This window comes from Etheostoma cragini, chromosome 17, assembly GCF_013103735.1.
Source record: "Etheostoma cragini isolate CJK2018 chromosome 17, CSU_Ecrag_1.0, whole genome shotgun sequence".
Classification (NCBI taxonomy): Eukaryota; Metazoa; Chordata; class Actinopteri; order Perciformes; family Percidae; genus Etheostoma; species Etheostoma cragini.
Genome location: NC_048423.1, coordinates 18,732,926 through 18,805,014, shown reverse-complemented (window position 1 = coordinate 18,805,014; position 72,089 = coordinate 18,732,926). Strand labels below are relative to the sequence as shown.

At 39.0% G+C, this 72,089-nt stretch overlaps 1 protein-coding gene and 1 long non-coding RNA gene across 8 annotated transcripts in view; both read right to left on the bottom strand.

Moving 5' to 3' along the window:
* LOC117960709 overlaps positions 1-13,141 on the bottom strand; it is an 80,531-nt gene extending 67,390 nt beyond the window's left edge. For 2 of the 7 annotated variants that reach the window (XR_004660209.1, XR_004660214.1), the window contains exons 1-3: positions 12,972-13,140; positions 10,626-10,685; positions 9,923-10,041 (exon numbers count right to left, since the gene is read on the bottom strand). This is a non-coding gene — a long non-coding RNA (uncharacterized LOC117960709). Of the gene's footprint in view, positions 1-8,642; positions 9,010-9,922; positions 10,042-10,531; positions 10,686-12,971 lie in introns of those variants that run through there. The other 5 variants (XR_004660212.1, XR_004660211.1, XR_004660208.1 and 2 more) reach the window with 5 other exon arrangements.
* Positions 13,142-19,897: 6,756 nt separating this feature from the next.
* LOC117960611 (rab11 family-interacting protein 2) lies at positions 19,898-31,825 on the bottom strand. Its single transcript, XM_034898602.1, has 6 exons — positions 31,617-31,825; positions 30,317-30,907; positions 26,418-26,824; positions 24,362-24,701; positions 22,614-22,686; positions 19,898-20,415 (listed from the first exon to the last, which is right to left on the bottom strand). Exons 2-6 carry the CDS (start codon positions 30,670-30,672, stop codon positions 20,191-20,193), a joined length of 1,401 nt encoding a protein of 466 aa, XP_034754493.1. The 5' UTR covers positions 30,673-30,907; positions 31,617-31,825; the 3' UTR covers positions 19,898-20,190.
* Between the last annotated feature and the right edge of the window lie 40,264 nt (positions 31,826-72,089).

Here is a 72,089-nt window from a genome sequence, read left to right as displayed (position 1 = left end):
GCTTCCGAGCAGATGACCTGAATCATCTTAAAATAGACAAAACTGCCTAATGCTGATGACTTGGAACCGAGAGATGCATTTGATCAGGCTTATGACACATTGTAACACAATAAAAGTGGTTGGCATGATTTATTGAGCTTGAATAATGGTGCCTCATGGGCATTTCATAAATCTCTAATAGGGCATTGACCTCAGTCGCCAACACTTCATAAATCTACAAAATTGGAACTTCAAAACACACATGATACAGCAAATATGCCTAATATGTTTGCTTCAATTAAAAAAATTAAGTACAGGTCAAACAGGCAGAGTTTGCATATAGATTAAGAGTAAGAGCAAATATTTAGAAACTAATAACTCTTTGATAAAGAAGAAAGGACACACAGACATCTGCAGTTGATTATAGCTTCACAAATTTAAAATGAGGCGGAAGAAAGATGTCAAGGTTTCACACTAATTTAATACAGGGTCTTCTTGACCCAGCTAATATGAGAAGGATTCTTTTGCGTAACATATTGTAATGATAATTTTAACTGTGAACCACAACGCTGGAAAGCTGTCACCGAAAGGGCCGTTGCCAGATGGAAGAAATACCACTCTCGACTGTATTATCGTGAGACAATATGAAAAGAACAACGTATCCAAAGTTTACAATAGCAAAGCTATTCAAATAACCCAATAAATAAATGAGAGTAAAAATGTGTAAGCCTCAGGGCAAAGAAAGGATCTTTCTGCCAAGTCACAATCTCAATCTCAGTGTGTACTACGCCACAAGGGGCAGTGTGCAGTGCTGTAACACAATTAATTCACTGCAGGGGTGGGCTCACAGAAATCAGTTAAGGTTGTCAAGTGTGTATTGCTCCATTTTTCCATGTTGGAGGATAATACAGGAACAAGTAATACAACTCAAACCGCTGAAACTAAGAAGTGCTTGTGTCATTTAACAGTGTAACGATCAAATTCGTCTGATCCTTCATGGGATACGTACATGTCCACAGTTCCCTGTCTTTAAGGAGGAGTGTTTGTATCACAAAAACCTGAAGCAGCGTGCCTCATGTATATCTTAAAAACCTAAATAGTTTAATGTTTTTTTTTATCTTTAGCTTGCACTGGTAATGTGAGGTTTTTAGGACAATATACTCTACTATCAATAAAAAGAAACCTGAGCAATAGTCCATAAATTCCAAAAGGGCAAACTATTCATTTTCCAGTTGCCATTAAAATGGGCAGAGAGGAATGCTAAATATTTTATATGATCAATTAATAGCTTGTTAGTGGACGGATTTTATTTAAATTAACAGACCGTCTTGCTCTCCCTTTTTAATTTTCCAGATTAGATTGTTTTAAAAGGAAAGGATATAATTTTTCACAGGTTAAGTACTGACAAAGTCAATGTGTGTGTGGGGGGATGGGTGGGGGGAAGGATTTGTGTATGCTTATGGTGTGTGTGTTTGTGTGTCCGTACAGTGCATGTGCTTTGCATTTCATATTTTACATACAAAATCACTGTTTTAATGTTACTTTAGATACTGAAACACTGGTCATTTTTTTTCTTTATTTACATTCATATTTTCTATATTTTAATAAAATGTGGTACTGAATGAAAAAACAAACAAATACGTTTTCTTTTCTTTTTTTTTACAGAAAATATTACACAACATTTTTCATAAGGTTACTGGTCCCTTTCAGTATATTAGTATAATTAGAAAACATTACTGACTTATGCTTATGCAAGATCACAATACTTTGATTACAGTTTTTTCATTGATGATTTTATTTTAATAGAAAATCTGTTTTAAAATAAAATACTCAAAATTGTATATAGTACACTGGGCTGTATTAATTATCCAGCAGGATGGCACCTTGCTTGTTGTAATTTGTGGGATTAAAGTTGGGGTAAATTTCATCTATTTACAGTAAAGAAACAACCTGCCAGCTGACCCGGGGAGGGGGCTGCGGGTTGAGGAGAGGACGGGGTAGAAGCTGGGGGGCTGTGAGGGTGTGGAACTTGAGAGCACAACCTGAATCACTTTCAATCTATGTACTAAATTGATGGTGATGAAAATAAGACTCAGAGACACAAAAAAACACTTGTTTGCAGATGAATGTCTTGAATGGAGTATTGTGCGGGTGCTCTTTATCGCTGGCCTCACATTGTGCCTCGGCCCTCACCTGAGACTAATGCTCAAAAGATCCTAAACGCACACAGACTGGGCTAAGCAGCACAGATGAGACAAATTAAAAACAACAACTATAGTTTACTTCACAAGGAATGTTAACTGTGGGTTTTTTGTAATAAACAAGTAAGCCAACGTATTGGGGGGAGGGATCATACTGCAACACAGTTTGTGTTTTTCCACAATGTCACATTTAGGCTATAATATTCTCCGAGAGAATGAATATATTTGTTGACTAACAGCATGGATAAAACTCTTAAATATTCAGAATTTTTAATCTGGTTTAACATTTCCACCCGTTTTATGCAAATTACAGTCTATTAGCATAATCTCATTTGAGAATACATCCTTTTAAAGTAAAAGATTATAACCTATTTTTTTAAACACATATACATCAAATGTTATATTGAAATGGTAATGTTTTAAAGTCTGTGTGCTCTGCAGAAAAGAAGTGCATTTACATATATACTTTTTTTTGCATTAGTGGCTCAACACTACATGAAAGCTAAAACCTCCATGAGGGAAAACATCCAACAGCTTAAATGTCTTGGCAAACATGAAACATCCATTTAAAGAGCGACAATAAACAACTGTACATATTTTCTTTGTGTTATTTTGCCCAACATATATGTCTACCCTGTTTCACATACTTTCTGATACCAATACTGTTGTTGACAAGATTAAATCATTTTTTTCCTGGAGAGGGAGGAGAGAAGAGGAAAAGGTAGGACATTACCTCCAGCCATTTAAGTGGAAACAGGGTCTGTAAAAGCTTCAGCGAGATATTGGGATGGATAAAGACGTAAGAAAGAGCCATTATGCTGCTGAGGTGGGGGGACTCTATCTCTCTCCGTCCCCTCCTCCTTCCCTCTTTACGTCTACCTTGAACTTGGAAGGAGTTCAGCCGGCCTGAGCCTACAGTCCAGACAGGGCTCTGGAATGCGAGTGCGGCCACTCAAGCCCGTCTGACCTGCCACCATACCAGCTCCATTTCACTGGGCTAACTTACCTACTTCATTTACAATGGGACTTCAACTTTATCTTCCCTTGTAACACAACATTAACTGCCAAAGAGCTGGAAATGCATTATCAGCCCGCCCCAAAGCTTGGATTGCTTCCCTCATAAATAAGATCATTATACGAGTGGTAATCCCATTAAATAGATCATTTTACAAATATCTAAATCCAATTAATAAAGTGTTTTCAGAGGGGGTGCAGCAAACACTGCCTTTTAGAGAGCTGACATGCTGTGACTTCAGTTCTTTGTTCCTCAATCCCTTAGTAGCAAGGGTGATATTAATAAATACAACCCCGAGCCTGATTCACTCTTTCAAAGAAAACTGGGATTCTGTTTTTGCTTGTTCTGGTTGAATAAGAATTAGGTGAATCGTGTATGTTTATCAAATTTAATTTCATTATTTAAAGTAAATTTCACTATGGGTTTGGAGAATCCCCCAACAAAAATAAACTTCTTTCCTTACCTTTCGCCCTAGTATGTATTGCACTTGCTTGCATAATGTGCTTAGAGGATGCCCTTATGATGTGTTCCCATAATAATCCCTAGCTGGACTGGGCCGCATGAGCTAAAAGCTTTTAAATAATTGCTAAAAGTTTAACAAATTAACCATTTATGGAATTAATCCAAACAAGTTTCCTAAATCATTACCATAACTCATCAGTGAAAGTGCCCTCCAAGTGCCCTTTAACTTTTGGACGTGTGTTCCAGCACTGACCATGTCACTTTCTCTGAACCATAGCCAGAATATAAAGACAGAAGACTATTTGACTTATTAATTACCCTTGCATAAACTAACCATCTATGAGCAAAAGAGGCATTATAATCCTAAAGTAGATGCCCCTCGAGAGCTTGTGCTTTTTCCGCTGAACTCCAGTAATAAAGTGCATAATCCGATAAAGGATGATATCCTAAGCTTTGATTGCGCCTGAAGTGGTTGTTTTACCTTTGTGGAAAGTGCGTCTGGCATGGTAAGAATGTGTTCGTATCTTTTCATGGTTTTTAATTGCCAGCTGAAACTGTTAGGAAAACACTGCTGTGGTAAATGAATTAGAAAGCAGTGCCCCTGGGTGATGTTAACATGCTGCACTCTCTCATCCGAAGTGCATGTAAGGCAACTGCCAGGGAATGATCTATGTGTCATTTATATGGCTGTTTATGGTACAGAGTGAAGGAGACCACGGCTCTAATTATGGTTTTGAATGTGTCTTTCACTATCTAGATAACTCCTCTGTCTTGGGAGTTCATTTTAATAACTCTGAGATTAAGTCACATTGGCAACAGTTTCTACTGCACTTCAACCTGTCAAAGAAATCACAAAGCCAAACATATGTCTGTATCTGCACATGTAATATCATTAGAGTGAAAAGCTTTTTTTAAATTCTTAGAAGCTCCATGTGTTCAGAGCATAGAGGGAGAAGCTTTTAGCACTGCAGCAGACTACAAATCAGCATCCTAATGACAGCATCATTAGAAGTATCATAGCAGTAATTATTCTCCTCATCTGAGGGCAAGCCTACAAAGAGTGGCTGGTAAAAAACTGAAGGCTGAAGCTGAGACCAGCCTCCCCCTCTTCCACTTTGCTTTACCCTGTCTAATCTGTCTTTTTCTAATGAAGAGGAGGAAAGCGAGAACAGTGGATAGAAAGAGATGTCAAGATTGAGGTCGGTCGCCCCCCTCGCAGGGTCAAACTCGAGGGGTTAATACCTGGTGTCCGACACTGCACATAAACTCCGCTGAGCTCATCACACTAATTAAACAGACACACATCCTCTCGGAGCTCCGATGGCCAATCGCTGCCAGCTAAAAAAGCAGTCCATTCATGGAGGTTGGCAGGGTGTGCATGTGGGGTGGGCTAGGGAAATGCTACCTGCCCTTCCTCAGTTTGATTAATGTGAAGAACAATGGCGCTCTTGTGGCCCGGCAGCCTCACTCCACTTGGTTCTGGTTCACTGCTCGAGGAGAGGGGACTGCATGTTCCAAACTCGTACCCCCAGACAAACCACCACCCAGCTTAACAACTCTCTCAGCAACTGCTGTCTCCTCAACACCCATCTTCTCGTCCTCAGGCTAGTCATGTCAAAATGCAGTCTGAACAAAAGCACAACGTTTCAGAATGTATGTCATTAAAATATATCTTCAGTGACCTCAGAATTGTTACTGTGGTAATATATGTGATTACGGTTTTCTCAAGAGATCACTTGTGAAATTGTAAAGTAGACTTTCTGTAGGTGGATTGTCTTGTTCTACTCGACATGTCAAAGAAACTGATACTTTAAAGTATAAAAAAAATTATACTGCAGCTGATTCACTAATTTGTTAAAGCAGTGGTGTCAGGAAGCAACAAAACGGACATTCATTTATATAAAGATGTTCATGGATTATTTCTTTTCACAGACTTAACAACCCTTAAGTGGATGCATAACTTGTAAGTTAAGAGAAGTCAAGCCCTCTGTTTTTATGTTTCTATTAAATTAGTATTAAATAGTATTAAACTACTGTATCTGGACGCCTGATCTAAGTTGTATCCTGTACATCTGACCATCTTTCTTTCTTTCTTACGGCATGAAGAGTAACAGACAGCTGGCAATACAGTCAAGGGATAAAGACCTCAACGTCATCTCTCTGAGGGAGTGACAGCATAATGTTACGTGTCAAAACTTGGGCAAGATAATTAATTGCAGCACTACCTGAACTCACAAAGACTTGTAGAGCTTTCCCAATATTTTGCCAATACTCTCTGCTTCGGCTTTATCCAAACAGGGAGACAAATTTAGCCACCTGCTTGTCTCCATAGCTTGACAACTCATCTCACTTGCAAATTGCAAGCATTTTACCCCCCTACAAAGAAGTCCGTAGAGGCTAGCAAGCTTCTCACCAGCCAAGGCTTGATAGGTCTTCACGCGGCTACGTGACACTTTGAAAACAGTGGAGACATTCCATAATACTGCAGGCTGGGAAAAGAACATGCAAAGTCCTAATGATGATAGTCCTTAACGCCAAGACCAAAGTGTTGGTCACACACTTAGAGATGTTTGGAGAAGTGCTTCACGATTATTTGCATTTAGCATATATATGAAAAACAAACAATGACTTGTGCGTTGAAAGGCATGCAGGGAGGATTATGAACTCAGGTATGTTGGTTTTCTGTAAGATAAGGAACATAGAATAACTATTTTTCTTTGGCTTTCTATAGTTGGTGACAAGCATACACATATACAGTCTGAAGAACTTTTTTTACCAGCTGAAAAAGTGGCCTAAAAAGTATTTTTGGTATAAAGGCAGAGGGGTTACACCAGAAACCAAGACATTTACTTAATATTTTTAGGATAGCATTATCTCGGAAATAAAGATTAGTCCACACCACCTACACACCACCTAGATTTTTCCAATGCATTTTGGCCTTTCGTCCACACGCAAACTGCGTTTTAGGTAACTGAAAGGGATTATGTGGAGAACTCCTTCCAGGTTGAAGATTTTCAGAAACTCTCTCTTGACTGCGCTTCAATTGTGTTTTTGTGTTTTCATTTGGATGGGGATTTTTTTTTTTTTTCACAAAGCTTGTGTGGACCGGATTTTTTTGAGAATAGAGGGAAAAACCTTGTTTCCAAAAATAACATGGCGTAGTTTTGGACTATAGGCCTAAGTCAACTCATGTACAAATAGGCACATATTAATTGAGAATTAATTTTAATGGAAGAGAGCTTGAAGTATGTCCGGTACATTCACACAGAAAATGGTTATCACCAGGAAATTACTGATGGGACTCTAGATGGAGATGACTTAGTACGCATTACAAAAAAAGAGAAAAAGAGAAAGATAGACAGAGAATGAGGCAAGAGAAATTTCAATTCATTTCAGTAAAACTTATTACTTTGTATTTTATGGTATTGTAATCCTCTCTACGAGCAATTTTGTAATAGCATGAATCATTATTTATCTCAGATAATTAGATTAAAGGCCTTTTAAATCTTGTCTGGTACAGAATGCCCATGGAGCTTCTCTTTTCACAGTGAAGAAAAACCAATAGATCTTTCCTGCCGATCACTTTTTGCAGATTAAAGGATTGTTATTAATTGGTCAATTGGCTAATTGTTCTTTTTCTTAATTAGTCACTGCAAAGGAATTACGGGCGTTGTTCAGTGACCCTCATTTACAGTAATGTGCTTGTCACATTAGTAAGGATTCACACACAGCAAGCCACATGCAAGTCAAAATCTAAATGATTGGGCAGAAATATAGTATTGTTTATTTTTAGAATCCTAAACTAAATGGTACAAATCACGGGTGATGCCACTGATCCATGGCATAAATTGTATAACCCATTGGCTAAATGAAGGTAGCAATGAACACTTGCATTGGAATTATACTAATCTTCTGCATATAGGGAGAGGACAAAACAACATTATTTTTTTTCATTTTGTCTTAGCAGACAAGCGGTGACAACATGTTTTATAGGCTGAGAAATACCTACTGTGGTATCTGTAGGATGAGGAAAGGTTGCACATGTTTACATTCAGACTTGGGAGCTCACCGGCATTCATACTGGTATGCATGGTAAGTAGAAAATAAAGGCTAGAAACTAAAGACTAAACGGTTTCCTTAACACAGAAACAGTACTGCTAAATTAGTCACAGTGCATATCTGCAATTAACAACAAAAAGGACACAAATCATATCCTCCTTGGTAGAAGCAGTATACAGAGCCTTAGTTTTGGTTTCATGATTACATGATTTACAGCCAATGTTCCTTCAGAAACTAGAATATTAGTATCACTACAAGCACAGCAAACCAGAGAAAATTCTTCATAAAATGGGCCCTGACCATTGGCTTCAGTCCCTGATCCATCTAGATGAGTGTGGGCCGGGAAAGCAGCGTGTTAACTGGGGTAAAAAACTCTGCAAACTTGATAATGGTTGTAAAAGGTAACAACATTAAAAAAGATCAATCACTAATACTATGTTGGAGAATAAAAGCAACCTGATAAAAGTATTCAGATTGAAAGTGACCATTCCTACCTAAAAGGATCCCAGGTCTGATCACTGAGAGAAAGATTGTCTCATGTTGTAGGATAGTTTCAGCACCATCGTTTGATTATCCTACAAACCTCTTACACTTGCCACAGTTACTATTTAAATTTAAAAAAATACACAGTTTCTTATCAAACTAAATCACAAAATGCCTCTATGACCAGAGAGAGTCCTAATTGAGATGCTGAAGGTTTGCCTTACAAGCCGTCATATTCAGACGATGGATGTGGACGTTTAGACTCCCACTTAAAGACAAATTCTAAATCAAATTAAAATAAATAAAATTAACAGTGAAAGCACACTTTCTCCTCAAGTAAATTTGTTTGTCAAATTTTTGCCTCGCCTGCCCTTCAAAGATCTGTCAGCATTACAGACTTTAGTGTTCTAAGATTTACTTAATATCTTAATATCTTTGTATTCATGTTCACAATTTGCATTTAGCTATCTCTAAGTACAATTTGGTGGCCCCAATGTACACAGACTTAGCACAGCTCAATCACACAAAGCCCTTTTTATACTTACATTTTGGTTTCCCTTTTCAAATGTAATATTTTCACATTAGTTGTTTGACTTAAAATTATTGAGTTGACATGTAACCATTGACATTCCACCTAAACTGAAGGTGGTGGCAGGCAAAACTGATGTTAATTCTATGAAATGTATAACTTAGCCCAAAAACAATAAGCGGACTGAATCCTGAGGCCCTTCAGGTTCTTTCTGTACAGCGTGCAGTGATGTCACTTCCTCCTGGCTGTAACTCCTACTATAAATTGTCCACTGCCATCATCTGTAAGACGACCAGAGAGCGCAGCTCAACAAGGAGCTCTGTATGAGAAACCATGAAGCCAGACACTCAAAGACATTGGCAGACTTTGCTGAGCTCAGCACAAATATACAACACACTCCCCTCAAACCTGGGCTTGTTTAGCTGCTGGCACCCAAAGGCATCAGTCAGATTTATGCCAGCTGAGCTGAAATGTGCCCGCAGAGTACACACTGAAGCATCACTACCAGCATTCGTGTCCTCACCTTGTCTACCTTGGCACTTTTAGAGTTTGATGGAAAAAATGGCCTATTGCAAACGACAAGTCAAGTGCCAGACAGCATATTTATACATCTTAATTAGCAATAATGAAGCCCAGTAGCTGCCAACGATCTGATGCCAGTGGTTACTGTGTTGTGTTGACTAGAGTGTGTGTCTGTTGTTTGCCTTCTACTTACATGGGAATTGCACAAATAAAATAGGTGAAACGATCCTGTGTTTTGCTAAAACCATTAGATCTGATAACAATCCGATAATGAATCTTTAAATCCAGGTAACATTGTAGAATGAAAATGTTTAGTCAGAATGAGCCTGGTACATCACTTAGATGTTACACAACTAAGCTTCTATCTGGAGAAAGTTAAAACCTGCAGGCTACAACATGCCTCAGATTTACAGAAGATTATGAATGAGCAGGAGATGATTATTAGTTGCTCTCATAATTTGTCATGTATCAGATCATTTGATTTGAAGGACCTGTCAGGACACGGTGAATGACTAGAGCAGATTCTCACAATGTTTTGTTTCAAGGCCCCATGATTTAATGCTGTGTTTGGATGCAAACATGTTTAGATCTGTTGTCAGCGATAACTTTGAGCTCTGCACAGTGAGACATTCTTTATGGAGGTAATGGAAACAAGTTGCATGGATTTTTTACCGTGAAATAGGCTACAGCCATCCTCCTGACGTCTGGATTTATGGCCTGGTAATTCCCCTCTGGAGTAATTTGGCTGGTACATCTGCAGCTTAGCAGCATTCCAGCAGAGCTCTCCTGTGCTGTGAAGTCAGGAGATGACTGATTGATTGATTGTATTACTCTAGTTTTAACATGGCTTTACTGAGCTATTGCAGTGAAGTTCTAATGTGATCTATCCATTGCAAACTACAACTGCGCTTGACGTAAGCAGTGAGCGGCCTACCTGCTGCTGCTGTGTTATCCTGCTGCGATAATCACAAACCAAAGTTAAACAGGGAATTTATCATACTAACGCACATAAATATCAATACACACACACTGACCGTTATTTTTTCTTTAGATTGGGGGAAACTTAACCTCCTTCCACACAGAAAAACATACGTATGGTGCATTAAGTTTAATCCAGACCATTAATAATAGTGTCAGGCAATCTTCTGCTTGATCATAACATGTAATTATTCACTGTTGATAATGAGAGCATCAGCGAGAATTGCATTGCTTTCAAACAAGTGATCCCACTACAAGCTCTTTGTGATGCCAATTACAGGCTAAAAATGACTAAATGCAAACCTGTAGTCTGCTGACAGCTCATGTTTCCTAATTTGTAGGTGATAAGTCCCAGGCACGTGCTGCTCAGACAGTGATAATGAGACCAGTCGCTCACCAGCTTGCTGAGGAAACACTGTGGTCCTACGAATATGACCTGTTCCCCAAACAGCCAGGCCTGCAAAGAGCACAACACCTCAAAGTCTATAAGAGATCCTAATGCACAGGGTGTAATCTGACTTGAGTAAAATGGAATTTACTGGATGAAAATCTACAATTCTTTAATGGTACTCATTCAGTTAAAGTATACTAAACTAGAAGTAATGAGTGCATCATTAACCACTGTTAACTGTTAACGTATCAGTTTGTTACCTTATTTCTACCATAAATTTAGTTTTATGAACATTTTGAATTGGCAATATTACGTAACGCCATTTGGCCAATTGTTACCTCACTTTGTTCATTTTCATACCTTTAGCCATTCAAGTTGCTAACAAAATCCCCCCCAGCTACTGTTTAACATAAAGTAGCCAGCTATAGTTATTCTCTGACCTCTGTCCAATAAAACACAGTAATAACATAGACAATTTATATATTACTATAATTAACGTTAACGTTACCAGTAACGTGTAAACTATGTAACGTTAACTTAACCTCAGTGTAACTGTCACTGCCCAATGAAAGTTGAGTGCAGACTTGAGTTGCGCATGCTCAGATTTAAACGATTTACAGCATAAGGTGTCATCCTGAAATTTGTGAAATCCATGAAATAATAAACTTTTCTGAATACAAACAATTACAGAAGATGGGAATCATTACAAATACAAATTTTAGTTATCTATGATTGTTTGATTGCTAACGACAGCTCCAAACGCTGTTCAAGTGACAGCCTTTGTTGTGTTTTAGTCATTTCAAATACGTTTTAGCTATCTATGACTGTTTGATTGCTAACGTTAGCTCAAACAGGCATTCAACTGACAACCTTTGTTGTGTTTGATTGCTAACTTGTAGCCAAACTTTGTTAAGTAGGTCCATTTTCACTGTATTGACAATACAGAAGTCTCCCATTAGCATCTTGTAGGCTACTCGTCGCAAAGTGATGCATAGGCAACTCAAATCTGCACTTGACTTACATTGGGGAGGGCCAATAACATTAGCTAGTGTTATGAAAACATGCTCAGATGACATTAACATTATTTAATGCCATTTTAAAATACAACTAATGTAACTGCACTAGTTAAGTTCATTTTGTTTGGCCTTTCAACATAATAACAGAATTAGCAGGACTAATGTCTAGCTAATGTGCAAAAACCATGACAAATAAAGTTAGCTGCTAGGTACTGTAGTTTGCTAGCTATGTCAGAGATGAGGCCTCTTTGTGTTGATGGTGTCAGTTTGAACTGCAAAAGGTTCACTTAAACGTTTGCTAAGAATGTATTATGTATAAAATATTATCCCTTTCAACTGAAAAGAAAATATCTTTTCTGAGACTATAGTGGTGAGGAGGCACAAAAGATGAGGAAAAAATCCTTATCATATCCTCTCCCACCAAAAGCCAAAGAAGTGACATTTAAAATATTCAATTATATTTATCCACCAAATCACTCCATACATGTTAACTTTAACAGGGAAAACAACTCCTGTGTTTTCTGTAAGAGTAATATTGAGACAGTGTGTTCTTTCAGTGTGAACCGATAAATGAATTGTGGCTGAGTAAAGGTATACTGCTACAACCTTAGAATGCAATGTCAATTAAAGCTGGATTATTTTATTTTTTTTGAAGGATAAGAATCTGGATTTTATGAGAAAAAACTTGACTGAGCATTTAAAACATTTTATACATAGGTGCAAATATGTATAATAAAGTCAAATTTATTTTTATTTGTTGGACCTATATTGTCTAGCTAGCGTTACTGTAAGACCCTAATATCTTATTTTCTTTATTTATGTTTTGTTATACTGTATATAATATACCGAAAAGTTGCAAACGTACGTAAACACAATGGCACATTTTGCCTTCATTGTTTGTATCACTATTGTATTATAAAAAAGAAGTTTGCTAGTTAGCTAGCTAACAGAACTATGAGAGCTAGCTTGTTCGCAACATTAGCTACGTTACCTTGATATTATCAAAGCCACATATTATTCAGTTTTGAAGTAATATTACCAAATTGCAAAATAACAGTAACGTTAGGCCAATCAGTATTGAAGCGTCACTTTAACACAGTTAATACAGTACTGTATTTGCTAACTTAGTTGCTTTATAGGCATGTAGTATCTGCTTTTATGAGCAGTAACGTAGCCAGTAGCTAACATTAAAATGAAGTAAACTAGCGAGCTATAAGTTAGCTAGCTAGCTAACTAAATCGGTAAATAGGATAAAATAACGTTAACTGAAACAATAAACACTAGTGTTTGTAGTACTAACGTACAACTCAACAAATAACGTTACAAACTCAAATACCTGCAGGAGGGGTCTGTAAACTGCTACATTATGAGCAAAAACTGAACTGAGGTCTGATATCTGAACTAACCTAGCTATCAGGTTTGTCACATCACCAACGTTATACCTGTATCCATTCCTGTGGCCACTTTACTTTATCTCCACTGTTGTGTGTTGACTTTCAAATCTTTAACAAAAGAAAAAAATGTCACAGAAGTTATTTTGTTCAATGACTTTTGTAAATAAAAACAAATACTTTTTTTTAAAGATCAGCACATCATTCCTGAATTCCCTAACAATGATTCACTATAGCTTGTCCTCAATTATCTGAGTTTTTCACAAAAGCTGTTGATAAAAGCTCTGACACTACAGTGTGTGAAAGCAAATAAAACGTTTGTTGACTTATTTTAGTTTTTATTACATTTATACTTTTTAATGGGTAAGGCTAAACTGTATGTTTATTGACCCTCCCTTTTACAGCTATACAAGTTCTAGTCTGTATCCTTCACCCTTGTTTGCTGTTTAATGTTTTCCTCTGGTAGTCAAATGGCTTTGTTCACCTGATAGCAGACGCGTGGCAGCTATCAGAGGAAGACAATACTATCAATACAATGCACAACGCTGCAACACGTTTGACACCTGATTTAGCTCAAGCACCTATTCAGATTAGTCAACTATTCAACAAAGAGTTCTGCAATGGAGGAGTGGGTGGGGTTTGATACTCTAGGGAGTTTGCAGGGTTAACCTTGACATCTGGCCCCCGATCATCCAACAAGTTCAGACCAGCTGCCCAAATAGGTCTGTTTTTTCCCCTAAAAACACCTCATCCATCTGCTGAATTTCTCCTCATATAAGTTTCTCCATGATTGCCTGAGGCACTTCCATTCACAGACACGTGTGGGGTGACACTGATCCCTGCTAGGACGCCCATCCATATTTAAAGGGGAGTGCAGGTGACCTGTGGGTGGCCCTCAATGGCACGCTAGGTCTCTCATGCACCCACAGAATCTTACATAACACGTTTGCTGGATATTTCCTCAAATTACAGCAATATGATATAATGCACAATGACCTAAGGGGCTTTAATCTAGAAGGCACTCAGATGACACGTGCCGTACAAAAGATGGGATCTGTGAAACTGATCTGCTGATGAATGTGTAAGGATGACATAGAGTATACCAATTAGCTTATGAATACAACAGGTGACACCTACATAAAGCCCAATTACACACTTATTTGTGTTCTGTGTCTCCCTAGGCAGACTATAAGTTACCACAGGAAGATAAAAAATTAATCACGATGCACGCTGCCAATTCTGTCACCAGTAACAATAATCTTGAAAGAAACTTCACAAGAGTGGCTGCATCTAACTAAGTTTAATGTAATTATTCAATCAACACAGGTGATGCTGTCACTTTGTCACTCATCTGTAGCATTCAAAGATTATTTCATTTAAGAAATTATGTTGTCAATTTCATACATTAATTTTGTGTTTTCCTGGTGTCCGTGGTTACCACCGCTATGGCAAGAGTGGCAGCTGCTGCGGTGTAGGGGTGCACCTCTTCTGGGACTACTGGATTGAGATGACAGGGGAGAGGTCATGTTTTAACCTGCTATGCGGCGGAGAAGCAATCCGACCCACTATTTAAAAGCAGCAGCCAGTAAAGAACACAAGTGTTTCTGGTCCCAAACGACTTCACACAGTCTTGTTGCACACATAGGCAAATTAGAGTGGAGTTTTAACAAGCAATCTTGTTATTCAGTTGTCAAACGATGCCACTTCTCTCTTTTGCCAGGAAGGCATGGGAACTTCTCCAGAGTAAAATGAAGAGCTGCTTTAAGCAAGGAGAAAACAAAGAAAAACAAAAGCTGTGACACAAATCAGCACAATTCTACACTAATCATGGTTTGACTGCCAGTGAGATCAGAGTTAATTGAGAGTGACTTTTAATTTATCCGTAAGAATGAAAGAACAGGTGTTCCACAGTTGAAAAGCAATCTACTTTAGGGAAGATTTGCATCACATGTACACAGCAGTGTTTGTTTAATCGGATCAGCTGCAAAATGTAAGGATGCATTTAATAAAATGTAATGTCTTTACAGGCTATTTTGCTTAAAAAACAACCCAAATCCAGCAGCAGTTATGATTTGCCGTGTTTATTGAAAAGGACAACACAATCTTGCATTTGCCTTTCAAACTACATTAATGTAGGACATTGCCATTTAATCATAATGATCGTGATAATATCTAAAAGTTATTGTTTGAAACTGTAGTACATGGAGAATGGGTGAATATTAAGAAATGTATCACCAAAGTCTCATGAATTAGTGCTTGTGTTGGCACTTTATATACAGTACAGTCATCATAAACAACATTGTACTGTTATTATAATACATACGTCTTCTAGACACCTATGTGTTTTCAGAACTACAATAATAATCCAAAAATTCTTACAATCTTGTCCCCACACATTCAGGTATGAAAGTCTTGCATATTGTCAAAATAAACACAAAACCCATCTACCTTCCCCCATGAAAGGACATTTTTGTTAACACTAAACAATTCTGGGTTGATGGAAATTAACCCAACCCAGTAGAATCAATGTTTCCAGATCAGCAAAATGCCATTTAATTTGGCAAAAATATAAAGTGTTAAATAATCAAAACATGTGATTAACATGCAGAAATGACAAGTATTGAACAAAGACACATTTAATTTATCTTATTACATTACAAGGTGTGTGCCCGTGTAAATAGCAAGACCCAGTACACATTGACTTGAGAAGCAGTCCAACATGTAAGTACCAAAATGTCATTTTAGGTCCCTGCCATATTGGGGCAATAAATTCAACTCAAACTATGTTTAATTGTGTTGGCACCTTTGTGCCCCCGACTCTGTAAACTCAATGAAGCTTTGCTAACTGGCGAGATCTTTTATAAACACAGTCAAAACTATGTGCCACATTACAAGCAACGTCAGGGGATTTAGCGGGAGCTTAAGTCTTAGTGTCTGGCAGCTGTATGTGGCCTATGGCAAGCACCATCATATTATCAGTAGAAGACTCAAAAGACTGCCGGAGCAGAATTGTGAGATCCGACTTGAGCTTTATTTCATCTTCATCAATAGGTTCATTGCATGCTTTGACAACATAGAAAAAAATCCCCTTTTGTTTGCACCGTTTTTTGTTTTTTTGGAATGCTGCGGACATTCACCTACAACACTTAAAACATACTTCAATGCATGTGCAAAACAATCTATACTAATTTAAATTATGACAGGCCATGGCCAAAATGTCTAGGAAATTTTGCCTGCTTGCATTTTGAGTGCTTTGCATATTCAAACACTGGCATTAATTGGATGACAAACATTATGCAAAGAGGCATGGAAGAAGTACAATAATGATGCAGGGTTGTTGTTTTTTTTTGCAATGTACCCCTTTACAATGTTGCAAAATTTATTTGAAAATGCTTTTCATTTAGATGTGTGTTTTAGTTTGACATCTTTCAAAGCACCAAATTAGATTAAAGAACAAAGCAAATGTAGCAATCAAGCTGAAAGAAAATATGACAGGCAAAATGAATTAATTTGAACAACACTCCCCTCAATTTTCATTTGAACTAAATAACCTCAGGGTCCAAATGTGTTAAATATTTATTTATTTAAAAGACCTTATCATTTGTTATTTCAGAATTCAAGCAAAGCCACGGCACTTTCGGGTACACTGTAGACCTGAGTGTAGATCACATGTTCCGTACTCTATGATGCACATAATGATTTACACTTACACCACACGCTTTTGCTTGTCCAGCATGCATGTTTACCAATGTCAGTTTAGCTCAAATGAAAGATGGGTGCTAAATACTTTTCTTCTGTTTTGCACTTAATTGCCACTTTCGCACATTTTCAAACATTTTGCAGCACAAAGAAATGTGCAAAAAGTCCAAGGAGGTGAAGTAATATTACAAAGTGACTATACAGTATGTACAGTGGAAGTACTAGGAGCTCGGCAAGGTCCATGAACAACGTGCTAACAACCCATTCAGACTAGGTAAAGCAGTTGGCATACGTCTGTAACATGGGAGGTTACACTCCAGCAGATGAAAGAAGGCAATCAGTGAGAAGATGCTTCTAATCCACATATGTTCTTGATAAGTATCACATAATACTCATTGTTTTTCACAAAATAAATGCAGATCAAATAACCGTTCTCCAATACAAAGGAATTTACAAAACATCTGTGTCACATCATCGCACAAAACCATATGTACCAACAATAACCTCTTGTCCATAATAAAGATGTCTGAGTTTTGTCAGACTAATAGAGGAAAGATGGGGGGCCGGGGGACCATATGAAATGATATCTTTGGATGCACCAAATACTTTGAAAGGCAAGCAAGGTTCAATAGCATTGTTAGTGTACTGAATATGATTATACATTTCAGAATTATGTATTTCAAAGCCAACCAGAATACATTCATTAACAAGAGATTTTGGCTTCAAGTCCCAAAGGTGATTACATACCTTCAGATGAAGCAGCAGTAAAAAGTAGTACATAACAAACGGTTTCTGCATTCATGAAGAACATAAATTGTGTTAAAAAGTGTTTTTGACTGTCGACATTCTAAAGATCCAGTGTAGCGCTCAGTTGTGATTTGGTATCCTACAGTGTAAAGGTCAAATATCATACAAGACGGAAAAGTCATTACATAAAAAGATATCAATACAAGAAATAAAACCAGCAAAAGGACAATGTGGATCATCTTCTGATAACAAAGTTTGATAGAACATTTAAAATGTGTGTTACTATGATAATACAAAGTGCGTTTAACACTGTACTCAAAGCTGCTTTCCATTATACAGGAATTTACTATTTAAAAATGTAAACCAAAACGTCAGTGATTGTTGAACATCTAGCTCAAGCACAGGTATGTTGGCCTCTTTGAGATTAACCTTTAAGTTCTCATTTTAGTACCAGCAGTGCTATCCAACAGCTGCCCCGTAGCTCAGTCAGCTGTCGTTTAGTAGAAACTGCTCAATTCACAGAATGAGTGAGTTGAACATGGAAACAACACACGCTGTTTTGACATTAGCATCACAGATTGAGGAGACATATGCGAGGACATGAAACTGTGAAATGAGGACAGTTAGCTTCTGACACAGGCTGTCAAACTCTTTGGCAGTTTACCTCGAACAATTAAGGACCAATCGTCATTAGTACTTAGTGATCTGATCTTATCTTACTGTATATGAATTAGGGGTGTACGATTCAGAAAATGTCTAAATTCGATTCCGATTTTTAGCTCACGATTCAATATCAATTCAAAAATGATTCTCGATTCAAAAAAATGATTCCCAGTAAGTAAATGTTGTTACATTTCCTATATATATATATATATATTATTCCTGTGGATTTGTTTGTTAATTTAACATCCTGTTATGATGTATGCGTGTGTTGTGTGTGAGATCTGTAAGCTATTGGGACCTTAAATTTCTCTTCGGGGAGCATAAAGTATCAATCAATCAATCAATCAATCAATCAATCATGTAATTGCAGTGGACATACAATTAAAAATTAAAAGATTTTTGGAATTTTGAATCAGTAGAGCTTGAATTACCATTCACATCAATGTTTTTGCACACCCCTAATATGAATGTTAGACCAGTGAGCTAGCTTGAGACTAGGCATACAGAGAGACTTTAATGCCAATGGTAATTACATGTAAAACTGTATTGTATGACCTTAATATGTGAATACTTATCATGAGACTTTTTTTTAATGTAAATTGTACTAACTATATAGTGTTAATACGATAGAAAGGGTGGTGAGGGAGGGTGTTGGGATACAGTAGTGTTCTTACCATAAAGTACCTTACAAATACATTGAAATAATGGTCAATTGTTAATGAGCCGTGATACATCTGTAAATAAAGATTGTTCAGCATGTATCCACATGTGCGGCCAGGTACCATTAATACAATCTTCAGCAAAAAAAAACTGTATTTGAAGGAGATGAAGGCGGGCCAATCAGTGGAGGCTGTAACACAGACCTCCAGGCTGTTCCAGTGAATCAAATCAATATTAAGAGACGAGTTAGACTCAAAGATGTGATTAAATGTAAACAAAAACATTACCAGCAGAATACAAAGCAAGATACTCAAGTTATGATTATTGCACTTAAAGTCAGTAAAATTATCACGTTTAGTGATTGACTGGGACCCTTGGTCCGAGATACTTAAATGATAGTCAAAACAAAATAAAAGATAAAAATATCAGTAACTGATAACAGCAATGTACGTTTGTTCATTTAAAAAAAAAAAGAAGAAATCCCATGACTCAGTAAGCTAGAGAGAAACCAGACTCCCAGATAGTCCAGCAGCTCCTTACCGTAACTCTCATCCAGTCTTTTTTAAGAATAGCCATGAATCACTCAGGCCATTGAGGAGAAGAGCAAAGTTCATCCAGATCTGTAGCACAGAAGAGGTTTGGAACGAAGCGGATGCTACCGCCGGCCATGGGTTTCATAGTTCAGGTGGCCAGTTTGAGACTTGCGCATGGGTGTATACACTAAAACTACATCTTCATCTTATTAACCGTTTCACTGTCTTTCAGAAAACTGCACACGACTAGCACTACACCTTCTGGTATACTCAAATTTGGCAGCATTTGTACCTTAACAGCTTCTGGGAAGAAGATGGCAGCTGTTTGTGCAACAGACCTCCGTGGGTTCACAAGTGCATTCAAATATAGCTAAACCTAACCTTTTTCAGAAAATATGGATATGATTGGACACGAATCAATCAATGCTGATCCTGTTTAACTATCTAAAAATGCACCGCAGCAAGTATTCATAAATTAATTTGAAAATGTAAATATAGGAAAATAATCAAAACATTGAAAAAAATATATAAAAACTACATTCCCCTGGTGGCCGGGTTGTACCTCGAGGTTTAAGCCTCGACGCAGAGGTCCAGGGTTTGAATCCAACCTGTGATGATTTCCTGAATGTCTTCCCCAGCCTTTCTGACCTAGCTGTCCGGTCAAAAATGGCAGAAAAGTCTCAAAAAATTATCTTGAAAAAAATAAAAACTACATCCCTCGACTAAAAATGTTTTAAAGCATAAATCAATCACAAATTTGTCTTTGATCAATCCCATTTGTCCCCACTTATTTTACCACGTGATATTGATGCATGCTGAACCCTAATTACCGGTAGTAACTTCTTATCCTGTGTCTTTCTTGCTACTTTTTAGAAAGTTTACCCGCCTTCTTCTTTGGCTCATACGGTGTCCGTAGAATGCTCGGCGTCTCCTCCATGACGCGCACAAGTAGGTTATCAATGTAGTCTTCCAGCTCCCTGATGTGGGCATCTTTCTTCTTCACTACTTCTTTCTGCTTGATGAGTTCCTGCACAACTTCCTCAAAGGACAAGTTGCTGTAGGCGGCCATGCTTTCCCGTTTTACCTCCTGAAAATAGGAAACATTGTATATCAATAAAATAAATGCTCAGACCCCAGCAGATTTTGTGGTTACATGCTCCATAATCATCATATTTTTGCATAGACACAGACATAGACCCTTGTAAAAGTAGACTAAAATGGTTGAATTATCTTCTATTAAATGACAGCATCTGATAAGAGTAGCAAGAGTAAAGATACCCTTTAAATTCACTCACAATATGACTGAGAAAATAGACTAATTAGACGTGTTGGCCTTATTTGACATAAGCCGTCATGTGTTTATCTCAGGTTTTCTGTTGCTAATAAAGTCTAATTGAGAGTTGGTAGGATGAGACTCTTCACAAAAGGGATTTAGCACTGACATGTCAATGAATTATATGGAAGATGTTATGATCTACTACTTTGTAACAGTGTTTATAATGAGATTTAAAAGGCAGTTTAACTGCTCTAATGGGACTTAGCAGCAATCAGCTAAAATCTTGTCCTTTTACTTCAGTCTAAAGCATTAAAAGCATGACTTCTCGAGAGAACAATTGTCAGTTTGGACAAAACCTAACAAGCCTGCCAGAACTTCACAATAAAGATTACCCTAAAAATTGAATCTTTGTGTTGAGTGGAAAATACCAGGCTGCATATTTCTGCAATTAAAGGTCAGGCTATTAAATACCAAAATAAGGATAAAGCCCAAGCCCAGCTTTGCGTTTGGATAGAGCAGTGTGGTATGGTATGTGCAGATCATATTGCGCGGGTACGAGAAGAGCTGTAATCGTTTTTAATGAGGGACCACTTTATCGCTTCAGTGCTGGGCATCCTCCCCCGAACGGATAGAGCAGCAAAGCCTTCACCCTGTTTAAAATACCACACTTATCAGCTTCCACTCCCATGCACCATTCAAGCCTCTACTGCTGGGCAAAGACAATGCAGAAAGACCTGGAGCGGGACTGCTTACCAGGTATCTTATCGCTTCTAACAGCATAGAGGCTACTGTGGGGCGACACAAACCAAAATGAAATATTTGCCAGTGAGATTAAATGTCCAATGTAAGGAGGGTTTCAAGAACAGATCTCGGTAACCTATTCCTCACACAAAACACAAAAAAAGGCATCTCATTGAAAGATACTACACATAAGCCATCTGAGAGGAAATAAGAGAAGGGACAGCCATATGGATGTTAGTTTCATTTACAAGCATGTGTACGTGCACATGCTCGTGCTCTCATACACAGACACAGACACACAGACAGACACACCGACACACCGACACACACACACACACAGAATAATAATCAGGAGCTTTAGTGGCTGGTGACAAAGGCCTGGAAATGACCATGAATTGGCAAAGTAATGGTGACCATTTTTCTGCGATCAGTAGTGAGGAGAAGATAAGGCGCACACTTGGCATTCTCCAGTTGTGTCATTACAGTTTCTAATGAGCTCAGCTTTGAGAATCTAAAAGCTCAGTCCTTTGAAATCTCTCACTGCCCCCCCACACCCCCCACCCTTCCCCCTGTGTGTGGTTAATTAGGGACTTGAAGCAGAGGAAATGGGAGCTGCCATTTCTGCAAGGCACTGCGGCATGTACAGGGGCACATGTGTGGATACCGACAGCCCTCAACACCCACAAAGAAAGGTGAGGAAAGCTATTATCAGCATTCTCTTTCTCATTTAGGCATCGCTTTAGCTACTGCTCCCACTGCTCCCTCATAAATACCAAATATGCTGTGTAATAGTCTGCATAATTGACATTTTTTTCAAATTAGAAATGCAAAAGAATTTGAACTAAATACAAACTAAAACATGTAGAAATAATGTACGAATCATTACAACTAAATAGGCCTTTTTTCCAACAAAAAACTCCAATTATGAAATAAGTGCAACACACCACTATGATTGACCTTACAGACCAAAATTTCACACCACTTCAAATTACAATCAGATCAGATGTGATGACTGATGTATGCAGCTGCTAATTAGTTGAATGGCACATCCGAATTTTCAGAGGCCTCGGAGATCAATGTCACCAGCTGCTATGTCAAATGAAAGTTAAGAGTTCTCAATAACAATATGCATGACACTACGCAGGAAGTAAGGACAACGTTGCAACTGCTGGGGTCATCTCTTCTTCAGTCTCAATCATTGTTACAACGTGCCATTTCACCTGACATTTTCATTGCTTTTACAAAAAAGGCTGTGCTGTCTTTCTTACCTTTTTCTTGCCATGGATGTCCTTCCTCTGTTGGCCGAATGTGAGGTCTTCATTTCCTGTGAACTTTTTATCCCTGCGAAGCAATCATAGGAATAGAAGAAATGCATTATGGCACGTTTTTGCTATAAATACAATTAAGTTTATCAATAAGCAATAGACCATAAACCACCTTTTTTGCACCACATGTAAATCCCCACCAAACTACTGTCTGACAAAGACAGCAGTAAAGATGATGGACTAGTGCCTAAAAAGATAAGTGGTTAATTGGGTGGTCTATCTCTGCAGAGGATCTCATTACTATAGCTCAGAGGGCTCTGTTATCAAGCCCAGGCTCTCTAAAGAGCCACTAATGACACCTTCCACTCTGATAATCCAGAATTTAGCCACAGCGCTAACCAACTCTTTAACACAGGAAATATTCTAAATTCTGATTATGAATGGGAAATCTATTTCTGATTCTGGTATAGATGTAACCAGCTCGGTGGAAATGTTCAAACAACAATTCTTAACAGAATTAGAGAGAGAGAGAGAGAGAGAGAGAGAGAGAGAGAGAGAAGGGGGGTCCATCAGATAGACTTTAATCAACAGTAGTATTCAAAACTTTATGGGCATGCTGCAACCAATATCCTGTAGTACAGTGGTTGTCCCATGGGATAGCAAGCACACATTTTGGGATTGTGAGATAATTTATGGAATATGATGAAAAACATACAAGAGTGATATGCTACAACTGTATAACAATCTCTGCTGTACAGGTGCTGAACGCAGATTGTAGCCACATGGAAGTAGGCTAAATTCAAGGCATGGAAGAAATGGCTATTTCAGTGGAACATATTAGGAAGTTAGTTATCAAGTTCTTTCTTAGTCACACAGTCCCAAACAGCTGACCGCCAAACCAAGGAATCGCAGCCGTTTGTCTCAAATGTTTGTTGATGTGAGATGGACAAATCAAAAGAAAGGTAACCTTAATATAAGTGAGCATTTGTTGTACATGTACAATATATTAACCAGAGAGAGGGACATATACAGAAGTTGCTCCCTCATTAGAAAGGATTCTTGATTTCTAAATTAGGCGCTCTAAGCCCAAGAGGGACAAATGAGGAATTGGATTTTAAGCCATTTTTGTAACGTCTTTTGGATTATATTTGTCCTTAAAGGACAGACGTAGTTGAGAACAAATGAAAATTCCTTAAGGGGTGGATATGTTGAGGTCCACTGCAGATTGATTGACTTTAAAATGAGTTAGGGTGAGTCGTATGAAGAGATGAAAGAGAGCTTATTAAACTCTGTTTTGAAGATTGTATTCCTCTGTATTGAAAAAGGAAAATTCAACATTTCAACCATTGATTGATTATTATGAAAGAATGTATGTACTAAATTACTTTCTAAAAAGGTGGCTGTAATATATGTTTTGTATTTATGGTCATTTTTATCTCTCTTGTAAAAACAGTAATAACGGCATGTTTTTTTAAAGTTTTTTTTAAATATCTGGTATCAGTAGTGATTTATAGGTCACATGAATAGACAAGAGAGCCACCCTAAAACTGTAAATATGTCTAGACAGAAACCAAGATTCTCTTACAGTTTTCCCTATTTCTTGCCTAAAATGTTTTCAGAAACATATTTTGGTGCCATCTTTGGAAATAATGAGATGTCCGTTTTCTCTGGTCACGTAGCACCAATTTCAAAAATGTTTGCGCCCTCCTACAGCATAGACAGCGGAATTTTTTAAACAAAAAACAAACTACCTGGCTTTGGAGATAAACGGGTTAGTGTCTGCTTGCGAGTCTCCACTAAAGGGGTTGGGGGAACGCAGATCTCCAGAGCTGCCCGAATGGCCACCGTTGTTGGTCTTGCGGCCTTCCTTCTTTCCTGTCACGCGTTCCAGTAGGCTGACCTTCTCCTTTTTCTCCTTCCGCTCTGCCCGGTCCCACAGCTGCCCGTGCTCCCCCTCAAATGGGTTGCGGTTGCGTGGGAGCGTGGCATACTTCTGTGGCAGGGTGTCACTGATATCAGTGAAAGGGTCACTGTGTGCCTCGCCGTCCTGGTAGCCTGGCACCTCGCTCTGGGAACGCCTGTGAGGGCCGCCTGTACTCCCGGGAAGAGAAACCAAAAACTACATCAACTTCTGACGTACGTATCTATGCATTTCACCATCTGTGACAAGTTTAGAAGGATCCAATCTGGCTTGACCAATACCACTGATCTGATGTCATTAAATTCAAAACTGATCGATGGTTGCTTTCTGTTCCTAAACCCTTACCTACATTTTGACAGAGATAAAAAAGGAAGTTGTAAAATTCACCACTTTGTGTTGTGTAGCATTTAGTCAAGTTATTTTCCAAGTTGGTCTTGTGGCTCTTCCAACTCTTACTACACCACAAAAGAAAGAATTCACTGGGAGCAGAAAGGACAGCTTGTTTTATTATTTATACCTTCCAAATCTACAATTGCATTCCTTCTACCCTCCTACTTTGGATAAGTTCTCCTCCTCTGCATGCCAATCTGGATAATCACAAAGACGCTTGATAAAGTCAAAATGATCATACCATAACTGCCTGAGATACCTGTGCAGTGGAGATTGAACAGTCAAGATGGAGCAGGCAGTGAATTAAGTGAGCTTATTTATTTGCCATTAACAATTACCGTATTTGTACATTTAGTGACCAACAATTAAGTCAATGGTCATGACTATCAGACAGTTCTGATAGTTGCACCATCCCCCGGCAATAGAATGAATTTTACTGCTTCATCACAAGGTGATCACATTGCATCCCATTGATTAGCAAATAACAAGGTTGCTAATCATTACCGGACATGAAAACTGACATCACTGAATAAAGATTTTAAGTGATCAATAAAGACATTTAAGTTTGACATATAAGGCCCATCCTTATCCATCCTTCAGCCTATGTGGTTACTACACAATGCAGGACAGTATACATGAGAAGCCAATGGCGTTTCAGCACTGAAAATAAAACAGCATTTCTTTATTCTTATCATCCAGGCTTGTTTTTCATGGTATGTGTTTTGACTAGCAAGTTCCTTGAAATTCGCAAATATTGCGGCATTAGCTACGCGGCTAATGGACAAAAGGATGCAAATGTGAGGCCAATGTTTTACTGCTTAACAACAGATATCAATAAAAGGTCTAATGAACAACTTACATAACTTTCTAGTTTAGGTAAGGCTTATAAACCTTCTACTGTAAATATATTTCTAATTCCCTATAGCTCTATGACTTCTATCAACCTCTACTGATGGCCACTAGAAATTGCAACAGAATCCCATTTTAAGAGTAAGGCAGTCACACAAGAAGAATAAAATAATAAGACACCATACATACCACAATGCTGCAACACTGCTCTGTCATTATAGTGCTTCAGAATGTTTTTATCTTTCAAAAATAGCTGAAACTGTGGAGAGACCGTAACCAGTCTGTTGATTGTGCCACTGTTCTCCATCCTTGAAAATGAATATAATGTACGTGTAGATAGATAGATTTATATATATATATATATATATATATATATATATATATATATAAAAAATTAATATGAGAATTTAGCTATGACTTACTGATCACCAGTGACTTCACTTGGTAAGAAACGTGATTGTGTGTGGATATGTATATGTGTGTATACATATATTTACACACTATCTAGTCCCTGAAACCAGGCAGCAATAAAAGCCTTGAGATAACCTACCTTTGAGATAAAGAAAAATATGTTTTACCGGAATATTCAAACAAACTGCTGCAACAAATCAAAAAATAAATAAGAATAAAGAAGCTTTGGTCCTCACCACGCTCTTCAATGGAGTTTATGGAATCCAGTTTGGGCCGAAAGTGAGTCCCAATGAGATCGGACATAGAATGGGCTGCAGAGAGTTTATGGGCCCCAGTGAGTAGTGGTCTCTTAACCTTTGTTTCGGGCTGGGGTTGTGGTTCTGGGGCCAAGGACTGACGGTTAGGCTCTGAGTCGCACATAGCAGAGCGAGGCAGGATGGCGGACGATGTGTCGCTAAAGGTGCCGTCATGTTTGCGACCCTTCATTTTGTCCTTCAGTTTGGAAAAAGGCGAGCGGGGCTTTTCCTTCATGGAGAGGTCAAACATGCTGGCCGTCATGTTGTTCCTTATGAACTGGATGCTTACTTGAATGCGGCCTCGGTCTTTCCTCTTCTTCCCCGGCTTGGACTCCAGGGAATGCCAGCTAAAATGAGAGTGGAAGCTTAGGCTGAGTAAATTCAATGAGACAATTTATGTAAAAAGAGCAGGGTTTATGAAAATCTCCTGAGTTGATTACACGTAACTCAACATGATTCAGAAAGACAGGTATACAAAGTCAGAATGTAGTAAAAGTCTTTACACTATCAAACAATATGACAAAAGGAAAAAATAGCCCACATTCTTTCTAATGTGCTCTACCTACTTCTTTGTGGACACCACTGAAAAAGCTAATTTGAGCAGACTAATCCAAAAGCTACACACAAATGCGGGGGCTTAAATCATTTGAACTTCTTTTGACACAAGTGAGAATACAATTTATCATTCAGAGGATAAACATTATTCTTTGCATGCTGAACATAAGAAATAGCCTGCCGCTGAATAATATAGACCATTTCAGGCTGCTTTTGGGCTCCTATTTGTTTAACCTCTCTGCTTTTTTCTACTGGAAGTAATGGGATTCATGCATTCACTATGAGCGAAATAAAGTGGCATTTGCACAAACCTGGCCTTTGTTCAGAAATGCAACGACAAGCAATTGGGAAATTGCAAAGCCACGTCGCAGAGCAGCCCAACAGTTCATACAAGCTAATGAGACATATCCTCTGTGTTATAGGGCTTGTGACAAAGCCGGCACCAGGATGAAACAACTGCATGTCAATCTAGTCTGTCTGCTTTTGATAAAATGAATCTTGAAATGCTGTTGGAGTGTTCTATACTAATGTCACATCACTGAACAGTATATGCGTTTGCACTCAGGCACCTCCATCATGGGGCAGTTTGATCAATAAAACGTATTGTTCTAAATCACCCCCAGTTTTGACTTAAATGCAACATTTTACTCAGATTTAAAGTCAAGACATATTTGCACAACTTTGGTTTGATCTCATATAATTACTGATACTTCTTTCCTGGGTTTACATTGAGATTTGTAGTATCCCTTGAATTCCCGCATGAAATCAGATATCAGTTCAATCCAATAAAAGCTGTTGGTATTGGCTTTTAAAAACTGCAGCTGTTGAACGCTATTCTAAACCGTCGAGATGTGGCTCAGGATCCCAGTCATGAAAGGCCTTGCTGGGTCCGATTCCCAGGCTGCGAGCCACACTCAGTCTGATCAGCAGCCACAGCATGCCGCTGCCGTGGGGCCGGGGCTGCACCTCACGTGTGTCTCAAGGCCAAGATAAACCTTCCAGTGCTTGGAACCACAATCCTCCCACTTGGGCCCGGACCGCTGGGAAACTCCTCACAATCAACAAACACAGGTGTGCGATAATTATGGGCTGCCTACTCAGATATCAAGACGGGCTTTCCTCCCCAATATGTCAGTTCAAAAACATTGCGGATGGGCTGCGGTGAACACAGACCCACTGTGGACTGTGGATATAGTATCGAGGGTCCCGGCGTCATTGTCAAGTATGCCTGCAGTGTGGGATTAGGCCAACAAGCAACGTGAGCATATCCATTACAGAGCCTCTGCTAAAAAAAAGAAAGTGCACGGCCTCGAGGTGCATCGACTCAGGCCCCTAAAACAAATAAAACCCATCCACACTGATTATAACATATTGTGATTGTACCAACTGATGGGCAAAGAGGAAGTGTGCTAATGTCTTTCTACATTGAAATGTGCAGTGACCTAATTAACACCAGACTCAGTTTGGTTATTCTGTTCCTGTTTGCTTAATGTGGGGTTAAAATACGTGTGTGTATGCTGAACTTTTAAGGGCCAATACCCTAAAGTTCAACTTAATAAAATACTTGACGGTTTGTTGGTTTAATTTATTCTATCTTTATGGATGGTCTTCTCAAACCTTTTATACCAAAATTTCACAAGAGGACAAACCTTAACAAAGCATGCGCTAGGCATTGTGCAGGTAAACAGCCTCAACAAGTTACCTGTTAATGAAAGGGCTGACGCACTGAAACAGACACCCACTATTGGCAACCAATATTGCCTATAGGTAATCTAGAGTCTCCACTTCACCTGACTTGCATTCTGTTTGAGCTGAGGAAAGCCTCAGGAGCATTCAATCCAAATTAAAAACACATGGAGAATTAGGTAAACTCTACACGGAACAGGCCTAGATTCAAACCCGGGTCTCTTTGGATGTGAAGAAAAGGTCATACTCCATTCACACCTTTGAAAACAATTGTATGCATAGGAGTGACTTACGAGACATGTTTAGCCAGCTCCACTAGTTTCAGTAAGGCCAACTGCTGCTCACCATGTCAGTGATTAAGCTAAAAAAAGTAATCTCTCAACAATGTAGGCAGGCCAATTCATTGGTAAGCCTCAAACAATAGAGGGTCATTAAGATGGAAAAGGTCGACCAAACTCTGCTCTCTAACTGAGCACAAAATGTACGACGTTGTCTGTAATAGTTGTGTTAGATAGATTAAAACTGAAAAAGAAAAGATCTGGTGTTTCTGTTAGACCAGTTCACCTACTGTAAAAATATCTGGTCTTCACACATCTAACACATCTAATAAAATGTGTTTCTGAAACAAGTGGTTAAAGAGAATATAGTACAATGTAATAGTATTTAAATCATGTGGTGTGCAGGAGTTAGGTCATGAACTTAATTGAGAACAGAGCACAGAATGTAACACACACACACAACACATTGGTATTATGCGTAGCCTTATATAGCAATAACACATGTAGAAAATGTGACAAATAACTATTTTAATCCATCCATGCTGTAATCCGCATATGACTGGAATAATAGTTCTGCAAATATTTTCCACTTCCTCTCAAAAGTCTTCACCAGCAACAAATTGATGCATGACTGTCAGCTGGAGATGCAAAAAATATGTGAATGCAATAAAAGTATTACATACAAAAGAGCTCAAATATTGTCCGTGTGATATTAAATACGGATACTACTCACGAGACAACTCAACTCAATTTGTCACCAAATACGACAGACTCATCCCAGTGTCTAAATTTAAATTACTTCACAAACTAATGCAGAAGATTATACGCTGCTTCCTTTAACTATACTACGTATGAGGCATACACAAAGCTACAAAAGGTACTTTAGTGTTTCATCCTTCACATATTAATTACAACATTGTCAAAGTATTCTCTTGTTAGGATATTGCTTCGGCTCTAAGTTGTTTTGCAACATTTAGTGGGTGTATTATTGTCAACTAATGGCACTGCAATACCAGATGTGTACTTATGGTATCCCACTGGTTGCCTTAAATTGATTTTTCATTTTCATGCCTTGATAAGCCAAAGGAGGCACATTGCCAATATGTTGAAGTAAATAAAATGGAGCAAATATTTTCCTTCATTATTTTCATTCTGGATTGGTGTAGTGCACGTTTTAGGTGTACAACACATTAGCTAAAAGACTTCTGCTTGAAACCTATGACAGCAGAGTAAAACAGTATTACATGCTAAATTAAATGAATGACATGTGACATTTGAGGTGAGATCTTGGACTTTACATCTACAACATATAATACTTACTCAGTTTTCTTCCTTTGCTTGTTATCAAAGATTTCATTAAGGTTGATGGACCTTTGACCCAGGAACTTATCCATCCCAACCAAGGACCGATGCATCACTATAAGGCAGAGTTCATATATCTCTGGGTTGCCCTCCAAAAGTAAACCAGGTAATTCAAAGGAGGCTTCCTCTTTCCAGACAGGGGTAAGTGTCTTCTCTGCCACCGATGTCGAGTACTTTTCTTTGCCCAGCTGGATGATAGTGTAGGCATCATTGGTGCCATTTTTGCCCTTTGGCTGTAAACCGGTTGCTTGAAGAACAGTGGCTTGGACATGGGTTGGAAACCACTTTTGAGACTGCTCGCCCAGTGACATCATCAACACTGGTTATCAACTGAAAGCCATTCAAAACTAAACGATAATGTATGTAGTTAGTGTTTTAGTTAGTGTGATAGCAAAACGCAAAAATTAAAAAACAATTCACTATAGTTTGTTGTACACGTCGGTGCAGCCTATGTGCCTAGATTTGCAATCATTACAAGCAATGACAAGTCTGACAAACTGAGCAAGCCTCATCTTCAAAGTAAAGATGTCCAAGCCACTGTTGAGTCATCTGGAATAAAAAAAAAACAGAAAGAAACAGAACAGCATCAGTGTCTTTACCAGAATCATATCATGACTCATGTGGGTGTACAGGGAACATTGATATTAAGCCAGCTAATGGTTTCAGCCCATTTTAGTAGATGTCACTTGCACCAACATGTGACATTGAAATAATTACAAGAAATGTATAGACTAAAACAGAAGTTAAATTGTGCTATACGATGCAATGTACCACAGTACATATAAATAGATCTCCCTAAACTGGAGTAACAAGAGACTGATTATTTCATTCAATCACACATTTTGGGGCTGGTTCCTTGTTCACTGAGTAGGTGTATTTTTCACTACCTTTGAGCAGATCCAGGTCTCATCAGTTGATGCCTCATCTCTAAAGTCTGTGTCTCTGTTGTTCAACTTGAAATAGGACTGGGTTTCATTCACAAATTTAACTTTACAATAAAACAAGAAAACTCTTAAAGTGGATTGTACCTTTAGGTGAGCATCTTTCCACAGGTTTGCCAAAACAAACTAAGCTGTTATTCAACTGACTAATAAAGTCTACTCATACGTTAAAGCAACTTTAAAGACTACGAAGCAATATTTCATTGTGGAGTTTATATATAAGCTTTACAATTTGTTAAGGCTCCAGGATAACGTTAGCTATGTACGGCTAGCTACTGAGGTAGCGAGCACACAGAGCATCACACACAGCAGCTTACCTCGGGTTCATTTTCATCGACACTGGGAAGACATTCAGCACTTTGGGTCAGCAGAGACTGGCTTCACAAATACATTCATATGAAGTTTCCTGAGGAATATGCCAGCTAATGCTAGTTGTTGTTGGTGCTCCTGCTGCTGCTGCTGTTGCTGTTGTTACGGCTATCCATTGCTTTCCACTTCTGTTTGTCTGCTAGCGGCGAGCTTTACTTCCTAGTCTGACGTCACTTCCACCTCACCCCGGTGGAAGTTCTAGAAAAAAAAGAAACGGTGGTCACACATAACCTCGCGCGCTACAAACTGCGGCTGTTAAGGTTTTAAAATGTAGATAGAACAGTTAGTCTGTTTTAACTAACACACACTTCCCTTTAAAATATCGTTAACTTATGTATGCGTGCGCGCGTTTGTGTGTGTGTGTGCGCGCGCGTGTGCTCGGGGGATGCACTTTACTTAAGAGAGGTAAATCATACAAACATGGGAAGTGCTTTTGTCTCATGAGTGGGACATGGAGGTGCAGATAAGGGGTTCACTTGAATGAACACAGACATGCTTGTCACCTCACTTGACAAGTGCATCTTAACCAAACACACCTGCCTATGTTGGTTTTATCGTTCTGCCGCAACCAGTGCAGTGTGTACAGGGCACTGGCCTGAGGCTGCGGCTGGGCCATCCATCAAACTGAGATTATTGCACTTATCTAGAGTACATCTCTGAAGGAAATGCTAAGGCTTAGTGAAATATTAGGCTGTGCAAAAATGTGAGTCAGATAGTATTTGATACATTTGAGGATGTTACCCTCATGTTTTGCATTAACTGTTGGTATTAGATGAATAATTACAGTACACTGTCAATTTGTAACTGTAGCTATGAAACTATGTGGCGAAATGTAGGCTGTAGATATCACAGTTAGTGTTTGAGACTCAGCTTTAATTAGTCGGTAAAGAGAAAACTTCTTCTGACCCGACCATTGTTTGAACCAGTATTTAACCAGAAGAAATAATTTAAATAAAATGTAATGACAATACGTAACAAACAATATGCTCATAAAATGTCTGTCGTTAAGTTTACATGTTATCATAAAATACAATTCTATTGAAACCCTCACACTTCTAGTTTTCCTATTTGTTTCCCTCCAGATAACCGTTAGGTTGAAAAATGGTCTTATTCCATATTGTCTGACAGTGTTATGTTTTCTGTACCAGCTTGTTCCAACTCTTCATTTAAGCTACATGTTCTCATAGACTATATTATTCAAGTCAAAGGTGCCATGTTTTTATGCCTTCTCCAAATTAATAATCTAGCTGTCTTGTGCCTCATTTTATACATATTTCCCTCCACATCAGCAAGACATATGTAGTATTTTTGGAAAGACTAATTTAAGGTTGGCGATATGATTATATAAACTGTAAGATGATACAAATTGATCAACCATTTTTCAGCATTAATAGCTATATATATATATATATATATATATATATATATATATATATATATATATATATATATATATATATATATATATATATATATATATATATTTCCTATATACACAGTAAATATAGTTCTAGTGTGATGAAGTACTAAAGTTTAAATTACTCAAACCAATACTAGAATTTAAGTTTCTGTTTAAAGTTTTGTTGGCTTTCACAAAGTTTGGCTCCACAGCATAAATCTGTAACTACAGACTTAGATATGGGTCAAAAGAAAATGACCAGACAGCATTTCTAAGATTTGATTGACTCTTGCTCCCAGGTGTATGGTGGCCTGGAGGGACAAAGTTTGAAGACAAGCAAAACCCAGAGTCCATATTTTGTTTACAATTGAAGGTGAGATCTGATAAGGCTTCCCAATCTAACAGTAAAACATACTTGAATTGTTTTATGTATTCACACTGCAGAGCTCCTTTTAGATGTCTAAGTGTTTGGGATTTATCCAGGCAGTCCCATCAATACTTACATTCCTCTTCAGGAATATTTTATTATCTGTTGTGGTTAGCAGTGTCAGGTTGAGCTGAATGAAATAGCGACCAGAGGCATGCATACACCATCGAGTTCATGACACTCTTCCTTAATTTGACAATAAGTCAAACACTTTCATATATTACTCTTCATAAGAACATAACACCACTGTACTGCTCCTTTTGGGAGATAAAACATGAAAGACACTGCATTCCAACATCATTTGTATCCTTTTATTACTCTCCTCTACAGAGAATACATTGGTGCATATAAAAACAGCACGCTGTAAATTAGAGAGTAGTAAAGTTAGGTCCCAGTCTACTTTTGGAGGGAATTACACTGAAGGTCATAAACAGTCCGACATGTAAGTGAACCTGCGTACATGGCCGGGTCCACATGTTGAGCCATATTAGCTGTAGCCCGTAACGGCCGGCCGCCATCCACTCTGTGCACATGGTTCTGGTTTAGGCCCCTTTTCAACACTAGATAGGTTGTATTACATTTATTAAACACTTTAAAAAATCTCTGGCTGCAAGATTGTCCATCTGTTGAGGACAAGAGAAAACATATGAAAGAGGCATAAAGCGCAGCGGGAAGAGGGGAAACAGTTGTGATGTCAGTGCTGGTCTTAATGTGGTGCAGGTCTAAGTCTTGGACAGATGACTGATTTAAAAGGTATAGCTTTTAGCCGAGTGAACAGTTAGATCACAGATGAATTTTAATAAAAAAAAGGAGAAAGGCACACAAATCACCTCTGCTTTGCTCTCAGGAATGTTTTTGTGCACGGCTTTGATATATAGGTGCAGATGTGCGACTGCAGCGTGACGAGCAGAGCTAAAAAGGGCTGCTAAGCTGGGGCAACATCCCTAAAGGCCTTGATTTCTACATCGTAACCTCAAAAAGAGTAAGTGAAACCGAAAAAAACTACAACAAGCTCCATGTTATGTTGTTTGATGACTAATTTTAAAAACCAAAAAGCAAGTTTAGCGTAGGAACATCTATAGAAGCAATGGGGAAATCTAAAGCTGCAGCAGTTTGACATGTGTTGAATTTCTCATCAGATCCCCAAACTTATTAATAAAACACAAATTAAAAGAAAAAATCCCACTAATTGTGAATCTAACCCATCCAATTAGCATGTTTGTTTTTTTTGCAGCAGGTGTTTCCCCTGTGTTATGGAAGCCGGGCTGCATCCGGTCCTTGCATGACCAGAGTGATTCTTGTGTCTGCATTTTCAGGAGGGGGTACAGGCTAGTCTTGCTTTGCTAGACCGTCTTTCACACGCTGCAGAGGAGGGTCTGGCTAGTCCACATAGCCTTCTAGGATGGGAGAGAAACGTGCTCTGGTTTATTGGCGTTTTTTTAAACCAATCACAATCGTCATGGGCGGCGCTAAGTTCCGCATGGAGTCGCTGCAGAATAGAGCAATCCCGGAAGTGGAACATTGTGTCTATAGACTGTTGTAGTCCAGGTATAGGCCTATGCCTTGTCCCCAATTCTGTGTGAGATTGTCTTGGATAGAGGCTGCAGGAGCAGCTAGTTTGGTGACCTCGGGAGTGTATGTTTTGGTGATGTAGTTTTATTGGGTTGACAAATGATAAATGGACTGAACTTATAAAGTGCTTTTGTACCTTATCAGACAAAGCACTTTTTGCATAATTTTCCTTCACCCCTTTCACACACCCATGGCGACAGACGCTCTTTGACAACCCGCTCTTCCTCCGGAGCCAAAGTCCCCCCTCAGCTCAAAAGGATGGATTATGAAGTGATAGGGACGAGGGTCAGCACTTCCAAACTTGAGACTGAAGTTGAGACGGAGTGAAGAAATTTGAATATCTCGGAAACATATCTTTTTCAACAGTGAGGCTAAAATTAAGCTCTGTGGGACCACCTGGGTAGCTAACCTGTATATAGAGGTGCACTCCTCAACGCAGAGGTCATAGGTTTGACTCTGACCTGTGGCCCTTTGCTGCATGTCCCCCCCCGCCATTTCATGGCTTTAGCTGTCCTATAAAAGATCTGAGGAGCAGTTAACTATAGTCCTCATAAATCCACCCGAGTTTAAAATTGTAACACATTAAAGCCAAAGGAAATGGACATCAGCAATAAGACATTTTTGGGGCCTAAAAATGGCCATAAAATGATCTTAAAAATATAAAAAATTAAAAATGAAGCTCCTGTGCTGCAACAGCTATGATGTTGGTGTTGTCCCATACTGTCCTGAGGAAGGACATTAACCAGTCGATCTACGTTCCAACCCTCACCTATTGTCATGAGCTCTGGATAGTTACTGAAAGAATGAGTTCAAAGATACAAGAGGCCGGTATGAGCTTGGTTTTAGAGGGTGTCTGTAAGCGCACACTTTGGGAAAGGGTGAGGGAGATCTGAATAAAACCTCTGCTCCTTTCAATGTGAAGTTGAAAGGCGTCGCGGTGGCTCGGGTATCCGATCAGAATGCATGCTGGACACCTCCCTGTGAAGATACAGTATCTCAGGCAAGTCCAACAGGGAGAACCCCCATTAAAGTCACCGAACATGCTCCTTAAAATGACATATTGTGGACTCTGCTAGTTTTTTTATTGTGCCATTTTCAAAGTATTTATAAGTTCCCAGCTCATTTCAAGGCACCAGAAACGCTGTTCCAAAGGTGAAATACTTGTCAGACATAAATATAACTTCTTACATTGCAAACAAAGAACTTTGCCTTCTGTCCTAAGTTTGACAAGTAATATATGTCACAAAAAACCCAGCTCAAGTCTTTTATAATCATCCATCTATGTCATCAGAAATGGATGACATTTAAAGTGGTGATATTTAACTTTCTGTTGGTGTTGATTCTAGAGGCCTCTTTGGACAAAGCGCTAGTGTTCTTACCACGCCTGCTGTGGTAAAGCTCTTTTCTTTACGCTGCTGTATTGTCCACTGTGGAATACTGAGTTAGCTTTACTGAGAGTTCATGTAGTCAGGATGAATATTTTGCCCTGACATAAAATCATTCATTCACAATAAGAGAACGTGTTGCAGATGCATAGTTGCATTTCAAGTGTTGCATACTAAGCCTGGATGTCCCGTGAGCTAACCCGGGGATCACTATCACTGTCTCACGAGCCAAAGCTTTAAGAGATTGATATAGCAACCAATGTAGCAAAAACTTAGCCCGACAGAGATTGACTCGGTTTTGCCCGTTGTCTTTCACTTCCCTTTTAGCTTTTAATTGTTCTTCGTTTAATTTCCTTCTTTTCTGTGATGGCCCTGCCCCAGCATTAGCCATAACTACAGCAGATAACTTCTAAAATAAACTGTAAATACAATTAGGCCTCTATAAAGAAATCTCCTGTTACCTTTTACCTGACTCACCAACACAGGGTTTTCCGTTGTTCAGCCCAAATCTGTGACCCGTCAGATTGTGTGCTCTGTAGCGCCGTGTATCTGCCAAAAATCATTTTATGACTTTGCGGGAAAAATCTGACCCGGGCAAAAGCAATAATAAAAACGATATAAAATTAGCATTCTTTTCATTGTTAGTCTCGTTTGCTGTTACAGGTCCTTCATGATCATAAGATGGAACATTGCAGAAACATTTAAAAGAGACATATAGTCACTTTAACTAACAAAGTTGTTTATAGACACAGCTTTTATAGTCTATAAATGCAAAAAAAGAATTACAGAGTGTCCCCGTAGGCCTCTTACGTGCACAGTTTAACGTCAGCAGGACACTCTGAGGTCATGTTTAGTGGGGCCAGAGAACAGGTGTCCCTCCTGCAGTGGTATGAAAAGACTCGACCCGGGCCGGAGGAAGCACCCACACGTGTATGCCCCGCAGTCAGCCCTGTCCAGAATGAAATAATTCATCAGGACTGTTCAGAAGAGACATTGTGAGGCAAAGTTCAGAGGCATGCTAATGACAAGAGCACGTTCACAGAGAAAAGGAAAACTGTCAGCTCTGAATGAATTGGAAACGGCAGAACAGAGGTCAGGCCTTTTCCAACCCCTTATATCTTTCTATAATCCATGTAGAGGGCTTGCAAATGTCCCAAAAAATTTGGTGGTTTTGTTGCACATGGTGCATGCATTATGTTGTTGAATTCTTTAGTGCAGCGTGTTGGATATTCACAGATGAAAAATGGAGAAGGAATGTTGCTTTTTTTCCAATCCCTGTCAATGCTATTTTATCAATAGAAAAAAAAAACATATGGGCTACTTTATTTTTTAAAACCCTGCAGCTGAAGAATATCCCTTCGTCAGAATAAAAATGCAACTGCATTTGCTAGCGGAATGATTAATCATTATTTAAAGTAATGAATGTAGAACATGCTCTAAATGAGGCTCTCCAGATTACCATTTTTATAAGACGGTGGAATGTATGGTGTGCGGGCATTTGCATAGCCAATAGGATATATGTTCATATATCTTAATTTAACAAGCAGTGAGACATTTAAATGTAAAAAAAATTATAAAGTATAAAGTAGTATTACCATTGCCCTACAGAAAAAACAAGTGGGATGTATCATTACGGTCTCAAAGCTAGAAGCAGAATGGAATCAGCTTATTACCAGTTTCTACAAGGATAAACATCCCACACAGCTACTCAGTCTACACAGTTTTATAGCAATTTGCCTATATTAGGTATCAAATTAACATTTTCTTCTACACACATAAACATTTAACACAGCATGGCAAAGTCAGACTTATGTTAACTTTATTGATTCCTGTTAGGAACCAGCCGGTGCAGCTAAAAACTGGAACTACAGATGTAGTGACAATTGGGATTACTTTAATAAATAGGTATTTATACTCTGATTTAATTTTCACATGTGTCCTCTCAATTTAATTGCAACTGCACAATGAATTAAACCCATGGTAGTTTATGTCAAATAGGCCATGGAGTGGCAATCAATTACAATATAATGTAGATTATCAAAATGCATGGCAAATAACTATTTGGGGGGGCAAATCCTAATATGTAACACATTTGTTGAACTTTAGAAATATGTGAGAAGAGTAGTGAAAGAAAGGAAATGCATCTTGAACCAAGGAATCTGAGGAACAAAGTATTTTATTCCTAAGTCTCACTGATCAGGAGTTCATGAGCCAACAGGGAAGGGCTTTAAAATGCAGAAATGGAGATGAATATGTTCCATTAATAGCAGTCCAGCCTATATGTTCGACAAAATAAAAGAGAAACATTTAACAAAATCTAGTACAAAATGTATTTGTTCTAAAGCAATTAAATAAAATGGGTGATTGAAACAAAATGTGTGCAAAATAAATGTGTGGTTGCTCCAATGCACTCGTATTTATTTCATCTATATTGAGTGATTGATATTTATATTAAAAATGTATCTGTAGGTAATAAATTAAAATCCACTGACAACTGTTTCAGAAGTTGTTGCTTCGGGTCATCCGACTGTCCTTCAGGCACCAACTACATTGCATGCTGAGTAAATAATGTGAAAAATGGATAGATGATTTTGGTGCTATGTTTTTCATCCATGGCAATCTCCCAAAAACGTTTAAGGATTGTGTTTATAAAATGAGTTGGAGACCTGGACAATTTCACAAAGGTTGCAGGTATATCATTACAATGTGATACCTTTAGCAATTGATACCAGAAAGCTGAAACATGGCCCTAAATGTTTCCTTGGAAGCGTAATGTCAGGAAGGTCATGAATGAAAAGATAAGGTTCCTCCACCTGTGGGTAAACATGCCCAAATAGTTGACCTTTGCATTCACTGTGCTACAGGCCAAGAAAGTGTGAGCAGCTCCAATCATGACACATTTCACAGATTACACAATGGATGTCACGTTAGATGATAGCTGCCATGATCTGCCATCACGGGTGTCGGCACCCCGGTAGCATTGAGGATCAAGAGTTGGAAACGCATTGTAAAAGTCCGAATTTGAAGTGGCAAAAGAAAAAAAATACGTTCAATGCCTGTTTTTGTGTTTCTGTCTTGCAGCAGAATGGTGATACCAGTAAAGAGTGTGTGTTACTCAGACCCGCCAGTGTCTGCTGAAAGTATCTGGTCATTGTTCCCTGGAGTCGTTCCTGGCTCAGGTCAGACACACTGCTGCTCTGTCATCATTCCTCATGTCTTTATTCTTACCCAGGACATAGACATCACATACTTTCTAATCTCCACACACTACATGTTCACATGGGTTAACAAATATTCCAGATGTTGTGATTTTAGCAGCTTTGGCGTGTTCACCACCTTTTGTGGCGTTTTTGCTGTTGTGTATGTTCTAAACAGTTAGTACCATAGGAAAGTGCATTTCAATTGTCCCCAGTCCCCAGACTATTACTGTGAGGTGATGATAGATATACTGTATATAATTGGGAAGTCATTTTTACATTGCATTGTAATGTGTCAACAAAGGTCAAGGTCTGTGATGGAGCAATGCTAAAGTAAAGTCTCTTTATGTCATATCAACCACAAAAGGTTACCCAGATGACATTAAGCGGAGCTGACATCTTTGATTGTCAATTTGAGGCTCCTGACCTTTTGTGATGTACAGTCAGAACTGGATTGGGATTTCCTGATAAAAAAATGACAATGGATAATGATAACTGTAGTAGATCTCGTCTTTGTTGGAGTATTTTTAAGCAGCAAGGTGAGACAGTTATGTTCAAAATGTTTAAGTTAGCTGAGGTGTGGGATTCACAAAAGCTCCCACAACACCACATTTACATGTGCAACACACACACACACACACACAAAACGTGTACAAACGTGTTGGAGTATGTAATCATTGGAATAAAAAGGAAACCAGAGTCTTTATCAATAAACATGTGGCAAATTGAGTGCATGAAATACACTGGGACTATCAATAATGTGTGAAACAAACTCAATCCACATACGTTGACGGCACACCTGACAGCTAATCTCTTCAGTTTGAATTGATTCCGATAACAACACGGTGCACTGTAATCCTTTCCTTCTGTTTGTAAATAGTTACCCATTTTCAATTATAAATATGTTAAAAACCTCATTCTATTGCCTGCAAAAAATGTCACATTCAAACATGGCTTTTGCCACAAATATGCTATGAAAGGCCAATTTGATGCTCATCATGTGCCCTGGTGTACCTAAGAGCTGTTTAAAGAACATCAATGCAAAGAGGGATTAAATATTCCTGTATTTTGCTAATCATTTATGAAATGCATAATTAGCTCAGGCGCTTGTTGAGTGGATTAGGAATCATTGATTCTCTCTCTCAGTGTATATATATATAGTGTCTACCTAACTCCCCAATAGAAATATTCTGAATAATACATACGTATGTAGTTGGCAGAGCTGCACTCCGGTTCATATTGCAGGCAGTGTGAATGACTAATCCATGAAGTGTGTGGGTGGGATGATTAACACAGACACCAGCACTGAAAATATGTTTGCTTTAAAACTCTGAATGTGATACAAACATGAAACTATGAATAATTGGCAGAGAATGGGAGCCTGTGTAGATTTAGAAGTCAGAAACGCAGTTTATGACTAATTGTGTTAAGTGAAATAAAGTGTTCTTTTTTTTTGGGATAATTAGCTTTTTAATGTTGCGAAGGTGGTTTGGGAGGCTCTTCTTCTGGAGGGAGCCCTCTAGCTCTCCCACGGGGTAGGGTGCTTGTTACATGTCAGACTGCAGGCCAGAGGAGAGGAGGGAAGGCAACACTTAGGAAAGCAGCATGGACAACTTCCTACAGATAGACATCACAGTAGGACTTCCAAACTTCATCAAAGTTGTTTCTAACTATGAAACATCATTCAAGTCCATTTCAGCAGATTATTTTACACACAGTTGACACTTTAAATGAATTTAGTTAATAAATGCCCAATTTCAGGAACTACTATTCAAAATAACAGTTGTTTTTTGTTGCAAGAAGTGCAACTGAAGTGTTGTTAGAGAGGATGTGCATTTTGTAATAATTTCAGTGGACAAAATAAAATAAAATGCATGAAAAAGTACTTTCCTTTGAAGCAGCCAAATCATCATTGCAAACACCGTTACACTGCTGGATCACATTATTTTGAATACCACACCAATTTGTCAGCTAGCTGTACTACTATATTGGAACATAGTGTTTTTTCTTTGTCTCTGTATTTTGCTTGTATCTGGCATGTGATGTCATAACTTTCCTAGGCTGTTCCCATTGATGTAACAAATAATTTACCTGTTTTTAACTAAGGCACCAAGAGCTTTGGTCCTAGATCATCTGGCTTGTTTGGAGCTTTGAACAAATCACATTTCAAAGTGTTGACTTTTTACTACTCATAAATACCTCCATATATCAACATAAACATAATCAACATAATTCTAAATATATGGCATCATTTTGATTGAGTTATTTTCAAGTTAAAGTAGTCTTCCATGAAGTTTACATTTTGCCCCTCCGGTGTTAGGATCACTTGCACATGCTACTTAGGAAGCGCTAGATAATTAGTTATTGAAAAGCGCTTTCAATGTAACTGAAATTAAACTATTAAAGGGGTTTGAGCAGGGAATTTAGCTTGAGAAAGAGGTAAAAAAAGAGGAGGATTTAGGGAAAGGAGAGGATAAAATAGGAGGCGGCGAGGAGAGAGGGAGAGAGTAATTACTGAGTAAAGGCCACAAACAGAGCTCCTGCTGTCGCTAAAAAATCAAATCTGTCAGCAATTAGAAGGAGGCCAAGCAGCACTTGTCAGTAGACAATGAGGCAAGAGGAGAGGGGGTTAGCAATTATTAGAGCTGATAGAGTACCTTTATTTATCTAAACAGCAGGTTAGTTGCCCAATCTCCTCCTTTGTCACTTGTTGCTTATGTGAAAGGGGCACCACTTAATCCGAATAGTGTTCCTTGTGGCCACCAATGGGTATTATGCCCGGGCCAAGAGCTGGAGAGGGCTGCTTTTCATCGCGTAGGGCAGAATAATCCAGGGGTTGATCTCATGCTCTTGCAATGCTTCCTTTTCTCAAAGCACCGATCAGGATCCCTTACGTTTGAAGCTATTTATTAGAAGTTTAGGGAGGGGTCTAAAACATGTAGTCTCAAAGACTTCTGCTCCTTGAAGGGGCAAAAGCCCACAGAGAAGGGATTTGAGATGCGTGGGGCTTATTTTCTTTTAAAGCCAACTGCAAATACAGACCACAGTATGAACTCAGCGGTTCTCACAAAATATATCTGCATCACGTAAACTAGGGAACACTTTTCTTGTGTTGTTAAAATAAATGTTATTAAATGGTGGCTCAGGAGGGGACATTTTGGAAGCAAAGGGTTCTTATTAGTGGTTGCTTAGAATGTAAACTTCTCAATTAGTGTCAACATTTTATACTTCATAACTTGTGAGAGAAAGAATTCAAAAGGTCTCAGCGAAGGGTTTTCGACACTGTGGGAAGATGTGTTGGGCCAGTTAACAAGATAAAATGATGCCATCAAAAATATTGCTTTGTTCTTACCGCTCCATCGTTAACAGTGCACACAATGTTTTAGATGACTACAACACGTCCTTCATTTATGTTTATATGTATTTATTTATTATACACGTGCCATTTTTTGTTTCTTTTTCCCTAAAAATATCTTAGAAGAAATAGGCTCTTGCCTTTTGTAAATGGTAATGAGTGCAGTTTGATGTGCGCTCTGTGCCTCTGTTAGTACATGCAGTCTGCACTTATGTCACATTACATATCATAATGTTTTCCCACCGTGTCCATTGAAAGGTAAAATTTGTTGGTGCAGTTAAATGCGTCAGTATCTCCCAGATGTAGAATATGGAAACTTTGCAGCAGTTTTACAGCAAGCAGCAAGTATACTTTTGGTCTGACAAGTCAGCAGTAGGCCTACTATGAAGAAAGAAATGGGGTGGAGTGATCTATTATTAGATAAACTGTTACGTTTATGGTACTTTAACACAAAAAATCCCATGGAAGAACTTGTGTTAACAATTAAGACCAAACTGAGAATTAAACTATGTAATTTGCTGATGATGTAAATTTGTTCCATTAATGACGCGTGTGTACTTGTCAGGTTTCTGACTTGAACTGCAGACGTTAAGAGCTGAGAAACATCAACTCGAATGTGCAGTATCTTCTAATGTGGTTGATAACTCTTGTGCTGACACAAGCTAATTTCCTCAAACATCCTTAACTGCAGAAGGAATTAATATCAACTGCGCTCTCTAGTGCGCTGTTGTTCAATTAAAATTGAAATTGGAAATTTTTATCAATAATGTTTCTAACTTTAAGAATAACAAGAATTGGCCAAGTTTATTTGAAGTATCATTTTGAGTGAGGAGGTTATAGTTTCTGGATAAACGTCTAAAACAGCTTGCTAATATTGAATATAAATATTATTCATTTGCTTATGAAATTGCCCGAGGAGCTGAGATTCGTCTCCAATGTGTTGGCGGCGAAATTACAGTAAAGTTATTGCCTCATGTTGGTGAGTGTTGCCTCCTCTCGGTAGTGCCTGGACCCGCTATCTCCACACAATCACACTAATCAGACCTCCCTACGTCTGGCTTCGACCTCCTCAATCTGAAAAGAGGAGCATGTTTGCAGTGATACAGTCGGATTGTCAACAAAGTATGCAGTGCGTAGTAAAGTGGTGTCTTAAATATTCTTTTACATATATGGAACCCAGATGGGAAAAATATGAAATCCCATAAATCAGTGGAGGCAGATTATCTCCCTACGTTTGGCCATTGAAAAATGCATAAGTACATAACTCATGGCTCAAGGCAGATTACAGAGTTGCATATTTTCTAAATAGTGACATGTTTTAATGTGGTTTATAGAGCATTCAGATGGGCGAACAAGCAAGCAAGATTCATTAACTGCTGATTCTTTAAGTCGACATTTACGTATTTGCCCGTTTGTCACACATATAAACATGTGCTGCTGAGATTCATCACTGACACGAGACAGAGATTGTGAAGAACTCATTTGTACTCATTGTTAGGTATGAACTTGTACAAAGTGATGTCTATGTGTTGGTTTCCAGGTTGGAAAAAACTAAGAATCTGTTAACGTGGATTTGGGAGCTCAGTTAGGGATGTACTGCGTAGGGAAGAATATATCCAATACCCTTCCCGCTTTAATTTGAAGAAAAACGTGTCTGATTGGAAACTTAGTCGAGGAAAATTGGTGGTCATGAAGAACACATGAAGAACATTGTTTCTTTTCTTTAAATTGCTTTCACAGCTTAAACAAATTTAATAAGACTTCTTTTGATTGACAGGAGAGCGCTCTCCCACAATGTCTTCTTTTTGCTCTCACATTCCTCGTCAGCAGCTGTGTGTCGTTTTGAATGAGATGAAGGCTGAAAATCTGCACTGCACACACACTTGGAACAAGTGAGACTTTTATACAAGTCTCAGCAGGCCTGAATGTGCTACTCATGACACATTTCAGAAGTGTTGTTTCGTGTCATTGAGAGTTTTGCTAAACCAGTTGGTGTACAGGACAAGCTGCACATCACAGCGGTCGTCATTAGTTGGTGTTTTGGGGTCAAAAGTCTGCAAATCTTTAAACGCCATGGAAATCCAAATCTGAGGTTTGCTTGTCTGACATTTGCATTCCTGGGAAATGCTGCACAGCAAGTGATGCATTTAACATTTGTAACAGCGGCAACATGTTTGTTTGCACTAAACAAAGGCAGAACGTGTTAGTATGAACAGTGACGGCAATTAGAATAATAAAATTAAAAGGCAGTACGGTAAAGGCCACGAATCCGTGTTTGCTTGATTGGTCTCTGGTACAAAAACACACAGCAAGCCAGAACCAGAGATGCCTCACAAATTAAAGACAGATTACCGCTTTAATTTGTCGTCACTGGAGAATATTTGCTAATTTTTCCAATGCTGTGTTTAAGTGCTAGTTTTGTTCATCAGGTTTCCCAGCCAACTAGAGGCACAGTGGAGGTCTGTGCAGGTGGCACGGCTGTCAAGCCCGGCGGGGGAGTTTTGCTCACCCCCTCACCCCCACCCCCCCCTCTCCACAGGTGCTTATTAGCATATATGAGCTGCCACATGTTCTCAACCCGGCCGCAGCCCGAGGGGGCAAAATCAGTCTTCGCCCATAATCTTCACAGCCTGACCGGGCCCTCGCTCCCACTAACAGGGGCACATGGCGTAGCGTTTATGAAGCACAGCAGAGGTATTACCCCGGCGTTTTCTCTCTTTTTTTTCCCTTCACTCCTCCCTGAACTGCTGGATAACCTTTCTGAGCATCTGCCCCTTTATTTCCATATTCCAAGTTTAAGTTCAGGATGAAAAGAGATATCGATGCACATTATACATAAATGTAAGAGATATTTACTCTCAAAGGCAAAGAGTAATTCGGTTGCAGACTTTACGTCGCAAATGTTCTGTTACCAGATATCAAACATCTCCGTACTTGGCCAAAAGTTGAAATGTTTTGCACCTGGTCGGCATGACAGAAACCCATTGTCATCTTAACAGCCCCCCACTCTGTGAGACATGTGAATGGTTCCGCTGTGTGTGTGTGAGCGGGTGAGAGGGGGAGCGCCGCTGGATGGGAGCTGTACGTGTTTGAAGTGGGCATATGGTCGTCGCATTTGCATTTAATGCCCTTCAGATTACTTGTTTTAACTCGTACTAAACACTTCACTCGGTTGGGGCTAATTTGATGAGGTCATGGTTTGACCCCGTGACCCGCTCTCTCCATGTTCGCTAAGTGAAACCAGCTGATTCACAGAGGTGCAGGGGAGTGGGGAGGGTCTCTGTGTTGTGGCTGGATTGTCCTGACAGTCACCGAGCCTCACTTACCCATCAATCTGGAGCGGCGTGTTCGCTGCTCAGCGGGCTGATGTGAAGCACTCTCCCAACCGTCACAGAGCTCAGCAGCTCCACAGCTCCTCTCCCAAGCAAAGCATCTAGTCAAAACACACTCAATAGACCTGGAAAGAATAACAAATGCTCCGGCTTCTTATCGCTCCATTTTCCACTTTGAAGATATTTGCCAGAACGGATTGCAGCAATATACTTTCAGCCAAAGATGTGTGTGGGTGTGTGACCTGCAAGACCCCTATTAGGACATTTGTTTTCCTTTGCATGGCTTTACTTTCTTACGTTTCAAAATGATTAACGAGAGGTTTACCTACGACTTTTCCAACACAAGCAATCTTAAAATTCAAATTTTCAAATTGGGAAAAATGTGTTTAGGGTTGATTGAATTTCACACTAGGAAGTTGCTGTGCAATTTATTATCATTTTGAAATAATGTTAGCTTGTTAAAAACAACACAGCCATAAGTATACGCGGATATGCACACACACACACACACACACACACACACACACACACACACACACACACACACTCACACACACACTCCTCAACATGAAAGCCGTCTACAGGAATAGTTAAAGCCCTCTTATGGAATGTTAGTGAGGCCTGTTGAAGTACTGATCCACAGCGGCAAACCGGCTCTTTTCTATTGCTGCAGACTCAAGTGTTGTCCGGACTCCAGAGAATAGTCCCGTATGGTCTTAGGGGCTACATTTTCCTAACCTCCAAGGCCACCGCCGCGAAGGCGCCTCAAGAGAGCCTCTTTCGTGTCAAAGGGGGAAAGCCATTCAACTCAAGAACGGCCTCTGGCTTTTGATCAGTTCACAAGTTACAGTTTTGCAGAGGCCCTTTTTACATGCAAATGGGAAATCTTCAAACACTGTGCAGAAATACATCTCTTTCGGATGTACCTTAATAGGTAATGCTTTTAACATGGGAACTTTCACAGCCAAGGACTTGCTTGAAAAGCCTCCTCAGAGTAGTGAAAAGCACGCTCAGCGCCCAGGTGTAGACGGTCCCCTTTAAAGCTTCATTCGGCTCCTAGTTCCTTCTGGCCGGCGTCTTTGTGTGCTCACTGGAGACTTTATTGACTCCCAATTAAGGGATTAGGATAAAGATTATTGGAACCATTTTCAAAACACATAACATTTACTGGCTTTCCCACAGCACTTTGGATCACCACTCGTGTTTTGGCACATATTAATGTTATTGTTATAGAAGGAATAGCTGTTCCTGAGCACAAAGTGTTATTATAAGCGGTGCTCTAATACTTGCAGCATCTAGGATAAACTGTTTTCATTCGATTTTAGAGAAGTTGTGTTTTTTATGAGCTTGTGTGTAATCATAAATAATGTATACATTATGTGTTCCCCATATATATGCTCAAATATGTAAATTATCCTAATTTGAGAAGCTATTTGCAGTGTGGGGTTACGTAGATACAGTGTAAATTCTATTCTGAGAGGTCTTTCCTAAATGGGTTTCAATCCAAAGGTGTTGGAATGTCAGGTTTAATTTGGGGTGGCTCTGTGTTTCATGTGTTTCTCTTGGCTCCCCGAAACTACCCATTATGCTCATATTGAAGTTCATGTTGCTGGAATATTGGGAAGAAGGAGGGGTGAACCAAACTCTCGTCAAGGTCATGTTCCAATGGAAAGAGCCAACAATGCCAGTGCTAATCCCTCCCCCTCCACCGAGCTCTGACCCCCATCCCGTGGCTTGTAGAACTCGGCGGCGGGAGAGGACAAGAGGCCCGGCTTGTTCCTATACTCAACCCGGCATTAGGCAGCCCAGAGCTTCTGGATTATCTGCCAATTAGCACCAATTGTGCCGGACGGCATTAATGTAATGTTCTATATTTTTTAATACCGTTTAATTTTTGCTCCTCTCCTCTTCCCTCCTTCTCTTTCGCCTAATCAAGATTGTCAGCACTCTCTTTTGCCTTTTCTCATTTACAATAAAAGACTTGGGGTTTAATTTGGCATTAAGGAGCGTAGAATATGCCTTGCCAGCAGAGCGTTTGTTGGAGGGAGAGAGTTAGCAGGGAAAAGGGGGGAAAGAGGAAGAATGGAGAAAATCATTTTATGGGAAATACTGTGAAGGACTTGTTTGAACAGGCCGCGAGCCTCAGTGTCCTGCTACATTAGTGGAGAAGTCAGCTTTGTGCCGGAATAACGTGTTGCCTCACTATTGTGCCCCCTACGGTGGAAGGGTTTGGTGGGTTTGGATTAGAAGACTCCATTACATTACCCTAATAACTGGATAAAGCCGCCTCATCCAGTGCAACTTATCCTCAAGTATTAGCGCTCATGGCTCGTTACAGCATTTCAGCTGCTGATCTGCAGACAGTTGATTTCTCATTATAACAGACTGATAGAACACACAGCTGCAGTAGACGGTGCCCGAGCATGCCATGATGTGCAACTTTCATCTCGGAGCAAATGTGTTATTTATAAGAGAATTCCAAGAGACTTTTGCAGTCGTTTTAAGATGGCATGGCAATAAACAAAGTCAACAAACCTCCCCACAATTTAGGAGGCTAAATGATAATCTTTAGTCTGCTATGAGGGAATTTCCACAGAGGTAAATTTTATTGCCACGAAAAATGTTTTAAACGTTACACATAATTGACTCTGTACTATCCATAAAAGCAGCTAATCATTATGAAGCATGGTAGTTTCACACAGTTTAATTATACATCTGTTGCAGATGTTAGGGCATGTCAGAGGCTGCATTATGAGACCTGCAGTTATTTCTATTGTGATCTTTTTTTCAAAATAGTCTCATTTACCTTAGTTGTGCGAGTTGTTTTTACACGCCGTGAGAGGAAAAAATGAAGACGAAAGAAAGAACGATGGAGAGAAAGTGAAAAAATGAGGGAAAGAGTGTGTAAGACGGCTGCAAACCGGGCGGTGAAAGCAAAAACGATTTTTTTATTTTTTATTAAAATGCTAAATTTTTGTCATTTTAGATCAAAGTGAGTTGATGGAGAATGACCTTCATTACAACGTTTGAACATATTAAAAAAAAAAAAGGCGCCGGCATGAGAATGTGGAAGAGGAGCGAACAGATTACACATAAAGCCCAACTTCTTTGATGTTAACTGTCCAGACCAATTAGGCCCGAGGACATGTGTGAGTCCTGACGCTTTCATGGATGGATTCAGGTTGACTCTCTGTGTGCTGCAACCACAAACCAACCTATCCCAGAAATATCCTCTGAATTAAATCACATTTCTTACTATGAGTTGGAAATGTGAAATTATTCGTATTAGCATTAATAGAATTAGTAGTAATAGCAGTTTCTAGTTGAATGTACATTTGTAGAATGATGAAAATATTCACAAAAAAGTGAATTAAAACATGCAACTAAATACTCTTAGAATAAAAGTCATCTGATTAACAAATACTAATGCATTCAGAGTGTAAATGAATAGTGTTAACTCTCCTCACATGCACTCACAGTGTGTCCGGAGGTCTGGCTGCTATATGGGAGGAGCTCAGGTGAGGCCAGAGGCCACCGGTTATTAGCGATCCAGCTTCCCTTCGTAGTGTTAATATGGGGTCAGCCTGTGGACTACAAATCCACAATCACAGCTGGCACATTCAGCATCTCCACGGTTGCTGTTTTCACTAGTGGAGTGAAAACAATCTGCCTGCTGTTCCCCCCAGTCCGCCGGGCCGACCTTGCCCTTGGGCCACACCACCGTACACCACCCCAGCTGTTGTCACTCTGCAGCAGGGGAAAAAGCCCCGCCGCCTAGCCTGCCCCTCATGCTGGGCCCTTTTTCTTTGCTGTGGGCCCTTCCTGCAGGTGTGCTAAGGTCCTAGCTCCCTCTCTTTGATTACGGCGCAGGCCAAACACCAGGGCTAGCCTCCACCCCGGTCTTGCGGGTTTGATTCAGGGCCTCCAAATGCCTTTTAGATCCCTAATCCTAAACACTTAAGCCCTTCCTGATGGGTTCAGCTCCAGGTCCCAGCGATTTAACCAATCCAAATAGTGAGAGCACTGAGGGGTCCAATTCGGCCAAGTTGCCTTTTGCCCCTTTTTTTCTTTTAATTCAGTGTATTAACCCTTTCCCATTGATTGAAGATCTATAGATGCAGTTGTTGTTTAAAATGTTTCTTACATTTTAGGAATTGTTCTCCGCACTCCTTTTAACACTGCTGACACTTGTATCCTCACAACTCGATCTTCACTTTCCAAAAGAATCCATCTCATTCAGTCAGAGATGTTACAACTTATGAACATAGAGGAAACCGCTTTTCGTTGTCTGAAAAATAAGTAAAGAGATTCTGAGATAACTGGAATGGGAAAAGATGTTAATGAATTTTAAGAATCAGTGTCAGGTACAGTACAGTGTTGCATACACATGACCAAAAAAAACAACTAAAAAGGATAGTTTTTCTCACCAAGCGTTTACGCTTAATCTTTCCCACTTTCACCGTGCTGTTTGAGTAAACAGTGCTGTCCAGGCCTCCACCTGTTTCAGGGTGCTTGAGAAATGGACTTTTCCTGAAAAGTCTGTGACCTCTGACCCCTGCAGAGCAGGAAGGGGCTGCCAGCAGGCAAATGCCCTCCTGTGTGGCCAACTGCCATTTAACCCCATAATTGTTACAAGGCAGCTCCTGGCCGTCCAAACTTCGTTTCCGGAAATCACTCTTAAACAATCAAATAAACGCACATGCGGGGAATTTGCTGTGCCCGAGGCCCTGAGATGGCGCTTTTGAAGCAGTGATTACAGATTCACTGGTTGGACATGACACCTTTGAAAACATATATAACAGAATGTATATATATATGTGTGTCTGGGTTGATCATGTTAGAAATGTATTTTTAAAGTATGTTTTGAAGTTATTTCAACCACAACAAACATTATAAGCTCATACAGTTTTAATTACCAATGTCAGAAAATGCTTACAAGTAAAATTTGAATGTCATTTAGAGTTATATAAATTACTACAGTAGTACAGTTCTTAATTGAAATAATGGTTGAAATAATTCTCTTCTTTCTGCCAACATTTTACCAGTTAAGATCATTTAATTCTTGTTTGGTGTTGAATCACAGCTGGCCTCAGGCTGTGTTGTAGATACAGTATCCACTTTACCTTTATCATGCAGCGCTCTGGCCCATCAGGCTTTCTATGTGGTTGGCTGCACTTGGTTACTTTTCCATCCCTGCACATTTGCTTTTTGCTCGGCGCTCACCTCCAGACTCGGGCTTAGAGTGTTTCCCCAGCAGCCTTTCTGATAGCGGTGCGCTCGCTGATTGCTTCCCAGGATCAGAGCGGCATGCAGCACGAGCAGGCAGCTCAGGATACCACACATGCTGAGAGATCAAAGGTCATCCTTGGAGGCCTGGGATTATGGCGGAGGTAAAATTATATTTTTTATCCTCCTGCTTTGTTTTTGATCACCCTATCTGACCCACCTCAACCGGCACTCCCACGCCACCTCTCACTACAGCCCTTTACACTCAGGTGTTAGTTTTCAAGAGGGGCTCGGGGTTGAAGGAGGGTTGAGGTTTCGCTAATGTAGAAAAACAACAGACAGATTGGATGCAACCTTGAGAGGCGGGTTTGGAAAGAGCTCTAAAGAGACTCCAAGGTCGCTGGATGTGGGAACTGCCGCTCTCTCCTGGGTCTGATGGAAATAGTGACCAAATCAAAGACGGCTCGTGAGTGATACGTTCACTGAGGTCACATCTATTTATTACTGAAGGGGGAGAGTATCACATATACAGAAGGTCTATAATGGAAGGGACAGTAATGATGCCTGATACATGTCATCAGCAGGTGGGAATGACTTGTCATCGTGGAAGTTATTATCCAAGTGACTACAGCTTACATAAACCCTGTATTTATCTGTGTGTATATATTCTGTGTGTGTGTGTGTGTGTGTGTGTGTGTGTGTGGGGGGGGTTTAAACTGTAGTCGTAGTTTTATTTTAATATTAGTAATCAGGACAGGAGAAGAGGCTCTCCTCTAACTTTTAACTACGCAGAGCTCCGCCTCATTTGCATGCTGCAAAGTGTGTAATTAGCGCAGAAAGCATTGCATTGTATTAATGTCAAATTTGTTCAAATTTATAAACAAATAAAGCCAAGACACAGTGAGAGTGTGTCATTGACTTAGTCCTGTAATTTCAAGGCTATTGCAAAAATGTCATGGTGTTCTCCAACTAACATCAAACACTTTTAAAAGAAAAAGTGTGCATTGTAATAATTAATTCACAAAAATGTCACCCTATGTGTCAGAGTATGTCTCTGGGGCATATTTGATTTGTAAATGTTTTTTTTTTAAATACGTCTGCCACCCTGCATGTTTTCACTCATCTGGCAGAATTAGTTATGATGTTTAGTAAATGCTGGATTTTAATGTTGATATTCAGGGAATCAGGATTTATTTATGAATATTTAATCAGATTAAACAACAAATATAAGTTATGAGGCAAAGAGGAAGAGAACAATAAAAACACATTACAATTATATATTATATAATATTATCATTTAAATATTTAAGCACATTTAGAACTAAAATGAATTATGCAACTATGGAAAGAAAAGATAATTGTATTTGAAATCTACATGTGTTCACGCTTTTGACACAAATGTTTCATAAAACATGGAATGGCTTAACTGGGAATGTCACAGTTAATTCAATAAAGACATGTACTAACATCTGCAACTATAAAAAATACTCATCTACAGAAACATACAAGTTCTACACAGTTATACTTATGTACTACCATAATAAGTAGCTTCAGGAAAGTTTTATTTTGCCTCGAAATGTGCATTTTGAAGAAAAAATGTGGGTTTTAATGTAGCATATTTTCTTTGTTGCATGTCAAATACCAATAAAAGAGATAGTTTTTGTCTTGATCAATATTTTGTTCCACATACAGTATATCTTATAATTTAGGTTTTAAACTAAAAAAGGATGAGAGGAAAGAAGGTAAAACCCCAAAAAGTTGGTCAAGGAGGTGGAAACAACTCTAGTAGAGATTTTGTTCATTTACTAGAAAACAAAAGAAACATATTTCACATCTATCCCACAAAAATAAACAGTAATATGCTGTCAGTACATTTACTTGTAATATTAGTAATCTGTTTCTTTCAATTCTCTCTATGCTGTTTTGATATTCGGTGGATGAAAGAGGCGAGCTGGATGAATAGTTGATGGCGAGACCCTGTGGAGAGGAAGACGCTGCCCTCCATGTGATTCAAAATGCTCTGAAAGAGTGGGAGAGGACCGTTAAGTGGTGTGTTATTTACACATCATAAGCCAGTCTATTATATTGACATCCAGACGACCCAGTCCGCCACTGTTCTGTGCGCGCCGCGCCCTCTCTCTCTGTTTGCTCTCAACACCAGCATGCTGATTGGGTGATTTTCTGATATGACATTCCAATGCTCTGGACTATGTGCAAGATCTTTTTGTCTGAAATAGACCGAAAGCATTCATTACCCGCCGAAAAATGAGACAAAAGGTCAAGAAAGCGGTGTGACAGGGTGGAGCCATGTGAAGTGGAGGTGGGGTTTACAATCCAATTGGGGATTAAGTTATCTCTTATATCTCTTACTTACAATAAATCCACACGTCTCCATCAGAAATGTCTTGTTTAAACTGTGGAGGAGCATGAAGCAAATGTTTGACTTTATTTAAAATTCATTGTTCAGTATTACATTGCCGGCTGGGGTGAGCCCTGAGACTGGGAAGGTGAGCAGACAGGCTGTATATTTTTTTTATTCTGATCCAGAAATTGTAGAATTTGCCATCCAGTTGTTGTGTTCCAAACCATTCTGCCATTTGCCAATAGCATCAAAATATTTGACATCCTATAATGGGATCGCATCCAGAGTAATTCTTGTAACTACTGTTGACATAGGTGCCCCAAGTAAAATAAATCTATTTTGGCCATTGATGTGAATGAACTCTCCGTGAACCATTTAAAGCATTAATGCAGATAAAGGAGAATACATTCCCTTTACCCAAGATCATTAGAATATAACTACCACAGAGTTGTTACTGTGGGCACCGCTGCAAATACTTTTCAATAAGATCTCAGTAAAACTGCAGGAATGTGGAATAATTATCTGCTCAGGAATATGGACAGTTCAAGGCTACACACTTAAAGGTGATTTGAACATTTCTTGCAGAACGTGAGAGGTATTACTAGAGTTTTGCATCCAAACACTCAGTGACTGGCAAAACACACACTTAGACATACACTTTCAATTTTTCTGAAATGAATTACAGAGCTCAAGAAAATTATGTTTTTTTATATGCTTCAAAAATGTCTCTCTCTATCGCACTCACACACACACACACATACACACACACACACACACACACACACACACACACACACACACACGTATAATACAGTAGCCTTTGAAAATAGCCTTCACAAGCAGGGGAGAAATGCAATTATAAGAGGTCATCTTTTACCCCAAAATATTTGTTTCATCGTTTCAAACACTGCAGGCACAAGTATGTTGTGCATTTTGACTGATTCATCAACCAATCACAAGCACTTATGCAAAGTGTCTCTTAGAGAGACGTTCTTTATAAAAAAAAATATTCATGGCTTCAATTTATGATCACAAGTAATCCAGCTGGGTTTTATACATGAAATATATATTCAATAGGCAAATTGATATTCCACTTGCATATCTGGATCTGTTTTTATTTGTAATTTTTCACCACATCACTATTGTTTTGTTTGACAGTATGGTGTTGAGTTTATAACTCACCAAAATAGGATCCTTTTGAGACAGATTCTAAACTGAAGATTTTTGTAATTTTTCTGAACTGAAGGAGATGATAGGGAACAAATTCAGATCAGAGCAGTCAGTCATGACGATCCTATTACAGATTAAAAGTCTGGTGAGTAAAATAATAAGTCCTTGTTATACTTAGGATCCCTGCGAGCCCCTGGGAGAGCCGTAGGAGTCCCTGAGCCCCATTTTTCGGCACCATAAACACAGTCAGTAGACACAAGTACGATCTCAGCCGGTCCAAGCATTGTAAAGGACTCATTACTCAAATTAATAACCATTAAATCTCTTTTTATTTGTGATGTTGCACCATTGTTTTTTATCATTAATTCTTTGTTTAAAAAACTGTTTAAAAAGATGCATTTTAATCAAATAGTTTTCATCAGTTTTAATCTGTTTTCATGTATTCATATGTAATTATATTATAAATTAGACTCAGAGATGAAGTTGCAAAGAGCAAACCAAATACATTTTTATGTTTATTTTACTGTTTTACAGTTTGCTATCCACGAGTCTGATCATGATCCAGGCAGAGGGATCAGAGGGTCATGTCACTGCAACACAGCACTGCTTGTAAAAGGACCAAATGTGTGATTCTACTGAATATATTTAACTAAAATGTGCGAACTGACTGAAGCCTTGCAAAGACCTTAAATGAAATGATAGTACATCTCAGCTGTACATTTTAGTTAAATTGGAAACCAACTTTATTAGTTTCCTTTTCCCCTTTATACTAGTGAAAAGGAATGGAAAAGCACTCAAATAAACAAGTTTATCATAATATCATAAGTGTTTATGATCAATCAAGTTAAATCAAGTTTTTTTAGAGCTGTTTACTAGTATGCATTGCTTTAAAAATGACACGCTTGCTTACCTCTAATCAAATACATTTAAAAGGAAATTTCCACACACTATAATATAAGTTGTTCTTGCAGGAATGGAAGTATTTCAATAAAATTGGAAAAATTGGGGGCTAAATTGTAAACTTATTAGGTTTATTGATATAATAAGCATTTTTATACAGATGAAATCTTCAGCTACTGTAAACTGATAACCAATCTCACCCAAGAGAACTGCATTAGCAAAAGCGCCAGCATACTGTTACTATCTATGTGTAATAAATACTATATACTACGAGTGAGGACATTGGATTAGTTTGAGAGTTGTTCGACCAGGAAAAAAAACAATAAACACTAATGTGAGGCTGATTGGGATCTGTGGCCAACTTCGCAGCCAATTTCCTCTCCTCACCTCTCCCATGAGAGGCAGCACCCACCAGAGCAGGAAGCGTCCCACTGGGAGAGCCTCTCTGTGGTTATCATACCCCATCTAGTGGCAGCAGTGGGTTAAAGGAGAGAGGAGGACAGTGTCTGCAGCACCTCTCAGACCTCGACTACACTAGTTTAAAAACACAAAATGGATAGATAGATAGATAGATAGATAGATAGATAGATAGATAGATAGATAGATAGGTAGATAGATAGATAGATAGATAGATTAAAAAAAAACAGAGACATGATTTCATTCAATTTGTTTGAATACCTCATTATGAAGAGCTTCAGTGTGGTCTGACAATATAGGAGTGCACAATCTAACACTCTTTTAGGTGCAAAGTGAATTCGATTTAGGAAAAAAAGCTTATATACTGTATGTGCTGAGACTAAAGCGGTACCCGGTTTATGTTACAGAGATATGAAGCTGTAAGAATGTGTGAAAGCAATGCCCTCTAGATCCACTCTTTTCACAACCCTATTATCCAATTGAAAACTGATCTTCAGCGAACTCCCATTGTGTGCCTCTCTCAGAGAATAAATGCACCAAAATTGATCTCAGGTCTCTGAAGTGGGCCCGTAGAGCTGGAGTTTACACATGGGACCATTTTATTCTCTTCTGGTGGCAATTTACAAACATGCAAAACTAAGAGCTCTCCACCACAACCTGCAAGCCAAATGCGGGCGCTCCACCTGTCTCATAACCTTGTTGGAGCACAATTTTCCTGCCTACAAAGGGGGGAAATGTAGCTGTGACAATGTCAAACAATGTGTGTTAACAATTCAACAGTACAGGGGGACTGTCACGCAGGAAGAGCAGCCAGTTAGAGGATCTGCTAATGTATTGTGACTCCTGCTGTCAGCAGTTCAACTCTACACTCTCTTCCTGTAATTTTCAGCCATCTCCAGTGCACTGATACCGTTTCAAAAGGCTGCTTACTATCACTCACGCCGAAGCTGTGGGGGCTATTAACTGTTTGCTCTGGTTTTGATGTTTTACATCGAATGAGAGCAAAGAAGGATGCTTTCAGAACACTCATGTGGCCCAGCTGAATGAAAGATGTTCCTTTTGAGAGGAGGATCAGACTGTTTTGTGCAACATTAAAGGCAATCTTGTAAGTTCCAAATTCCAGTCTTAACAGTTAAAGACATAACCTGATAATACTAATAAATGGACCCTACGACAAAGGGACTGTTTTTGTCACTTATTTTAGAAATGAAGCATCACTTGTTTTATACCACAGCAAGTAAATATGCAAGTCTGTTGGCAATCTAAAGCCCAAACTTGAGTGTATCCAATAAAGAAAATAACACCATAAAGTTTGGCATTCATAAGTATTATATGAACAATTGATGTATTGTTCACACATAACAAACTATAATGTAGTTTTGAGCAGATAAAAGAACATTTTATGTGTTTACAGGTTTTTCAGCAACTACAACTCTGTACAAACAGATGATAACTGAGAATTTGACAGTATATATAATAATATCTAAAATCTTCTCCATATATTATTTGATTTGAATATAAATATATACATATATATGTATATGTATATCTATATATATATATATATATATTTCGTTTATTTATGATTATAAATTTACAAGTAAAAACAAATAGTATATCTATATTATACAAAATTTTTACAAATTGTCAAACAAAATACACCGCTTTAAATTAATTATAAATTTGCACTTGGTACCTTTTGTATTAAAGGGCTTTTCTTAAGCCATTGACATCGTTCATCATGATATTTAGTTTCCCATCTAAGGTTTCCATAATAAATGTAATGGTTAACTAGCCATGTGTACTTACAAAACCAGGTCATATAACATGTGGTGTACTACAAGGATCTATTTTTGGACCATTGTTATTTGTTATCGACCAGTATAGTTATGACTTTTCTTTAGTGTGTACATTTAGTTTGCTGATGATACCAGCATGATTTAATCACCTAGATTTCCTTACTCTGATGAGAAAATGTATGCTGAGAATTGTGCCAATGTCAGCAAATGGTTCAGAAATTTTCCAATTTATTTACATTTCGTTCTTAATGATGAAATCCTTGAATTGGCTTACAATAAACTATTAATTCAATGGGGATCATCAGCAAATTTTGGTTTGATATTCCACAACGTTTTCATTTTAAAGTTATGATAGTATATTGTGTATTATAGTATACTCATCTCTGTAAGCTTCTGCAAAAACGTTTATAAGATTTGTAATTTACATATACTATATATTTAAAGAACTTATTACTGCACGTTTTTTGACACTTTCTCTTATTTAATAAAATATGATAGATATGATATGTAAAACTGTTTAATTAATACTTCATGAACTTTTAATTTACCAGTTCTGGATGCAACATATGATTGATCATAGTTAAAAGGAGTTACAATTGTTAATGTATCATACAACAATTGTTGAAGGAGTCTGAATCTCTTGTTTAACTTAAATTAATTAACATCCCTCCACAGCATTACTACTATGATAAAAACAGCAATACTCTCCCCCCAATACTTCAAAATAAGTTATTTATGGCAAACGTAAAAATATAGCTACTCTTTACAGTACTCTCTTATTAGTGATGGAAGAAAATTAATATGGGATTAGAAAAAGTTGCAACACCCTGTCTTGCTCTCCTATAAATTAACCGTTCCTTGAGCAACATATCCTCATACAATGTTTTGGTTTCTGCTTTGTAACAGAACGCGTTTAGGACAAAACAAAGCAATGATTGATTTGTTTGGTTTAGGAAATTATCACGGTTTTGGTTGAAATAGGTAGATTAAGTAGTAAATTGGATAAGTTAATTTTGGCTTTCACATGGGACACAAACAGCCTTCTCCTGGGTGAATGTCCTGTTTTTGTGTGACCCATCCATCTGCACTGACCTCCTCCCTACTCGGACTCAGTCTTTTTTATTAAGGGTCTTTATGAACTAAAGTAACGTGTTACCTCGTTCATGTGTACTTACAGTAGCTTGAAATGTCTAGTGTAAATTATAATTTCCCTACTGGGGATCAATAAACAGTATAAATTAAATTATAAATTAAATCAAATCTCTCATAGCGTTCCAAATAGTATATTCTACTCTTCGCCATACCTCGGAGTTTGATTTAAACCAAAACAACAGGAGCATCAAGATTGAGCTGTAAAGTTGCTCTGGTAGATGAAAAGCTGTCACAAGCCCTATTATATGGTTTACAATTATTAAGCCCTCAGCTGTTTCACCCTATTTCCTGAGCATCCTTTTAATCAGGCCAGAACCAACCATTACATTTGTTCGTCCAATGGGTGATGCAATCCCTGAAGCTCTGTATTCATTAGATTGTTTTAATGTGCCTGAAAGCGGTTGTGCAAATAAACAAGCGGTTACAGTGAAAAGAAAGGAATCCCTGAGCAGGATGGACTACAATTCCACCTTGTGTCTTTTATCTTATTAATCCCACACAACGTCATTTTGCAGGTCCCCGAAAAGGACTTATAATTTACGTCTAATGGGCTTCAAATCAAGCAGTAATTAAAACTGCATTAACCTTAATGAATCAGAAAAATTGAGACCCCAATTTATTGGAGTTGTGTTTATACAAGGGCTGGTTTCAATAATAAATGACGCAACCGGCTGTGTGGGATGAGCCCAGTTTCCTAATGTGAACCTCCTGTGAGTGTGTATGTATGTGTGTACGTGCGAATGTGTGAGCATCGTTGTGGTGTGTTTTGGCCCTCGTCATCATTACAGGCCTTGTTAGAGGTTAACTTTAGCAACATTCAGGCGTCTTTAGGAGACGGTGCCGCATGGTGCCAATCAGCGTCACAGGTGTTCATAATTGTCTGTCTAATTGCTTCATTACCAGTGAGGAGGCCTGAGCCCCGTCTGCCCTTCCACCACATCTGGATTTTGGGAAGCTCTCTCCAGCTCAAATGAGGAGCTCTCTCCTGAGTTTTAACATGTATCTGCTTGTTGCTGTGATTTCCCAGGAGCGCATCATTTATTTGTACACCGATTCTGACTCAAACGCCTTTAATGGAAATTCCCATGGCTGCTGGGGGTGGAGTGCTTATGGCAATTTGTTGACGAGGAGAACTCATTTGTTTTGCCGTGAATGAATGTGAAAAGAAGTTTTAAAAAACATACAACGCACAAATGATGTCAGTGTAGTCTTGTGCTCCAGTGAAGTACAGGGAGGTTTTTCTTTCCTTTTGCCTGAGTGTGTTTTTGCATGTTATCCCAGTCACTTGTATGGTTAGAAGACCCTTGAGATTTCCCTCAAGAGACCCGCTGTCCTAATGAATCAAGCTTCTCCAATGTGGGAAGGACCTGAGGGGGGAAAAACTGTGATTCTTTATTACTGAGGCTTCAGCAAACCTGACAAACTGAAAAACCCCTCTTCACTCTTATGTCAGATTACTGACTGAAATTAAAAAATGACAAAACAAGAACCTAGACTTTTAACGTCTTTAAATTCACTCCATGTCTGTCTGTAAGTCACTGTCTAATGGCTGCAATACGTCTCCCCGTAAGGAAACGGGCAATGGATCAGGCTGAGGTCACCGCTGTTAATGAGACATTTAACATGCCATTTGCGGGAAGTGCCCCAAGATCTTCCTTCTCTCTCAGATAAGCTCCATGACGTCCGTGTGAAAGGGTACGAGGGGGGACCGAGGCTCGACCTCAAACCTCCAGCCACCTCTGCCCACCCACACAGGCTGCTATGTATCCATGCTCATGTCAAGCCTGGGCCTGCGAGCGCCAATTATCTCCCAGCCACATGGATTTCAACTGTGGCTTTTGGCAGATGTTTGTCCAACCCATCACTCAGTTTGGCACACGGGGGGGTTGGTGTCACCTTTTGGGAGTTTTGGCAGATTTTGAGCATCTGTCTTCATCAGGTTTGGTGTTTGGTTTTTTCCCAGAGGTGAAGTTATGGCCCAATGTGACTTTTATTTATAAATGAAAGTGATTTCACTTGTCTGCAGTTCCAGCAGTCCCTTATAGAGGTGGCTGCCATTGTTCACTTGTAAAGTCTGCACTCACATTGGTTGAACACTGTGGATTTTTTTCACATCCAATGATTACATTCCCCAATAAAATGTATTAAGTTGATTCAATTATAAAAACAGGCGTAGGTACAGTTCCTTTCTCCCTGTCAGATATAGATGGGCATGTCCCAACTTGATTCTCCCTGACAACAGACCTACAGGCTGCAGAATCTTCAGTCAGGCATGTTGAAGTCCTCTGAGGGCTTGCCACTGTTTCATGTGATGTCAACACTCTAACACAACATGCTAGTCTTGATTTGGATCATGCGTTAGACTTTTAAACCCCTTACTGATGCTTGGACACACAGGAATCCAGCTGTTATGACCTAATTAGGTACGACATAATGGCCAACAATGAGCATCTTACTACATGCATATTGATTGTGTGATCAGTCTTCTACAGGCTGTACCTTGACCCCAACTGGAGTCAATGTTCTGCCATTGTCTGCCCCAAATTGACTCAACAGCAAGTAGTGAAATATTGCATGTTCTTTGCAGCTTATGTGCAATAGACTTGGCAGCAACACAATAGCTATGGGATGCAATTTATTTTCTTAAAGTAATTAAATGCCTACTTGATCATTTTTTCTGGGAAAATGTGAGAATGTGGCAAACAAATTAAAAGAGCACTCCATGACTAAACCTATCCCTAGGATTGGTGGAAACATCACAAGCAAACAGGAGCCAAACCTTCTTAATCTACGTAGCTACATTTAGGAGTTTCTGAAGAAACAATTCGGAAACATGCATTCTATTTCTGTTTGCGCCTGATTATTAATTTCAATTTATGTAACCCCACTTACTCCCACAGTTTAATTAATGATGCTTGTTATCAGCTGTGTTTAAGAGGTAATGGACAATGCTGAATTTTGAGTGTTTACAGTGCTGGAGAAAAATCCCGCTTTACCCCTTTGTAATGGACTGCCAGCAAACAAGAGATTAACAGTGTTTGTCACTCTTCCTGCAGCTGTGTTATAATGCAAAGCAAAGAGGGGATGGGGAGAAAGGGAATTAAGCACATAACTTTGAAACGGTGACTTGAAATAGCTACCATGGTCAGAAGAACTGGCAAGCCCCCTCCATCACCTAATCCATACCATAATTCCTGATCTAATTAGAGGAAGGCTCAGCGCTAGGCCTGCCATTAAAGAATAAAGGGCACAGACAGACTTGTGCCCAGGGAATGGAGGGAATAAGAAGTCAGTAAAATAGAAAGAGGGAGAATTAGGAGAAGAAAGAGGAGGAGGGAGAAAATCCAGTGCACAATTCAGTGAACTGAACAGGTAAACATGGTGGATCGCTGATTAATGGTGTTATCCCCCTACTCACAACCAGCATAATGGTGTGTTAATTTGATTCTACTTGTTAGATTATTGTCTCTAACTGTTATACTATCTGTGTGGAAACAGGTCAATCTCATATATTTCAGAAATCTTTCCAAAATACAGTATTTCTAAACTAAATAAGAGCAGCTATCAAATGATAAAAGCACACAACAGCGTCTCACAAGCCACAAAGTACCTACACGATGGAGCTAATTGGCTTTAATAGCTAATCTCTTTATGGCAGATGTTTAATAGCTAACAAGGCTAACAGTGAAGCAAATGCTACATCACACACTTATTTAAATTCAGTTAATCCACAGAATTCTTAAATCAATCAGATAGTCAGCAAGACACAGATACAGTTTCACTAAATTTTACGTCCTCATACCTGAATGACAGAATATATTGATTTTTCAATGACTTCCAAAACTACATACTGTATATGACCGCTGCACAGTGGCCGTTAACATGTGACCACAGTGGCCCTTCTAAACATGTGACCGTTCTATTTGACGTAACAGCTGCCATTTTCCACAGGTAGTTAAAGTTGTGATACAGAACTACAGTAGTTAAGTTTGGGCATAAAAAAAACTTGGGATTGGTTTAAAATAAGTCACCTATATTACAAAAATGAGGACGTAACTGCATCACGGACCAGGGTCTGTTAAAGTCCTCTGTTTGTCCCTTGTGGAGGTTTTGACCACTAGTAGCGCTATGGAGCAATGTCTTTAAGAACACTGAATGCAAACCTAACTTCTGGTAGTTTACAAGAAAAATCCACAGGACACGTTTAATTCATTCCCAAACTAATAATATGTATAATGTATGCTGTTAAAGTCTGTAACCAATATCCAACACATTAACATAGCAGCATAACAAATGTGTGTGTTGTAAACTACGCTTCTCAGTTCTGTTTTATAGCCGGTCTGGCCGCGTGTGCATGTTAGTGCATGTGAGTACCTTGTGCGCCCGTTCAGTATTGTTCACATTTAATGTACGATGAAGGGAAGTCAAAGATAAGGTTCAGAAACAGTATATTTATATAAAGGAATTAATTCAGTATTTTTACACACACAATAGGCAAAGAGCTAGCCCGCTGCTAATACAACCATTTGCAACCTTGGTAACTACTGCTATAGTAACCATGACAGTAATTATAACCAAAAATTACTAATACATGTCCACAAAGTAGAAAATCATGAATACACATTTCTAATTTGTACACATGAGAAATGACCCCTCTTAACCACATGTAGCAATAACTCAAACAAAAGCAGAAACCATGACACACATCGTCAATCTTTGTTTGTGATGCTGAAATCTACCATTTTCCCTTTCATCTGAACAAGATGAAGTCATTCAAACAGCCCGGCCCTGCTTGACTTCAAAGTGTCCGTTTGAGGTCTCAGACTGGACACTTGCTGCAGGTGCAGTGTTGGAAACACTGATGCAACACCAGAAATGGTCAACCCTTTTTCATACAGGGAAAAATTCAAATTTCCAACATTTGAAGACCTTTCAAAACCAAACTGCATAAAACCAAGTGGGGAGATAAGATACCTCCCCTGGGTACTCAGGTGAAAGTAATAAAAATCACACTGCTGCCTCTCCAGATACAGTAGAGCTACAATAAGTTAGCTGAGGATTACGCTGTTAAATAGCCAGAGGCTGTGCATGTATCATCAGCCCAGATAACTGCACTATTGCACACTACACAATCGTGCATTGCCAGTAATGTAGGCTGTACTCTGAATTACATTCATGGGGATGTCAGTACACTCCCTTGTGATGTATCTCTGTGGGTTAAGAAAGGAAATACACTGATTCACAACTAAGATAGATGTGCTTACCAAGGTCAAGGAAGCTCCCCAGCGTAATTACACAACTACCAAACACAAAGGGCATTGTTATTGGACAAGTATAATGCTGCACATTACCAGAGCAACACAGCTGTTTCTATCAGTGAACACTAGCTTGGGAAGACATAGGGCGGGCATCAATTTAGCCTACTTATCTAAAGTCTCTAATTACTTGGTTTATTTGATAAACAGAACAAGGAGAATCCTTAAATGATTCTGCAAGATCCAAAGGGGATTAATTTCTTACTCCTTGAAAAAAAAACAAATCACTGGTAGAATCCCTTATTTCTCTCTTTAATCACACATTAATTAGGAGCAATAGGGGCACCAGTTACACTTGGCATTGGGTGAGATTGCATGAGAAAAAAAGGGCCTGCATTAGCCTCTCCAGAGGAGGAGGCGAGCACATCAGGCTAAGACAAAGACGACACAATCAGACAGAACAGCAGGAAGTGTGAGTTGGGAGAACGGGGATCTGAGCTTCTAGAGCCCCATTCCCACACAAAGCACATCTTTACTGCAAACACAGACTGGATACTCACACTCACTGCACACTGGTCCAACATTCTGGAATGAATATTTTACCACTGCTTTATTTAAATATTGTTTTTTTACAATGAGGCTAATACACACTTACCATACTGATTTTATATACCATCTTTCCAACCATCCTACCAACACCTGTGCTCAAGTTATTTTAGTCAATAAAATATTTCCTATTCAGGCAAAGAAACTGAGCTGTTAAACAAGGTAGTTCAGTAGACATAATGATACATGTGGGGCAGTTATAAAACAGCAAACATCACGACAATTCCTGTTAAACAAACAATGAAAAGCCATTAGATTATTTGACAAAGACAGAGGTTGCTGAAGTGAGAGAGAGTTGGACATAACCCTTTAAATGTCTGTAATAGCAACACGATTGTCAAGTTTAGAGCGTGTGGGGGAGGGGTGGAGCGGGGTGAGGAGGCTTAGCAGTTAAAGAATAGCACTTTGGGGGGAAAAAGCATGAATGCACCCTGCAAAGCAGAGGCCAAACACATTGGCTATGTTTTACATGCATGGACTCACTTAATGAATGTCCAATTAAGGTTTGTTTGAGTTATGCTATTAACAACAAGCTGGCAAAAACATAGGGAAAGCCTGTATGTGCCCATATGACTGTGTGGGTTCCTAAACAGAGGAAATAAGCGATGCTTCTGCTTTTAACAGCAGTAGCACTAATTTTCTTTGAGCTTAAAATGCACCCATAGCAAATACAGATATTTCTGCTGATATATGAGCCATTGAGCCATTTATGAGCTATCAGCTTCTCCGTCATCTTCCGTGCAGTAGTGTAGTTCTAAAATGTTTAGCCTTTTACAGTGAAAAGTCTGGGATAAGTGGAGATCTGAATGGCATTATCATGATAAGCCAGGTGTTGCATGTACTGTACATCTGGGGTAACAATGGCATCCTTTTTCATTTTGTTCTTCAGTACGTGCTCATCATGCTCTCTACCACAGGCTTTAAAAAAAAACTGAACCTTCAACAGTACAGCACCAGAACCAAAATACTACTAAATGGCTTTCAAGTCTTCACTTAAAGATTATTGGGTTGACTCCTTGTCTAAGATGAAAACCGTATCAAACACGATGAACAAAATGGCCTGTAAAATGTGTTTTGAAACCATAATGCTCTCAGTCTGTTTTCTTATTTCGCGAGCTTGAATAAAGAGGTAGCTTCTCAAGCAATCTCGGCCTTGTTTGTTTAAGGTAATTACTACTTGTCCTCCCATCCTGCCGGCCCAGATGATGCATGAAAATTACCATTCCCCTACTTCAATCAAAGCTGGAAAAAGAAAAGGGAGAAAGGGGGGGACAGAGGCGAGCAGATGGGAGGGGGAGGCGGTGAGAGAGGAACTCTGTGAGACACATAGAGCTCCCTCCCTGCATGACAAGAAAGGGCACTGTCTCTGATTAATTAGCTGGAGTTGGTAATCAGTTTAATAAGACTGAAGTTGATGGTGAGAGGTCCCCTTTGGCAGAGCCACACTAAGCTTAGCACTCCGTTCAGGGCCCTCGCTTTCTTCCACCAAGTAAACACGCAGTGTCTATTTACATAAACAGTTGTTTCTTTTTTGTGGGGGGCTATTTCTCCATCCAAACGGCCTGAAAGCCTAACACCACCGCTTAAGTCGCTCCCAACAATGGCAGTCGGAATTGCAGACAAATTCATGAATCTTTCAACATATGAGAACTAATTAAATTGAGGCCTTTTTGAAATGAATATAGTGTGAGGTACTCACTAGCCATACGCACACAAAGCGGGTATAATTCAGCGATTGAATTCTGGTTTGATAGCATTCAGCCTTTTACCATGGTGAGCCATACAGATGGCTGGGGTCCTTTTCATTCTTTTCTTTCTTAATGGCAAATCTCATTATGGCAGTTATCACTATATGGAGAACAAGACTGCAACGATGGGCCACAAAGCCACGCGGTGCAGGAATTTGTTACCTGTCTGCTTCAGAACATGATACTTACTGGTAGGTCAGATCGTGGTGAGAATTTAAAATTAAACTTGGTTCAGACAATTATTGTGACAGAAAATACACAATATGGAGTTACTGAATAGTCTCAGTTTTATCACAATAGCAATAAGATAGATGGGTTTGAAATGAACCTCTTACAGGATTCCTTATTTGCCTTCTTACCAAGGGTTACAGAGACGATCAATAGGCTACCACTCTCATGTCTGGCTGTTAAATATGAAGCTGGAGTATGGAGACAGTTAGCTTAGCTGAGCATTAGGACTGGAAGCAGGGGAAACAGCTAGCCTGACAACGTCCAAAGGTTAAGAAAATCCACCTCCCAGCGCTAAAACTCTCTAATTAACAGGGACTTCCTGGAGTCTTGCCGTCACCATGAGGCAACCAGTGGAACCTACAGGGAGCCTGGCCAACAAATAGTCCAGCATATAACCCCCTGTACTGCAATAAAAACTCACTCGTCTTTTTTACACCAGGCTTTTGTACGGATTAAACAAACAAGATGTAATGTGTTAGCTAATGAGCTTTAGTACTTGGCTAAACCCACAGAACTTTGTTTTAGTGAAACTCCCAAAGTTTCCAAAGACACCAAATTCGTCAGGCTGTTGGGAGCATGGATAGAATAAAGTGCTCGAAAATTACACTTTCACATCATACTGTCAGAGCTCCAACACCATTTTCCCCCACTGATGCAATTCATCTTTAAAAACAGTGTTTTTCCTAAAACAGCTGGGTACTGCCACATAGAGAACATTACACAAACAGGAGTAAATAATGTATTTGTTGGGGACTATTTTCAGCTGTGGACTACACAGTTGGCGTCTATTAAGCAGCAACACGGTGTATGTGTGATTGAGACATGTCACCCAGTACAATAGTGGGGCACATTGAAGTGTTATTTTATATACTTATATAAGCTGTATGTTGGCTACAAAGACAATAGTTGTTAGTAAGATCAATACTTTGTTTGTTTTAGTCTTTTCATGGGATTTGTTGTGTTGAATATGACCAGGTGTATCAATTAATGAACGTTTAGGTGTAATCTAGGGAACAATGTAAGAGTTGAAGATGAATTTACCAAGTAGGTCCTCAGCTGTTGGGATCCTTGTTTTAACTCCCTCTCTTTAAACCCTGTCAGATGGAGACATGTGCCTGTATCAGCAGTTTAAAGTGCATGACATTTCTGGCTCCTTAAACTCAAACAAATGATTCTCCTGATCACTGTTATAACTAAGACTGTTGCCATTTACAAAACAAAACAAGTACATTACTCATGTGAAGCATCTCTCATGACAAAACCTCTATAAAAGTATAATTTCACTCTCCACATTGTTCACGCTGTTGCTATTAAATCTAATAAGAAGTCAGGACATGGACTAGTCTTGGAATAAAAAAACAAGTTGTTGCAGTCATGGCCGAGCAGTTCCTATCTAAAGTGAACTCTGAGGACCGAGCCGGAGATAAGGGTGCACCACATCACCCTGTGGCGCTAATGATCGTCCGCTGTTACAACACAAAGACAGTCAAGTAGCAGATAGTGCACCGAAATAATTTAAGCAGTGCTAAGTGGTCCATTGTCATTCAAATGATAAAGTATGCTTGGCAGAGGTTTTAGAGTCACTTTTACAAAGCGTTGCTATTGTTTATGTCGAGACAAGGTCTTAAGGAGTCAGAATAGAGGGAATTACTTGGGAGAGTTTGGAGTTTCTTGGGGTTTGGACACAAATTGGTTCCCCGCTCATAGAGCTTGCCCTGACTGTTAGACAAGCCTCCACCATGGCAGCATGTTAGTGCTTACAAAGGACGGCACTGCTTAGACAACAGAGTGTGAACGAAGATTTCGAGTCAACGTGCAGCTCATGGCGTTTTTCCACTGCATGGTACATACTTGACTATACTCGCCTTTTTGGGGTTTTCCGTTACAAAAAAAGGTCCCTGGTACCTGCTAACAGGTACTTTTTATAGTTCCACCTCACCTTTTTTGTTGTTGCTGCCTCCAGCTTCTTTTCAAACAAATTTGACTTTTGGCTGTGGCAACAGCAACATGTTCTCTGTGTGTGTGTTTGTGTGTGTGTGTTTCCTGCTACGACGACCAGCCACGCCAGTACTAATCTGCAGTGGCAAAAGGAGGGTGGGGCACCATGGCCGAGCTGAGTCGACCAAGTACCATTAATAGAAAAAAGCCATTAGATCAGTGTTAAAGCTACAACATGACGTTCAGCTGAAAATCTATTTCTTCTCCACTATTTAACGGTTCTTTACCCTTAGATATTTCCCTTTGCCAATTCACGGGAGCATTTTATCATTTCAGTTATTTCTGTCAGATATATATACAGTACTCATTATCCTTACATACTGTCCTTACAACCTTTTAGGGTTGGAAGGAGAAAGCTGTGTGATGAGGGGTCACATATATTGATAATGTAATAGTGGTTTCATAGGGAATCTTTCTTGCATCGTGTGACTCCTGGTTTGCTGTTTGGTCTCTTAACTAAGTCTTGATAATTGCAAAGTTGCCTCACCTTAATGTATTCAGAATCCGCCAAATAAGTACAGTTGTATGTTCTTGGTTGCTGCTTATTGATTTTATTGTATGAATAAGAAAATGGAAAACAATGTTGCTTGTATGAGTGCCGTCTGTACCCAATGCTGAGCTGCAATAAACATCTTTTCAACAAAATAAATGCTGCCCTTAGCATCACCACTCAGCTGAATTATTTTAAACAGCAAGACAATTTTATGTTAAGGCTTCAACTCATGATATTTTCCCAAAAGCCCAATATCTCGTCCCTAAATGTCTTGTTTTGTCCACAACTCAAAGATATGTCAAGTTTACCGTCATAGAGGAGTAAAGAAAACTAAATATTCACATTTAAGAAACTGGAATCGGATAATCTTAACTTTTTTTTTGTGGACATATTACCCTACATTACAGCTAACTCACATAACTGGACAGTAGTTGTTGCAAATGCTTAGTAGCTAAGTACTATACTAAAAGAATACTTTTACTTTAGCAACTGGTATATAGCACACAGTTTTACATTTTCACAGAAGAGTAGAAATGACCATAAACAGTCAAATAAACATTACAAAACAATTCACCAACAATTCAAACTTGTGGTTCGCATTTTTATTATCAACGTAAACCATTGATTCTACTTTATAAATGTAATGCGGGTCATTTTTGCCTCACTTCTGGAAGAGTGTGGCTTCTCCATCAAAGATATTCCAACCTTCCTGGAACCGCCGCTGTCTGCTTGCAGTACAACGGCTAGTATTACCAGTATTAATTGATCGCTAACAAGTCTGGAGCAGTCCCCCCCCTTGCAATCAAGCCAGTGTTTGTAATTACCTGCTCTACAGTACAGTAGGTGAGTGTTTTTCATAGAAACTCAGCAATACATTACCACACAAGCCAGACTTACTGAGCTCTTTCCTGGGCCAAATGAAGGTAATGTTACTTACACCATTAAATTCATTTGCCCAGCGTAAACCCCCCGCCAAGGCTGTTTTAGATCATGCTGTGTTTGTTCTTAAGATACATAGGGATCGCATATTTGTGTGTGTGGAAATGAAGCCAGGTCAGTGTAAGTGACATAGTAAAGGTGTGTTTATACACTAAAACAAAATGGGAGGTCTCAAAAGAACACGTTCTTTGTTATAAAGATGACAATAAAAGCTTCAACATCTTAATGTTGCACGTATGCTAACGTAACCTGATCGTCCACATAAATGCTATTCTCTCCTCTCTCTTCAGGTACTTGGCACTGCTTAAGATGTCATTACCTCTGTTGGGACTGTTAAATGGTTCCATAAAGAAAAATGAAATATTCATTAACTTTGTTAATAATTCATTCAGATAAAATGCAGTATGTGGTTTGCAGAGTGAAGATGAATGCATAATGAGTGCATGCTCAGCATATTTGTGCTTGGGAATGTTTTTTATTTCGCGATAGCAAAAGAAGAATTAATTGAAAGTTCATTTTTCTTTGGTTCCATAAGTTATGCTAAATGATTAAAATAGATGCTTTCCAAGCAGTTTCAAACTAAGAAACAATTAAGAAGGCGTATAAGTAACACACTGCAGGACGGGTTTTAATTATGGAGGATGTGCATTTAAACAGTCTTTATCAAATTGTAAATGTTAGCTTGACCTAATTCCCACAGTTTGAAGAAAATGTGCAAAAGCAGTTTTGTACTTCGCTGCCTGAAAATTGGAACCATAAACTCTGCTTATCATGTAACAAAAGCCTGCAGAATGAAACAGTATATTCATTATTTCATGAGAAGTTTTGCCATTACTGAAAATATCCAGTTGCTGCTCCAGATGTCACATCAAAAGTCTCCCGCCTCTCCTGTCCAGTAACAGCAGTAAGTGTGTGCACGTTGCTCCAGTCAACAGTGGAGTGGTAAAGTGTTCCCACACCGCCACACTGCAGTGTAAACACCGCTCATCCAAACACTGTCAGACTAATTTCCTCACACCACAGAGGTTCATTTTGGCTTTCAGATGAATCACTTCGAACTCTAATTATCAATTGTGACACCCATAATCGCTGGGAGACTGTGGCGCTGAATAAACGGCGTATCTTTTGTGTTATAATTCTGTGCATTTTGACAAACAAGACCCATTAAACAACGCTGTGGCCTTTTTCAAGAGCGATGATTACACTAATTAAAACTGCAAACATCTGGGAGGGCTCCAGATGTGCTAAACAGGTCATTAAATCAGCCAAGGAACAAGTCCACATCTACCTGTCACTTCCATAATACGTTACTTTGAAAAGAAGGGGACAAATATACCTGTTGTGAATTGTGTTCATAATTTACATGATATTGCACGTGAAGAGTAACATTCGTTTTTTTCTGCAACGGGCCTGAGGTAGAAAACAACATTAGACAAAACCCTTTTGAACTGAAAACAT

Coding starts and splice junctions, on each gene's coding strand:
- LOC117960611 (XM_034898602.1), bottom strand. CDS start 30,672: ATGATGTCACTGGGCGAGCAGTCTCAAAAGTGGTTTCCAACCCATGTC. Junction 24,702..26,417: donor AAACTCCATTGAAGAGCGTG/GTGAGGACCAAA, acceptor CCGGGAGTACAG/GCGGCCCTCACAGGCGTTCC. Junction 20,416..22,613: donor ACATCCATGGCAAGAAAAAG/GTAAGAAAGACA, acceptor TCCTATTTTCAG/GAGGTAAAACGGGAAAGCAT.